The 72,089-nt window shown below is 40.1% G+C and overlaps 1 protein-coding gene, 1 long non-coding RNA gene and 1 other non-coding gene across 4 annotated transcripts; 1 reads left to right on the top strand and 2 right to left on the bottom strand.

Moving 5' to 3' along the window:
- Window positions 1-343: 343 nt before the first annotated feature.
- On the bottom strand, window positions 344-13,556 carry LOC105487435 (prostaglandin E receptor 4). 2 transcript variants are annotated; one of them, XM_024794640.2, is made up of 4 exons: window positions 13,414-13,556; window positions 12,238-13,153; window positions 8,620-8,711; window positions 2,063-2,302 (listed from the first exon to the last, which is right to left on the bottom strand). In XM_024794640.2, exons 1-4 carry the CDS (start codon window positions 13,416-13,418, stop codon window positions 2,209-2,211), a joined length of 1,107 nt encoding a protein of 368 aa, XP_024650408.1. In that variant the 5' UTR covers window positions 13,419-13,556; the 3' UTR covers window positions 2,063-2,208. The 2 variants fall into 2 exon arrangements, with proteins under 2 accessions (XP_011749185.1, XP_024650408.1); XM_011750883.3 differs by lacking the exon at window positions 8,620-8,711 and having other exon boundaries at window positions 344-2,302.
- Window positions 13,557-13,652: 96 nt separating this feature from the next.
- LOC139363896 (uncharacterized) lies at window positions 13,653-55,844 on the top strand. The gene is made up of 3 exons (XR_011625058.1): window positions 13,653-13,791; window positions 15,337-15,431; window positions 55,082-55,844. It is a non-coding gene; the product is annotated as an uncharacterized lncRNA (long non-coding RNA).
- Window positions 43,455-43,586, bottom strand: LOC112427683 (small nucleolar RNA SNORA63). The gene has a single exon (XR_003019379.1). It is a non-coding gene; the product is annotated as a small nucleolar RNA SNORA63 (small nucleolar RNA).
- Window positions 55,845-72,089: the final 16,245 nt, after the last annotated feature.

The following is a 72,089-nucleotide window of genomic DNA, read 5'->3' on the forward strand; positions in this document are numbered from 1 at the left end:
AAAATAAATAAATAAATAAATAAATAAATAAATAAATAAATGGCAGTTAAAAAAACTGCAAAATGTAAAATATGCTAATTTTAGTAATAATTATTTGAGTCCTTTATATGTCGCAAGCTAGGCATAATACTGTCTCAATCCATCACCCATACAAACTGGAGGCTTTGAGTAAAGTGTCATTCTCTACTAAGTGTATCCAAGGCTTTGTACTTTTCTTGCAACATTTCTTTAAAATTATTTCCCAATAAATTTAAAAAATATATAAAAAAGGATATAGATGATGACCTGAAACAACAAACCCCCACCCCACAAGTTTTCCCAAATTGAGGATATGCAACTCAGATTGAATGTGTATATTTATTATAACCTCCAAAATAATTTCACTTGGTACAACTGCTTCTTAAAATCATATCAATATCAGGCTCAGAATTTAATTACAACCAAGCAATTCACAAAAACACTTTGAGCAACAAAACATGCTTAATATTTCTTTGAGAAAGATCCTTCAAATATGTGTACAGCATCACTGAGAGTTACACAAAACTGTTACAAGATGACCATTAAGTGCCCCAAATCTGCACTTCTGATATATATGAATGGCTAATGTAACCACATTTGGGAATCTTTACATCTCAAAATAAAGCTCTTTCTGATGCAACTTGCCATCCTTTAAAATTTTAAAGGATGTTCTTGGTAATTCCTTAGGAAAGTAAAACTACACACACTTTCAGAGAAACAATAAGCTGCTTAGATTTTTAAAATTTTTTCTATTATACACTTTAATTATGGGTTATTTATTAAAGACTTTAAAAAATTTACGTTATGTTTTAAAAAGTACCAATTAGTGAGGGAAAAAGTTGAAAACATTTACCAGCATGTTAGGTTCTCCTGAAATCACAGTTTTCTGGATAAATAAATGTAATATCACTAAACAATTTTCACTATGTATTTTATACATAGCCTGGAAAGAATAACATTTTGGACTGTAATTTTCACATCTTAAATAGTATTTTTTTCTTTATCCCTTTGATAATACTAAACTCTTTCTCCTAAAAATTTATATCTATTTTATAGATATCAATCTTACTATGAATTTTCAACTTTGACTAGAACTTGTTTATGAAAAATATCTAACATCTGCGACTTCAGCTGGTTATACTGGAAGGAGAGGGCTTGTGATAATTTTATTATACCTTGTATTAACAATAAACCTTCTCACAGAGAAGAAAATACTTTAAATACCTTAAATCATATGTACAACAATAAAAATTCACATTTCATGCTTTAGTGAGACACTTAAATCATCCATAAGGCAGTCTTCATAGTTTACTGGAATAGAGCCTTTCTAATATCTGGGCCTCTGCTGTGTACCAAATACGACGAAGCTCTGGATGTTAGGAAAGCAGCCAAACTTCTGCCATCCTCCTCTCCAGTAGAAAAACTGATAGTAGGTCTTCCCAGCCATCAAGTTGTGACCACAATCCTCTGTCATAGTGGGGTATTAACCGACGTGCTGCAGGCCTCAGGACCCATGTGAGTCAACTCGATTGTTTGCAAAGTGCTCAAAAGCCAGGATGTTCTCTAATGTGAGTTGTAGGATGATGATAGCCCTTCTGAGCACAGCTAAATGTGACATGTATGTGTCTATTGCACAGGATTTTATAAGGGTCCAGAAACAGTACTGTATTTCTTTCCTTACCTATTATATACATTTTTCTGATAAGTTCAGTGTTTCACTGGGAAATGTGACTTGCAGGGAGCTCCCCTTAGGGGCAGGCCCAGCCCTGCCGCTCCCACCAACCTCATCCACCAGTAAGACACTCTCTGAGTCCTGACCCTGTGAAGAGTCTGAGGTCTCTGATATTCGCAAAGTCCTCAGCGAGGTGGTGTCTTTCTGGGCCAGGCCCATGCCAGGAACACCTGGAAGCAAATTCCTGCCTCCAAGGCCATTTTCACTGAGGTCAGGCAGTGAGAGGTCTGGCAGGAGGGTCTGAGATGTACTGCTGATCTCCTTCAGCTCCCGGGAGAAGAAGGAGCGAGAGTGGCCCGACATGGCAGAAGATGTCCTTCGACTGTCTGAGCAGTGCTGTCCGGAGCGCTCTCTGCGGGATCCGCCAATGCGGCAGAAGAGGCATTTGATCTTCTCTATTGCTTTATTGAGCACTGTCTTTCTCAGGAGGATATATATCCAGGGGTCTAGGATGGGGTTCACAGAAGCAATTCGGATGGCCTGCAAATCTGGATTTTTACTGACTTCTCGCTCCAAACTTGGCTGATATAACTGGTTGACGAATACTCGCACCTGCATAAGTGAGATCCGCACATTTAGATTTCATCATTCATCAACTGGGAAAACATATAAATGCTATGTCTACCTTAGCAATATTAAGAACCTGCCTTCATTTCTCAAGTTCCAGGTAAAGAGGAAGCTACATAACAAGCCTCAGAAAAACCAGTCATGGGCTGGGTATGGTGGCTCACACCTGTAATCCCAGCACTTTGGGAGGCCGAGGTGGGTGAATCACTTGAGGTCAGCAGTTCCAGACCAACTTTTCCAACATGGCGAAACCCCATCTCTACTAAAAATACAAACATTAGGCTGCGTGCGGTGGCTCACGGCTGTAATCCCAGCATTTTGGTAGGCTGAGGTGGGCGGATCACAAGGTCAAGAGATTGAGACCATCCTGGCCAACATGGTGAAACTCCATCTCTACTAAAACCATAAAATTTAGCTGGGTATGGTGGCATGTGCCTGTAGTCCCAGCTACTCAGGAGGCTGAGGCAGGAGAATCGTTTGAACCCAGGAGGCGGAGGTTGTAGTGAGCTGAGATCACGCCACTGCACTCCAGCCTGGCAACAGAGTGAGACTCCATCTCAAAAAAATAAAAACAAAACAAAAATTAGCCAGGTGTGGTGGCACATGCCTATAATCCCAGCTACTCAGGAGGCTGAGGCAGGAGAATCGCTTGAACCCGGGGGGGGTGGGGCAGAGGTTGCAGTGAGCTGAGATGGCGCCACTGCACTCCAGCCAAGGCCACAGATCTAGAATCTGTTTCAAAAAAAAAAAAAAAAAAAAGAAAGAAAAGAAAAAGAAAAAGAAAAACCAGTCACTGGAAAAATGCAATTAATATGTTCTGAGTTAGTATGGCTTTAATATTTTTGTAACTATCTTATGATTATCTTCCCTAGAGCAAAGACAGTATACAAAAATGCAATGTGAGTGCAGGTCACATATGTATAAAGTGTTCTTGAGAAACATTTTATTAACTTCATTTCTGCGAGTGCTTTTAAGTTTTTGTAACTCTAATGAAGTAATTTTTTTCCCCCAAAAGCTACTGATTTCTCTTATTCCAGCTGTCATTTTACATAATTTAAAGGGAACTCATTTTATAAGTCAATTAACCATCTAATCATCAGAATAAGGCCAGATTCTTTTATTTTAGTCTAGAAAGAATATGCTGAAAAGTTTTACACCAACAGCAGGATCTCCTGTCACCCAGAATGACCACAGAATAGTTTTCATTTTCTCTATGACTCTGTTCCCCAGTTATAGTAATCACGATGGATGAGTAGGAATTTGCTAAATTTAGAAGGAAGGACATCACATTTCAAATAAACGTAGCTCCATGTGCAAAGTCATGGAAGGATGAAATCATATGTCAACATCTGGGAACTTCAAATGATTCAGCGAATGGAGCATGAATTTGTGTAAACTTACATGATCATTTTATTCCTTAGAGGAAAATGCATTTGTTAAATGTACATGTATATATATTTTTTGAGACCGGGTCTCACTTTGTCGCCCAGGCTGGAGTGCAGTGGTATAATCATTGCTCACTGCAGCCTTGAGCTCCTAGGCTCCAGCAATCCTCCTGCCGTAGCCTCCTGAGTAGCCAGGACTACAGGTGTGTGCCACCGTGCCTAGCTAACTTATTATTTTTGTAGAGATGAGGTCTTTCTATGTTGCCCAGGCTAGTCTCGAACTCTTGAGCTCAAGTGATCTGCACGCCACAGTTTCCCAAAGTGCTAAGATTACAGGAGTGAGCCACCATGCTCAGCCTCAAATTCACTCTCAAAGTATTATGATTTTTTTTTTGCCTAGATATTACTTCTAATTCCACTGGGATCATTTATATAAAAATCTCATCTGCAATTCATATAGAAATAGTAGGAGTAATTCATATAGAAATAGAAATAGTAGTATCGAAATAAAAATAATTGCCATCTATCTTTAGTAATTATTTACTAATTATTTCTTGCCTTTAGTAATTATTTTAGGTTAGGGAGAAGAGGTTGAGTCTCACAGTCAAGGAAGATACATAAAAACCACAAAAAGGAGCAAGAAGAACTCACAAAAGCATAGCTGGAGCCGTTTAACTAGGGGCAAATATCTCTAACAAGACTTGAGGACATTGCTGCCTTACTATATACAGCATAACAATGAATGACTCATGGTACATGAATCACCTAGAACAGGGATAGTTTAGTTGAGGCTGGTGCCAGTTCACAATGGAAAAGGCGATTCATTGACCATTTGCATGTGTTCTTTTGGCACTTACTAGATGTAACAATATTTGGGTCGGGATATTTCAGAAAGATTTTCAACAATTTGGATAAAAGAAGGAAGTTTAAAATATTTGAAGAAATACATTTCATTAACCTGCAAAATTAAACTTATATTAAATTTATTCCAGAACAATACTGGATCAGTAACGTAGAACTGCATTTCTATTTCTTCCTTAACTGGAATTTAGATCTTAATTAGCTATAGGTCTCTGATCCTCTATCAAAAGATTTTTGTTCATTTCATTTGTTGTTGTTTTGTTTTGAGAACTTACACTTATTGCAAAATCTGACCTAAACTTATTTTGGCAGCAAAAACTGAACTGAACAGACTGTGAAGCCATTTAGTTCAATTTATTCCACTTAGAGTGAATATTCCTATGTTCTGGTCCAGGAGTACTGTTCCAATTCTGATGAGGATATTACATATTTTGCAATATATTATTGATTACTTCTCTAAAAGCCAAGAAATTCTAAATTCTGAAACTCATCTGCCCCTAAATATTTCGGATATGGGATTATGGGCTTGTAAATCTCAGAGAATAAAATAGTCAAAGCCTCTAGCCAAGATGAAATTAATATCTTGATATTTGGAAGACAGCTAAATCAAGAATGAACTGGAATGAACATCAGTATGTAATATCGCCTCTTAAAATACTTTTAGAAACTATGCTGGGATAAATGATAGTAACAAGGCAAAGCATACGTGATTTAAAAAAAATCTTTACTAGTAGTAAAATAAAAATAAAATAAAAAATAATAAAAAATATTTTACTAGTAAAATAAAGCATCTTGGTTTCTTGCTTCCATAAGCTTTGTGGTCTTCAGCTATGTCTGGAAACTCAGCAATTCCCTCAACTGTACAGGCCTTTTCTCAGATGAGGTATTTGTTACTGAGACCCAGAGCTTTTGAGGAACTTAGGATGTCCCCCGCCCTGTTGGTGGCAATCTGGTCTGGACCTCCATGTTGCCTTTTCTGTTCTACCAGTCTGGCTTTCTGTTTAATCATTATTTCTTGACAATGGAGTTATTGGTAAAAAGCATGAGGTCTACATTTTATTCACATCACGTACTATGTTCCTAAGGGTAGAAGAAATGATGGATTTAAATCTGTTAGTATCAAGTCCTGTGTGTGGTCTCTGGAAAAGACCTACGGCCGGGTTTATGTGAACTTGAGCCTTCAAGCCTCCAGGTGGCAGTGTTGCTCCACTCGAGAGTTTCTGATCCTCCCTCCCTAATAAGCACTGTGTAAAGCCATCTCTGAGACTCGCAGAACAGAATTTTGGTTAAGTCTCAACCTGACGTTTCTGAGATTTTTGACACTGAAAATGTTTTATTGCTGGTTGCTTCTCCTGCGACAACCTCAAAGGAAACATGGCTACTACTGAAAGGAAGAAAAATTTTGAACAGTTAAAATGGAATTTGTAGCCATTCAAAGAAGTATATTAGGAGTTAGCATTTTAAAATTTCTGTGGCCTTTTAGAAAGGTCGGAATGTTGTAAAACAATAATAGGTTGTCATAATCAAAGGTGATGAGAGGCAAGGAAAGAATCATTTCTGTGCCTCATCTCATCTACAGCAGCAATGGATTTTGACTAGCATAGGAGGGAAAGGAGGCTATATTAAAAGTATATTAAAATTATGGAAATGGGGGAGGAAAAGTTTACAATTAGTCCAGGCCACTGAACCTGGTCATTCAATGTCTTTTCAATAAAGGGGAATTCACAGGGTAGCAAAAGTATGAGTTTAAAGAGCAAAAGTTCAAATTTGGGTAAAAACATCCTCAAAAGTTGGTCAAACTGGAAAAAATCAATATGAGTTTTACTTTGCAACATATCTCAGTTGAGACTTACTTCAAGTAGGGAAAGAAAAAAGACAAAACAAACAAAAACTCCACGCATCTTGCAATGTTTGAAAACATATAGCAACCTCTGCTTCACTTTAAATGGGCTACTTGACTTGCTGTTTCCAAGAGGGCAGGGACAACCGCAGTTGAGATGGGAACATCTGGAGTAGTGCTTCAATGTCTTGTGAGCGGGTGAAAGCACTTTTTGGAATTCTTGTCTAACAGGCCCTATATGTTACACGACTGAACAAGTTCAGGCAGTTTTCAGTGTTGGAGGAGTGTGTTGCTGATAAAAAACCTCTGAGTCAGGACGGAAAAAAATCATTAAAAAACTCACTGAATACGGCCGGGCGCGATGGCTCACGCCTGTAATCCCAGCACTTTGGGAGGCCGAGGCAGGCGGATCACCTGACATCGGGAGTTTGAGACCAGCCTGACCAACATGGAGAAACCCTGTCTCTACTAAAAATGCAAAATTAGCCGAGCATGGTGGCGCATGCCTATAATCCCAGCTACTTGGAAGGCTGAGGCAGGAGAATCGCTTGAACCCGGGAGGCGGAAGTTGTGGTGAGCTGAGATTGTGCCATTGCACTCCAGCCTGGGCAACAAGAGGGAAACTCTGTCTCAAAACAAAAACAAAACCAAAAAAACTCACTGAATACTAATGACATATCTCCTTTCTTCCAATTTTAAGTATTTTCCTTAGTAGCTGCTAATGTGTATATGTGGTTTGTTGTTCATATTGGCATATTACAGTATTCTAAATTATTTTATTTTAGAAAGAGTCTCACTGTGTCACCCAGGCTGGAGTGCTGTGATACAAACATGGTCATTGCAGCCTCAACCTCCTGGACTCAAGCAATCCTCTAGCCTCAACCTTCCAAGTAGCTGGGAAACAGGCACATGCCAACACACCAAGCTACATTTTAAAAATTATGTTATTCGCACCTTTTTAGGATGATTAGAGATTAGGGTTCAGGAGCAGTGGAACATAACTTGCAGAAAATGCAATCAGTTCAGAAGAAGACGTGGTGACAAGAAAGCTGTAAGGAGGCTATATGCTATAGAGATAGATGCCCAAGCTTTGGTAGCAAATAAGCCTCTGTTCAAATCCTGGCTCCACTCCTTATAACATAGGTACAAATGATCAAAGTGCTTAGCACAGCGCAGCGCCTATCATAGAACAGGTATGTTGGCTCTCATTACGTTCTTTGAACCCATATGTGGAAGCTTGCCCAGTGTGGAATATATCAATAATTTGAAAACTGTAGCTTAGAGGTAGCTTTGGGATACAGTTAATAATATGACATCAAAAACATGTACTTCCTACTTAATAATCTGTTTGCAGGGAATGTTGAAGAAAGAATGTTGAATTCTTGATTAGACAGATTTAGTAATCGACTGTCAAAACAGTAGTAATGCTTTCCAGTAAGTGACAAGATCTGTAGCTGGATTTGAATGTGTGTGCTACTTGTTCTGTTCCAAGCACATAAAAGGAATTATCTGTATGTGCTCAGTTATCTCACTGCCTTGTGAAGAGTCCAAAATTGACACAGCTGTTACTAGAAGTTCTTATCACTTTCTTTTTTTCAAGTAAAGAATAGTGGAAAGAATTCTTGACTGGGTGGTGTGTAGGAGAGCTTGGTTCTTGTTCCTTCTGGGCCACTAACTGGCCATTTGTAGAAGGCAAGTTAAATCTCTACAGGCTTTATAGGTCAACCTCTACACTGAATGTTTCTTTTTTGTTTTGTTTTGTTTTTTAAGCTCTCACATTGAATATTCTAATAAGAGACTACAAGAATCACTTCAGCGCTGAGAAAAAAAAAACTTGTTAGGAGATATTCAATACAAACAAATTGACAGGTCAGCAAAGCATGGTGAAATGAGCATTAGATGAGGACTCACCTATAGCTACCCTGTAAGTTGCAGAATGATATAAATTCTTCATTTGCAGCTGGGAAAACTGAGGTGTAGAGAGAGTGAAAATACTGGTCAGCCCTACTTTCTCCTTAGAGCTTTTCAAGATTCAAATGAAATGCTAGATGTGGAAATAACTTACTTTTATGGAACTCAATAGTCTTCAAGTTACTACTACTGGGTCTATAATTTCATGTTATGACTTAAAACTTGCTTCTGGGCATTGCCATTTTTTAAACTTAGCCAAATTTATTTGAACAAATCCAGTCTTTTAGATTCTGTTGTAGTCATACCCAAATGTATGGCATTTCTCTTGTATGTGTAGATATGCTTCACACTCATCTGACATCCCATCAGTTGTTTTATGACTCCACTTCCAGTTTGCCTACAGTAAACAAAAGTATATCTATTTACAAAGTTTTCATCTGTCCTTATAAACTTTTGCTGATCAAATGCTGGTGAAAGCTTTATAGAGACGACGAGTTTACAGTAAGGAACCAAGTAAACACTCACAGGAAGTATTTTCCTAAGAATCTAAGTTTTACTTCACCAAGGCAGAAGATTAATCAAATTAGCCATTCTGCCCCTAGCTGAGATAAATATTTGTTACTTCAGAGTTAAAAAATAAAAGAAACAAGTAAGCAATAAATACAGTTTTGGGTTGCTTGTGTATGGGGGAAAATGCCCTTCCAAACCCTATAGTAACTGTTTAGCCCTGAGGCAAAATATTTGATTATAATAATCATCTTAATATTCATTAGTAACTGAAAAATTAGGCACTAGAAATTCATCTAGCTACAGCATTTAGCACCAGGACCTTAAGGGGCTGTCTTGCTTGCATATTTCTAAAGAATGCAGTCCTTTTTGTTTATCTGAAATGTAGACTCTCACTTCTTGTTCTCACAAAATTTTGGAAGTTCTCACTTCCAAAATTCTCCTATATTTTAAAAAACCCTGAGACTGGTTATAAATAGAAGAAAGGACAAAATGACAAGAACCACCTACCCATTACAATATCTTGTCATGTGATGTTCCTTGTAGATCATACTTACACCTTCTCTGATCATTCATTATGACCCAGTTCAAAGAATTCTGAAGGTTCAGCACAGTTCCTTATATCCACAACTAATTTCCCAACCTTTCTCAAATTTCCACTCCAATCTTAGCTCTATTTATGAAACATGTATATTTTGGATAGCAAATTAAATTTTATTTTTTATACTAAACTCAATACCAACCCCCTCTAAGAGCTGTAGTTCTTTCTTCCCTGGTGTCCAAGAGGCAAAACCTTGGCTGCTTTTCAATGGCTGCTTGTTTTCCTTATGTATTATATCAAGCTTTCTGAAATTCCAAGTAAGCTATATTTGCTTTGTTAGCCTTTCCAAAGCATTTAAAATAATTCCAACGCTTTGATTTTCCTTAAATGGGATTAGCAACCACTTGATTTGATAAAATTAGATGCTTCATTAGTTTCTTTGGAACTGAAGATAGGCTCATCTGCTTTCAATATCAGAGAGTTCTGAGCTTTAATCTTAATTTATAATATGAATATGAAAACATGAAAAAAGGAAGTTGTAAAAGGAAGCCAAGGAAAACTGTATTTGCAGAAGGGTTTTCGATTAGTTCAGTAATTGCTGAATTGTGGGGGGGTGGGGGGGTAGTATAATGAACCCATCATTTATCACTGATTTATAAACCGATTCTGAAATTAGATTTTAGTACCCAAAACTAAGGGCGACAAACTGATGCCACTGCTATTTGTAGGATTCCTTATTTCTCAAAAAGCTACATAAATACTTGACTAATGGGATTACTTCTTAATTGAGCTAGTTTCAATTTTCAGGTTAAGATTACTTAAAATTTACATCATGTTACTAACATTATACAGGTGAACAGTATTTCTTGTTAGTTAAAATGTGGTTAATCTGCAAACCACAAATACAGCTCCTATAATTTCTCGCCTCTAGGTCCTCAAATAATTTTAAGGCTTTGTGTAAGGGCCCTGAATCTTAGGTCCAGGTCTACCACTTCAGCCCACGAGGTGAATTAAGCCTTGTATGCCTTTCTAGATGTTAGAAGAAAATAATTCATCCGTGGCTGTGCAGAAATCCATAGCTTTACAGGCTTACTTCCAACCAAAACACATATAAAGTATGTGCATGTTGCTAACCTTCTAGCTCTAATTCCTCTGTCCCTTTAAGTGGATGTTCTGAGAATAACAACCATTCACTTTGTCATTTACTGTTCTGTAAAACACAAGGCAGAGGCCCAGGAACAGGGGCCCCATCAGGAGCAGGGTTGTTTTTGTCCAAAATCTCACTTTATTCTAGGTTGCCATTACAGACAATAAAATGTATTTATGTGGCTCAAGTGTGACTTAACTCTGTAAATTATATTGGGTCCTGGAATGGCTTAAAGGCTCTTATGGCCAATTATATTTATTACTGTTTATACAAATTGGTAAGAAGCTACTGTATTCTGGCTCTCAGCCCCCTCTAAGTTCCTTCCATTTACAGTCACTTTTATCAGAGATATAATATTTCTACACCAAAGATCCCTGGACAGTATGAATAAGGAAAAGGAAGGAATAATAGCCTATTACATTTTATTTTCTCTTGTTCCCAATAAGCATAAGAAAAAGCAGTTATCTCTTTTTGAGTTGGTAGTTTAGAATTTCCAGGAATGTGGGGTTTTGGAAGATGGAAGAACTCATAACTAGTTGCTTTCAAGAGAAACTCTAGATAAAGTATTGCATTCTTCTGCCCATCTGCTTCTGGCGCATTCCATTTTAGTCAGAGGCAAAGTAAAGAACTAGGTAGGGTTTGAGCCTTTCTGTTTATCATATTTTAAAAGTTAATCCAAAGGCAATTCTTAAAAGATGAACTAAAAATGAAGTGTACCAAAACTCCAACCCACGCTTTACAAAGGCCAAAATGAGAAATGTTCTAGGAGGGAGATGTGATGTAATAACACATGAGCTGGGTCTGGCCTCAGACGGGCCAAAGGTCCATTACAAGCTGTAGAGCTTTGGCTTGAAGAAACGAAGACAGCCATCTCTAAATCTCGGTTTCTCTAAAATGGTACTGTTTCTTGCACAGTGGTAGAGAATTCAAATCCCATACCCCATGTATACCAGCTTTTCCATAATTAGTCACCCTGAGAAACTTTGCTTTCCTGGCCTACACAGAATGAAAGAAACTGAGTCTGGACCCTGTCCCGTGTATGAATTAGAATTTGTGTGCTTTAAGCTGCCCTCCCAGGGCACACCATGGTAGAGCAGGGAGCCTAGCTTGACTCTGTAGGTTTGGCTGGATTATTTTAAGCATATCATTCACTCCGTCAGTGAAGTGAGGGAGTTAGACTAAAACACCTCTTGATATCTCTTCTAGCTTTAAAATTCTACGCAATCCACCGGGGGGAAAAAGTCAAAAAAACTTGCATAAATCAAAACACCAAAAACCCCACTTTCCTTAGAAATGGTTTACAACGAACAGATCACCATCCCTGACGTTTCAGGTTCTGCAGTTCACAGTTCACAGTACGGAGGAGTGGGCTAAGTTACACTACAGCAGGTTCCCCTCCACATCTAACAGAGGGGGTGGGGGGTTTTCTTGGAAGACTCGGCCAATGTCAGGCAGCGAGGGGTAAGGGCTGTCCCGGTAGAGAAAAAAACCCAGGCTTTCGGGAACATAAACTGGGGGATGTGGGGGCAAAACACCTGCTAAATCTCATTAGGACTGGGACTTCAAAGAGGGTTGGGCCCGCTCTGAGAAAGTGTGGGAATCCCAGCCCCGACCTAAAGGAGACACGTTCACTGCCAAAGACTGAGAGGGAAAGCGGGGAGCGGGGAACGGAGGAGGGAGGTGGATGCGAGAAAAGGGCCGGGTGGGGCCCCAGCCCTGGTCACTCACCACGAGCGGGATGGAGCAGATGAGCACCACCAGGGAGGTGGCAATGAGTAAGATGACCATCTGGATCTCGGCGCCCGCGATGCGGCGGAAACTCCGGCGGCGGCGAAAGTCGCTGAGGCGCGGCAAGCCTGGGGAGGCGGCGGGGTGGCCCCGGGAGACAACCGAGGTCACGGCTGTCGCGGCCGCATGGTGCTGCTCGGTGCCCAGCGAGGTGCGGCGCATGAACTGGCGGTGCATGCGGAGCAGCGCGCCGCACACAAGCACGTTGCAGAGGACGGTGGCGAGAATGAGGAAGGAGCTGAAGCCCGCGTACATGTAGGAGTAGGCAGCGTGCGCCGTCACGTTGGTGGTCCAGTCGATGAAGCACCAGGTGTCTGGGTACTGCAGCCGCGAGCTACCGAGGCCCATGTTGGGCAGCGCGCAGAAGAGCACGTTGGACGCATAGACTGCAAAGAGCGTGAGGCCCGCCAACCGCTTGTCCACGTAGTGGCTGTAGAAATAGGCGTGGTTGATGGCCAGGTAGCGCTCGACACTCATGGCGCAGATGATGCTAAGGCCGGACAGGCTGAAGAAGAGCAGAATGAAGGTGCTGTACTCGCACAGCGGCTGGCCCCCGGGCCATTGGCCCTTCATGTACGTGGCGATGGTCACCGGGCTCACCAGCAAAGTGCCCAACAGGTCGGTGACAGCCAGCCCACATACCAGCGTGTAGAAGGTTGTCTCCTTCTGCTCCTTGCGCGACTTGCACAGCACCACGATGGCCACCAGGTTGCCCACCACCCCGAAGATGAACATCACCGCCGGGATGGTCACTGGGCTGTTCAGCCGGTCGGGGCTCAAGGAGGTGGACGCATTGACCCCGGGAGTGGACATGATAGTGGCTGGCGGTGCGCAGCCTTGGAGTGCAAGGCTGGGTCTGGGGATGGTAGAAGAGAGACAAAGCTGCCGTGAGCGGAAATTACCACTTGTAAGGTGTTAGACCCGCGCCCAAGAAACGATACACTGATAAGCCAAGGGGAGCAACTCGATCCTACTTTCTGGATTGTAGCCACTTACCAACTGCGGCCACCAAAATCTCTAGGCTCCTGATACGTCCTGCCAGCAGCACACTCTTGCTGACATTAATATTTATAAACTGCTTCTCCCATTCCTCTTCCTCCCCTCAACCCAACTCACTCCATTGCCAAGATGAATAAGAGCCATCTCAAGGGAAAAGTAGCTCCCTATTGCTATTCCCGATAGATTCTGAGTCAATGAAATTCTCACTGAAAACAAGTTACAAAAGCAATTTGGAGAGCGCGCTCTTCCCTTCTTGGCTCTCTTCGGCGAGCGCCGCATCTCCGCGTTCGCTACCCGTTGACCCCAACGCCAGCCCAACGCCATCTCACCTGTAGCAGCAGCAGCGGCGGCAGCCTCGCGAGCCCCCAGGGTCAGCTCTCAGATGTCCTGGCCCGCCTCCAACCTGCTTTCACCTTGTCCCGCTCAGTCTGGAAATTGCCAAACCTTCGGCTTCTCAGAGCCGGTCTCAGTGGCTGCCGATTTTTGGACACTGAGGTCAGAGTTGCCAGCTTTCAAAAACTTGGGAAACAAGAGGGGCAGCTGGATGGGTCAGTGAAGAATGGTGCTGGATTTCTTGTTCGCTATTTTTTTTTTTCCTTCAAAGACGAGTCCCAGCTTCGCAGTGCCCGCTGGTCTCGTCCGCTGGAGGACAGCGTTCAGGTGTGAGGCCACGCGCGCAGGTGGCGCGGAGCCTTGGTCCCCAGTTCTGGCCGCCCTCCGCCCCAGCCACGGGCAGCTCGGGCAGCTACCGGAGTTTGCGGCTGCCGCTGAGGCCGCTCCTGGCTACCTGGGGGCGGCTCGGGGTCCACTCTGCCCGAGGCTCTGGCCTGGGGCTGTTCATCTTCCTCTCGGGCTGCCGGGCTTGGAGCTCCGCTCTCGCCTTTCCACCCTCTGTACAAACTTTTCTCCTCCTCCAAGTTTCCCTGGCGGAGGCGGAGGCAAACCGTGCGCTGCCCGGACGCCCATTGGCCGGATTGGAAGGGGGCGGAGCGCGTCCTCCCTGGGCGCCGCTGGGGAGCCCGGCGGGGGGCGGTGTTCGGGCTGGGGCGGGGCTGGGCTGCGTGGGGCGGGGCGGCTCCCGTGGTTTTCCCGCCCCCTGAGCTGCGGAGTGGGAGCCGGGAGGAGACCCTGGGAAGCCCCGGTGCTTTCCCCGGCAACCGCTTAGCAGCTCCTGAACTCGGCTTCCAGTGGGGCTACCACTGAAACCAGCGACCCTTTCCGCCTTGCTGCCTGCCGCTTGGAGTGGACTATTTCTTGAACCTCCTGCCCGCGGGCCGCAACATCTAGGTCGTGGAAGAGAGGGCAGTTGCTTTAGCATTCTACCTAGGGTTGGCCGAGAAAGGAGGAGAAATGGGGTGTCTGTGTGCGCTAGCGCGTGCGCCCCTGGGTTAGACTTGGGTGCGCCCAGCGGACGTGGTAGGTGGGTGAGTGGGTACCAGGTTGGGCGGGGAAATAACGAAGAATCCATCCTCTCACCATAAAAGGAGTTGGAGTAATTTGGCAGTGACCGGGCTGCGGGCTGCGCTTGGTAGGCACCCCAGGCGAAAAAGGAAAAAAAAAAAAAAAAAGAAAGAGGAGGAGACAGTGACTGCAGCCTCTCCCGGCGCAGGTGGCAGAACCTTGCAGCTTTCGAGAGGTGGAGCCTTGGTGGGGTTGGGAGGACTGCCTAACTGCGATCTTTTTCTCCATTCTCTTTCCGGGGAACTTCTCCGCCCTGAAAGGGTAGAGTGAACTTCATGCCTTCGGCCGTGTTATACTCGTTAGACCCCATTCACCATAAATCCTTTGAAAGACTAGTGGAGGGTGAGAAGGGGTATTGAAAGTCACTGGGGTAAAGGAATTCTCCAAGCACCACCTCATGATTAATTCTTGGAAAAGCCTGTTTGCGCGGCCCTTACAGTTAGTTTGACTTGTCTAATGGTGAAGTTTTTCTCTGTACTCCTTCTACTCTGTTTTCTAAAACTAGAACTAAAAACTTAAAAAATTGTAAAACTTCATGGTGTAATTAAAATCCCTTTACCATTTTTTTTTTTTTTAAAGTAAGATTGTGTGGCCCTATTGCACAATTTAAATTCCTGGAAAAACCTCTTCCCATCTGCAGTGTACAAGCATTTTAACGTATGTCTCCTCACAGGGTAAGTACATAACTGGATTCTTTTATATGATAAGCAGGTACCCATTTCTTAAATGTTATTTCTTGAATGAACAAACCTCCTAACTGGTTCTTCAGTTGGTCTCAGCAACACATGGGTAATAGGAGAAACTAAGAGGACTTTCCGATTTCAAGTAATTACAGGTCATAAAATATCCAGAATCATATTTACTTGCATAAGGCACTATATGGATATATTAAAATAGAATTGTTCTGTTTATACTATTAATAATATCAGAAGGAAGAATGCATATTTGTTAGCCAGTATTAAAAAGATTGATGGTGATTGGTCATTTTCTTAGAATCTTCTTTAATCAGCACTCTAACTACTTCTGTTGTTGATGCTTCCTTTGAACAGTAACCTCTAGGACTGTGTCAGCACAGAAAACAAATCAACATTAGAGAAAAGGAAACTGCACACTCTGCGCCGTTCCTCACTAACCACATTGCTTTGCTATCACTCATGTCAGTTGCTTGTCAGTAAATATATGGAGGGGAGGCTGGGAAGTTCCTTATACTCACTTTCTGCTAATACAAATATATTTTTTTCAGTTTTCTTTCCATATGAAGCTTGTAAAAGAGACAACAATTGGTTGCTATTTATTAATTTAAGTATGATGAAGAATATATTACATATAAAAACAGATGCTGCTGAGATAATTAATAACTGTTACAGGTATTAGCATGTCATTGACAAACCAGACTTGTTATCAATTGAGCTATTCTTCTTACTAGTCCTTTGAATTTTCTTTCTACAGTAGCTTTAGGAAGAAGAAAAGTAAATAACCTAATACTCAATACTAAAAAATTGTAATGAGGTTTATCTGTAGTCTCTTTTGTTATGTGATTCTTAAAACTTAAATGTAGCTTTCAAAAGTAGAAGTTGAAAGTTTCGGTAACAAATTATTTTATTTTCTTAGTTTGAAAAACTAGGACAGTAGAATTCAGTTTCTCTCACACTCTGCCAGGAATTTGCATTGCAAAAGGAAAGGAAGAATTGCCATAATTATGTGGGCAATTCTTGTCATTTTTTTTCAATGAAAAGATTTTTATTCTAAGCACTTTTAAAATTCTCCCTCGCAGTTTCTGCCACAATCCCTGCTTCTCTATGCTGGAAGACCCCAGTTCAGTTCTTTAAAACTGTCGTTAAATAGCTCTGAAGGTTTGACCTACTCCAGGAATTGTCTGATCAGTTTGATTGCTCTGTTCTAGCTAATTATTTGACTACTTTTTTGAGTGAACATATTCAGGTGGGAACCCATTTGTAAACAAAGGCTGCTTGGGAGCTAGTAATCACTTTTAGTTTTCCTTGGATCAAAGGAAATATGGGACAGACAGGACCTGGGCTCAGCCAGCAGGAGTGGGGTGAGAAAGGGGATCATTTCCAGGAGGAAGGCAGCAGGATGAGTCAGATCTGGCCTGGACCCCTTCCTGAGCCACAGCTGGCAGGATCTTAGAGCATTCCTGAAGCACTAATATTCATGTAGCAAAGCCTGGGCAAATTGTGTTTGCTTTTGTCTTTCATGACAGGCCATGCAGAGACTCAAAACAGAGTGTGAAAGGCATCTATCAGGTACAAATAACAAAGTACCCTTGGACACATTTACCCTCTACAGGCTCATCCAGTTGGTTCAGTGGATTACAAACATGGCATTCACCTAACCCTAAGATGACTGCCCTCCCTTTTTAGTGGTACATTTCAAATGTGTGGCCTCTTAATTATTTTCATTTTCTAAGCATTTTCTAAGCATGATTTTCATTTTATGCTGAGTCCAATGCCTGGAGCTGACACCTATCAGTGGTGTGATTAACTCCCCAGCATCTTCATGTGGCGATAAACTACTGCTGTGGAGGCTGGCCACTACCTACTGATTGCTTCAGGCTGCCCTGACAGCCTGCTCTGACAATTACACTCCTCAAAGTAATAGCTTCCTGTTCTTTTATTCTGCTGTCTCCCCTTTTTTCCCTCCAGTTTCACTACACCCCCATGTGGATTGGACCAATGGGCAAAGAAAGGAGATTATATACCTGCAGTGGCCCTCCCCCCTTTTTTTTTGAGATGGAGTCTCACTCTGTCACCCAGGCTGGAGTGCAGTGGTGCGACTTGGCTCACTGCAACCTCTGCCTCCTGGATTCAAGCAATTCTCCTGCCTCAGCCTCCTGAGTAGCTGAGATTACAGGCATGCGCCACCATGCCTGGCTAATTTTGTAATTTTAGTGGAGATGGAGTTTCACCATATTGGCCAGGCTTGTCTCGAACTCCTGACTTCGTGATCTACCCCCGCTTCGGCTTCCCAAAATGCTGGGATTACAGGCATGAGCCACCATGCCCGGAGTGGCCTACTTTTGAAGATACAAGTGGAGAAATAAAGTCTTACTAGTTCAGGAGTCTCCGTACAGGAGGAAGGACCTTCTGATTATATTTCAGTTTCTTCTCATACCCAAATTGCTGTATGTTTTAGCAATGTGGAGGATGCACAGAAACTTCCTAGCTTAATCAACAACAGCAGCATCACCTGTAGCTCATGTTAGTTTATCACTTTCCATAGCACTTTGACACTGGTGTTCACATGCGCTTTTATTAGCAACCCCCTGAGGAGGTTAGGTAGGTGTGACAGAGACTGCTGTGTTTCACCAAATCTTGTTTCCATTTCCTCTGGAACACATAGCTTGGTATTATTTCCCAAACTGACTTCCTGTGGTGAGGTGCAGCTCATGTGACTGAATTCTCGCCAATGGAATAGAGGTAGAATTGATGTATGCCACTTCCAGGCTTGGTCCCTAAAAGACTCTGGTCCTCTGTGCTATCTTTCGTCCTCTGCCAACATAGTACAGGTCCCGGGTATATGGCAGAGCCACTAGATAGAAGGTGACCTGGCCTCTGAATGCCTATATGGATCTCATTCAAATCCCAGCAGCCCTCACTGGATGATGAAGTGAATGAGAAATAATCTACTGAGATTTGGGGGGCCCCTTGTTTCAACAATTAGCCTATGTTGACTAATTTAGTACGGTTGATGTCATCTTCCTTCAGTGAGTGAGAATGTGGGCACAGAGATTCTACGTGGCTTGCTCAGAGTAACAAGAATTAGTAAGAATAGCTGAAATTTATCCAGTGCTCAGCCTATGTGAGACATCATGCTAACTGCAACATGCATATGCTGTCGAATTCTCACAGCAAACCTATGAGGAAGGTACTAGGCAGTCAGATGCCCCTTTCACAGATGAGCAAACCAAAGTTTGGGTAATGAATGCTGGGAGCGTGTTTTTTTTGTTTGTTTTATTCTTTTGTTTTTGTTTTTTTTTTGGCAGGGTCCCATTCTGTCACCCTGTCACCCAGGCTGGAGTGCAGTGGGGCGATCTTGGCTCACTGCAACATCCACCTCCTGGGCTCCAGTGATCCTCAGCCTCCCAAGTAAGCCAGGACTACAGGCAGGTGCCACTATGCCTGGCTAATTTTTGTATTTTTTGTGGAGATAGGGTTACCCCATGTTGCTCAGGCTGGTCTCGAACTCCTGAGCTCAAGAGATCCACATGCCTCCACCTCACAAAGTGATGGGATTACAGGCATTAGCCACCACACCCAGACCAGGTGTTGTCAGTTTTGAAAGGCTGCCCAGCAGCTGAACTCCTTTTCTGTTAGTAAGAATCTTCCATTGCATAATATTATTTGGAGGCAAGACCTAGCCTGCCATGAGAGAAGCTAAATGGGCTGGATTTTCTCCTTCCATCCCCTGCCAGGGCTTGAGCATATGACCTTTGCTTGGCTTATCAGATACCACTGTTTAGAAATTTAATCTTGAAGGAGTGGCACAAAGACATAAGAGCAATTTCAGAAGTCATTCACAGCAGCAGTTTGTCTGGGGCTCGTGGTGTCAAGGGTCCTGTAGTGATAATGGCTGTTGGTTGAGGCATGCTAACTACTTGGTTAGGATGGTGCAACCTTGCCTGAATTTCCTGCTGGCAGCCTTCCTGTTGACTCTTTGTGTAATTGGTTGTCTTTCCAGTAAATTACTTTCCTACTTATATTGACCATGCTCAGTTTCTGTTGCTTGCAAATAATAAGCCTACCCAAGACAGAAAAATTGAGTAAACTCTCTAAGATCACAGTTCTGATAAATGGTAGAGCAAGGATTTTAATCTAGGTCTCCTTGATCCCCAAACGTGTACCCCAACCTCTATGTATCTTAACGTAAACTCGACCTCAAACCACATAACTCTTAGTCCTCTTTTTTCTCCCTCATTGCCTTTGGGATAGAGATAATCTGGGTTCAAGGCCATAGTAGGTAAGTTGCCTAAGGCTTAATAAAAAGGAGTTTTCATTAAATGGATCATTTCAAAGATTAAGTAATATAATACAAATAAGGTGTCTGGTACATATTAAAACGTTAAAAATATTAGCCTATTGTTAGTTATGTTTTCAAAATTCACTTCTAATGATTGTGTAGTTTTTGGCCATAATGTATTTAGAGGGCATTGTGATAAATTGAATATATATGACTTTGATGGAACTGATTTTTGCCGGGGCCTAACCCCAAATATCCAAAGACTGGTTGGGTACGTAACCACAAAGAAGGAATTAAGATAATTATTTAGATAACTTAGACAACCCCTCCCTTCCTTTTGATGAGAAGGAAAGAATTACTTTCAGTGAGATGATTTCTATTGCCTACTTACACTGCATAAATTCAGTAAGATTATTGCTTAGGGGCACATTTAGTATTGACTATGTAATTACAGTGTAGCTGTTACGGAGGAAAATTAGTGAATTTTACCCCAGACACAGAATTCACCTGGTTTTCTCCCAGAATATGTTTCTAATTTTTAATTTTGAGATGTCTGTAAGAAAAACGGAGGCACATTTATTTGGAGAGATGAATGCAAATCTGCCTGGAAACAAGGAATGAGTATGATGGCATTAAGCGGGTGGGGTGGGGTTGGGGGTGGGAGGGAGAGTTGAGAGAAGGACTTTTTCAGTTAAAGTGGAAAGAAAAAGAACAAATGTCTTTGTAAGCAAAGATGTATTCAGGAAGGAAGCTGCTCTTTGACAAAGGACTCAGGTTGCCTTGTCAGAGACTATAGCTACGGAGTCCATTTCCCTGGCATCAGCTCATCTTGAGCACAACTGGGACCCTGTCTTGCAAAGACTGCCAGTGCTCTAGCACAATCCTTGGCACAGCAAGAGTGGCATGAGCATTCAAGAAATTAACCCCTTGATCTTTGTGATCCATACAAGTTCCATTTTGCAGCTAGTCTCAAACAATCTCTTTGCTTATAATACCTATATACATGTAGATACACACCTAACCTGAAGACGCATGGGCACATGTCACTGCCCTCACCCCACCAATAAACATGTTCCTCCTGCATTTTCAGACATAGTTCTCTCCAGTTGACCTAGAACACAGAGAAGTGTGATGTTTTCATTCTCCAGTGAGCAGGGGGCATTTGCCTGGTATGCTCATTGTGCTTGAGCTGGCCAACCACAGAAATTTCTTCCTTTCTTCTTTCCATTCATTCATCCATTCAACAAGTGTTTATGGAGAGCCGACTGCATATAACTCTGTGCTAGCCTCTGAGTTCGCTCACTGAATAAAATAAATAGTCCCTGCCCTCATATAGCATACTGTGCAGTAGGGGAAAGCTTTCAGTCCAGAAATGGAAACAGACATTGAATGTACAAATAAACACACACAAACATACATTTACACACTCTGATCAATGCCGTGAAAGAAAAGAACAGGACAGATTTCCTTTAGATTTGAGATCAGGAATGGACATTCTGAGGAAGTGGGACATTCTGAAGAAGGGTATTGTTTGTTTCTCTTCAAAATACCTCTCTTGTTAACAACAAGAATAGTTTCTCTTCCACCCCAAGACCAGGAAGCAGTAAGCACTTTCTGGCTCCAGGCCTCATATCTACTCTGATGCCTCAGAGAAGACGGTTGAGATCCTTCAGACTAAGAACTGGAGCACAGAACGTTTTTGGGAATTCAGAGAGTGCATCTTGAGGAAACTAGGAACTGGATATGTGTGAGTGAGAAGCTTTGAAATATAGGAAACTATTCAAGTTTGAAAAGAGGAACTTATGACTCAAGAGAATCTGTCACTTAACTGTGTTGCCTAGTGAACTCCTGCAACAGAAGTCCAAATCTCTTAACTGGTGGGGAGGAGAGATGAAGTAGGGTTGTTTTCTGACGATAATACCAATATCACAATCTGTTGAAACTCAAGCCAAGAATTAGTTTTAGGCCTGGTGTGCTCCTTGCCTTCCAGGTTAATGGGTTTGGATCACAGAGGAAACTCAAGAGTTAAAACTCTGCTGCAGTTTAAGAAGATCTGAAGATGTGAAAGTCTGAGGAAAGTCAGCTCCTTCAAAATAAATGAATTAGACGGGCTGGTTTTTTTTTTTTTGTTTGTTTGTTTGTTTGGTTCTTGTGTTTTGAGACAGAGTCTCACTCTGTCACCCAGGCTGGAGTGCAGTGGTGGGATCTTGGCTCACTGCAACCGTCACCTCCGGGGTTCAAGCAATTCTCCTGCCTCAGGCTCCCAAGTAGCTAGGATTACAGGTGTGCACCACCACGCCTGGCTAATTTTTGTATTTTTAGTAGAGACGAGGTTTCACCACGTTGGCCAGGATAGTCTCGATCTCCTGACCTAGTGATCCACCCGCCTCAACCTCCCAAAGTGCTGGGATTACAGGCGTGAGCCACTGCGCCCAGCCAACTTACGCTTTTTTTTTTTCTTTTTAAAAGCTACAGTGTTTGATGTAACAACAAAGGAGATTTGATTTTTCATATGAATACCATTTTTGTTACTATAAGTTTTTCTGATGCCAAATTATATTTTGAGTATATTTTTAAAGAAAATTATTGATTATATGTTAAAAGAGTCATAAAATTTGCCTAAAGCAGATCTGTAGAAAGATTAACTTGTTTAATCTAACCAAAGAAAAGTAAGCGCCTATTGAAGACATCTAATTTGAGGGCTGAGAAATCAAATGTAGACTTTTTTCTCTGAATCCTGAATTAATGTAAAAGTGTCAGCTGTTAAGAACTAATAAATTTTTGAAATTTTGGTGGCTGAACAGCATACACTTCTCAAAATTATCTTGCTATCTTAATGATATATCTTAGTCTCTGATCATATCCCATCACTGCTGCAGGGATTTGAAAAGATATGAAGTCAGTACATTGCCTAAAATGTGATTTACTCTGAAACGAATTGAACTGTGTTCAACTTAAATTTTGATAGCAGTCAGTTCTTCCATGAGTATTTTACTTATATATCTTAAACATTTTCCCTTGGCATTTTTTTCAGGGTGAGGTTATTCTCTTTGGAAGTGGACAAAACATGTTTTTGCATTTGACTTTTTCCCTGTTTTTATGAGATAAAATTTGTACAAAAGGGTTAGAAGATCAAGTCTACTGTTTACAAATTTGAACAAGCACATTCACTTTTGGAGAGAAATACCTGAGATTTCTGTAGCTTTACGAAAGCCATATTTATCAGAAAGTGTTCAGTTCTGTCCAGGTAATTCCTAGATTTCTGTGTAATGGTTGCAGGGTTGGGGGGTGCTTGTTTGCTTTTAGAAGCTTGGGGGAATAATTTCCTTTGCAGAGCCAGTGTCAACTGAGCTACTGTGTTAATTGTGGTGACATTTTAAGCTTGGAGCGGATGCTAACATCTCATTTTCCTTTCCATCCATGATAATGATAAAAGCTTTCCTAGAATTCATTTTAAGGGTCACTTTGGGAGCTTCCTTTTTTTTAATTAAATTTTTTTTTTATTATTTGTAGAGACGACGTCTCACTATGTTGCCCAGGCTGGTCTTAAACTCCTAGGCTCAAACTATCCTCCCACTTTGCCCTCCCAAAGTGTGGGGACTACAGGCATGAGCTACTGCACCTGACATGGGGAGCTTCCTTTTAATACAGCCCTTTCCTTAAGAAACTGCTCTATGACAGTGGTGGCCCCACCACTCCACCTTAGAATAGCACTCATGTATTAAGCCCTGAATCAGCAAATCCGGGAATGTAGACAACCAGGACTCTAGGCACCTGTCCAAAATGATTTGCAGAGCGAAGCCAAGCAGAGCTTTACTCCTTCTTTCCTTTCTTCTATTTCTGTTTTCTCTCTTTCCATTCTTTCCTTCATTTCTCACTCTGTATCAACTTCAGTAGCTAACATGATTAAGCACTCACTACGTACCAGGCAACGTGAAAAGGTTTTTAGTGAGTTTCTCCCCCTGTTTTACAAATGAGGATACTGAGATGGAGAGAAGTTCAGTAATTTTTCTAAGGTCACAAACTCGTAAGTGCTATGGCAGAGTATGTGTGTTACTGACCACTGAGTTATACTGTCCCATTCCTAAACTCCTCACTCCATTCCTAAAAACACAAAAGAACAAAAGCCACCCCATTTCAATAAAGGAATAAAGGTGAAAATTCTCTGAATAATAATGGTATATTCAGTCTAGCCACCTACCATCCATCCCTGTGCCTTCAGGAAGCTGGTACCAGAAACAGGAAGCAGAAAATGTTTCACAGCATTTCTGATTTAATCTTGTAGCCACGTATTTTAATTTTCTATTTCATGTGGGGTTAACTTACCATTGCAGCAACTGCCAAGGGGATTGGTAATAATTTCTATGACGTTTAAATGATTAAATATTTCCTTGTGAAGTCTTGGCTTATTCTGTTCACAAACACATGCTGAAATCAACTTTCCTGCTTAGGTTGAGCCTGTACATAGTGATGAAGTGAACAATTGTGTCAATATCATGAAAAAACACGGAACAAGTGCAAACTATCTGCCAAGGATTGTACTAAGCCCTTAATATTTATCTTAGTTAAGCCTATGGTAAACCTCCACGCATGATTGTTCCATTTTGCAGAGGAATGAACTGGGCTTTTGAAAGAAGGAAGGAGGACAAGAGAGTGGTTGCTTAACCACCCAGCTACAGGGAGGTGGTCTAGCGTGATGAGTGGAAGATCAGGCAAAGTAACTTCCCGAAGGTCTCCTTTCCTTATGCCGTCAGTTTTTACCGGTGTTATCTAACTTCCCAGCTCTGTCAACAGATGTCACTGCCAGGATTGCCTCTAATAGCCCAAATCTCTGCTCTCTTTTTGTCACTAAACAGCTCACACATGCTTATTCATGGCTTCAACACTAACAGGCCGTAATATATATACTATGAGACTTTTTTTGGCTCCATAAGAACATGAGCTTTATCATCTATTGCTCTATGAGGATGTAAAGTCAGTAAGGAAATCTGCATTCATTTGGTGCATTTTTTTTTTTTTTTTTTTTTTTTTTGTGGGAGATGGGGTGGAAATGGCTATGGGACAGAAAGTTTCAGGGATGACAAATAGGGAGAGGGAGCAATACATCATCTGCCCCTCTCCTTCTTCCTATACATGTTGTAGACCTTGCTGATCAACAACCCCACTGCTTCGTCTAAGCCCCCACTACCCATCCAGTGATGCATAAAAAATGAAACATCTTTTCCATCTTTAGCATACATATGTACAGAATTCATTCTAATTGACCCTAATAAATGGTGGTTTTGCAAACGTGTGATGGTTGTATGTATGAGAACTTCTTTGCCTACGCAGCTATGGATGAGCCCTGAAGATCTTTAGTCAAAGTTTGCTTTGGAAGGCAAACTTGGTGCCAAGAGAATATGAAAGCGACATAGATGCAAGTGATTATTATCATTAAATATGTAACTATGAAAATAATCTCACCTAGGATACAGGATCCTGCAAGGCATATTCACCTATAAAAAGATGCCTTTTTAATAAGCATGTCTAGAATCTATGTAACAGTACAATCAATGCCTTTACACAAAGTGCCCACATTTGTCATTTGGAAACAGTAGGACACAAACTGAAGAGGCCAGGAACCAAGTGCATTTGGGTCAAACATTTAAGTCTGAAGGTTTTCAGCTATTAGAAACTAACTAAATCTAAATACTGCAATAAAATTTTGGAAGCCAAATGGAGAGTAAATTATTTTTTAAAAAGATGAATTGCGATTATTAAAACCTAACTTTATTGAGTAGACACTCTATGATGTTTAAATATACACAAAAATGAATATTTGAAAAATGGAATCATTTCAAACTTATGGCATAGAAGTTTGCTACATAATCGAGCTCTGGGAAATATTCTGCTAAAGGATCGGCACTTATTAATTATTTCTATTTTTTAGTTAATTTTTGATGCACATGTATTTTAATAATTCTCATGTGTTAAGTAGAATACACATTTTAAATTATATTTATACAAGTTAACTCTTGTTTACCTCCCATACTAAAAGGGTATGCTGTTTATTTCCTCATTATAAATGCAGTGGAGTGCACAATTGACTCTATAACCAGAGAGGAGAGAAAACTATTTTTTTAAAACTTTTAGATTGAAGGGTACATGTGCAGGTTTGTTATACAGGTTAACTCATGTCACAGGGGTTTGTTGTATAGATTATTTTGGCACCTAGGTACTAAGCCTAGTACCTAATAGTTATTTTTTTCGGTTCCTCTGACTATTTCAGAGAATCGAGCTTACTCAGGTTATTCTGTTGTGGTGCGTTAGTGTCAAATGTGGATATTTGTAAGAGCTGAACAACTTCCCAAATATCTAACTGACTCCATGGATTGGTGAGGAATCTCAGAAGAACACAACTTTTTAATTAATAAATATTTGTGAATTAGAGAATAAAAAGCATTTCTAAGAATAAAAATTGGCTCTAAAATTTGATAATTTTTGTAAGGTGTAGAAGAAGATATATTGAAACTTTGATTGCTGGAACAAAAAGTATTTAAGAGTAACATACTTGAGATGGTCTGTGAATTGGTGTATGGCCGGATGATGAAACACTTTGTCCTTAACACATCACTATTTTTCCTCCCATATTAGTGTACTACTGTACTTAATTTCGCTAACATGAATACTGAATCAAGAGTATTACAGCATTTCTTTGCCTTGAATCTTAGTTCTTAATTTTAACTAAAAGTGCACTAGAAAGAAATATTCATATATTTTGGCTTTAAAGCATTAGTTTATTAACTATGAGATGTTTTTCCTATGATAACACAAATATACAGAAAGATAAAAATGCAATAAATATCTTTTTCAGTTTTTTATATCAAAACATTGAAGAAAGAGAAGAGAGAAAGAGAGAAAGAAAAGGGAAAGGAGGAAGGGAAGGGAGAAAGGAAAGGAAGAGAAAGGGAGAAAGAAAGAAAAAGAAAGAAAGAGGAAACGAATGGGTTGTAAATGAGTGAGTGATACATTTTCTCCCAGTCACACCCACAGATTAAATGTGATATTATGGGCTTATCACTCTTAAAGTTCCACCTAGAAGTTTAGAAGTCCCCAAGACAACAAAAACAAACATGAATGGAAAGCCTTACTAATGTAGGCTATCTGGATGACTTATTAAAATTTATTTGTATTATTTTAGAATGCCCAAGTTTAATGCAGATGTTTCATTCTGAACAAGGTGTGTCACTTTTCTCCAAGAGACTGACACTTTGAAAATGACAAGAGGAAATACTATGCTTTTCTACCCACTTTTTTCTACCATAAAATATTCTGAATATGCTAATATGGATACAGTGTAAATTATTATACACCGTATCTACTTATATCAATTATGGGGTCAAAAAGAAAAACAAAACCTCTGAAAATTAATACAGCTTAGAACATGTTATCAACACTAATACTGTCTTGAAAAAAAAGGTTTCATGGTCAAATAAATCTTGTTAAGTGCTGTACCTGTTACAATAATCTCATTGCACAATGTTGTGAAACACCCTGTGTTTCACACTAGGGGAAATTTTTTTCACGCCTTACCTCTGATTTTTTAAATAATCAGAGAAATATTCTGGGGTGTGGTGGCTCACGCCTGTACACCTGTAATCCCAACACTTTGGGAGGCCAAGGTGAGAGGACCTCTTGAAGGCAAGACCCCATCTCTACAAAACATAAAAGAAAAATTAGCCGGGTATGGTGGCATGCGCTTGTAGTCTCAGCTACTTGGGAGGCTGAGGCAGGAGGATCACTTGAACCCAGGAGTTTGAGGCTGCAGTGAGCTATGATCACACCACTGCACTCCAGCCTAGGCGACAGAGCAAGACCTTGTTTCTAAACAAACAGACGAACAAACAAAAAACCTAACATTCCCCAGATTTATTTGATCAAGTACTCTTTCATCCATAACACCCATTAACATTAAACAGATTAGAATTCCTTGGAACACCTGGAGAGAGTCTTTTCAAATACAGCAAAGGATGGTTTACTTTTCTGACAAGTGGTTCAAATGCAAACACTGAAACTTCAATAGATACATATTTGTCTTAATGTGTTAGAAAAATACACACTTCATGTATTATTTTATTAATATTGTTGCTTAGGATGAAGCTAAATTCATGTAAAAAAGTATATAGATTTAAAAAAAATAAAGTGATTTATAGTAGAGATATATGAATATGACAAAATCATAAGGTGGAAGGTGAATGTCTGAAGGTTGGAAAATGCTGACTTAGTCTATAAATAGAAATTCAATACAGTGTGCTTAAATGGATGCAGTCATTTGGATACATATATTCAGACTGGTCTTCAGGAAACTTGGGGAAGGGGAGTGCTTAGTTAGCTCTCTGGTTCTGCCTTAAAATAATTTGTGAGCTGGGAGGGGAAGCCTGTTCTAGACCTCAGTTTCTTTGTCTATAAATAGGAAGAGTTGGATTGGAGCATATGTTGAATTCAGCTCAACAACTTTGATGTAAGTGGAAGGCTACAGTGGTGGTATGATCTGCTTATCCACCGCAGGCTGTCACATTGATGACAGCTCGGCAGAACTCTTCATTCCATGGCCTACCATTTATTATTTGGGGTTCCTGATTAACCCTTTTTCTTTTGCAAGACCTTTTCTCAAAGTAGCTAAACCAGATTCCTGAATTTTAGTTATCTTTGTATGACCGGAGCACCATGCACCATTCCATCTCCAGAGAATTCCCTAAGTGACAACTGGCCAAAAGATGAGACTATCTGGAGGGCACAGCTTCCTTTGCGTACCCTATCCCCAAAGTTTTTTTGTTGTTTTGGAGAATTCACATCCATGTAACATAATTTCGAGTATTCAATTTGGTCTTGCTTTAAATTTTTAAAAATATAACTCTTAAAAACATGTTCCCTAGTGTGTGTTTTTTGTTTGTTTGTTTTTTGTTTGTTTTGTTGGTTGTTTGCTTTTTGATTGTATTATGAAGGAGATCCTGTGATCTATTGCATTTTCTTTTCTTTTTTGAAACACAGTCTCATTCTGTTGCCCAGGCTGGAGTGCAGTGGCCTGGTCTCGGCTCACTGCCACCTCTGCCTCCCGGTTTCAAGTGATTCTCAGCCTCCCAAGTAGCTGGGATAACAGGCATGTGCCACCGTACCTGGCTAACTTTTTATTTTTTTTAGTAGAGACGAGGTTTTGCCATGTTGCCCAGGCCGGTCTCAAACTCCCAGCCTCAAGTGATCTGCCTGCCTCGGCCTCCCAAAGTGCTGGGATTATAGGCATGAGCCACCTCGCCTGGCTACCTATTACATTTTCTAACTGCTTATTGTTGGGGTAATAAAATGTAATGGTTATGTGCAAAGATTGCCAAACTCTGTCCCTTGCTAGCTGTGTGGCCTTACACAGTTATTTAACCTCTCTGTTTCTTAGGAGTTTTTAAATTTGAAAGTCAGGATAATAATACCAGCTTCCCTCAGGAGTTAATACATGAAAAGCACCTTATTCAGTGCCTGGTACATAGCCCTCAAAAACTGTTAGCCGTCATTTCTTTTCGCATCTAGAACAGTTCTTGAACTAATAAGAGTTTACTAAACTCTTATTAGTATTGGTACATTGTCAGTTGATTGTGTTGAATGTTCTAGGTACACAATTATAAAAAAAGAATATCAATTTAAGTGGGTCCTTTCTTTTGTTTTTATGAGAGGAATTCTTGACTGGGATCCTCAGCACGACGTTAAGTCATAGTTGAAATGAGTGTCTTTGTATGACTATTCCAACCTCCTTTTACAAGATCTGTGTGCCATAATTTATGACTAATTTAGTGCCCTAGTTTTTATTTTTATTTTTATTTTACTTCCGTTTAAGTTCTGGGATACATGTGCAGAATGTGCAGGTTTGTTACATAGGTATACATGTGCCATTGTGGTTTGCTGCACCTATCAACCCGTCATCTAGGTTTTGAGCCCCGCATGCATTAGGTGTTTGTCCTAATGCTCTCCCTCCCCTTGCCCCCACCCCCATCCCCAACAGGCCCCAGTGTGTGATGTTCACTTCCCTGTGTCCATGTGTCCTCATTGTTCAACCCTGACTTATGAGTAAGAACATGTGGTGTCTGGTTTTTTGTTCCTGTGTTAGTTTGCTGAAAATGATGGCCCCCAGCTCCATCCATATTCCTGCAAAGGACATGAACTCATCCTTTTTTATGACTGCATAGTATTCCATGGTGTATATGTGTCATATTTTCTTTATCTAGTCTATCCATTGATGGTGCCCTAGCTTTTTACTCACAATTATGATATGACCATTTTTCATTCCAATTTTACTATATGTGCTGCCACAGTGAGCATGACATAAGCATTTTTCATGTTGACAAACTTTTAGTAAACATTAATTGTTCTGAATATACCAAAACTTCTATATTATAAAATATATATTCACACGTTAGTATATAAAATATATGTATAGTTTAAATAATCATAATAATAGGAGTACCTGTGTATGCACCACTCAGCTGAAATAGAATATTACTACATACGTGGGAGTGCATTTGTATTCTTCCCCAGATGCATAGAGAAGTTTTGTATCAATGATTTCCTTGCTTTGCTTTTTAGCTTTACCATCAATGTATACAAATTATGATATAGATATGCTACAACCTAATTAATAATTACCATATTGTGATTATTTAGGTGGGTTTATGTTTTTTGATGTTGGGAGTAGGACTTTCCCATAGTGAAGATTATTTCTTTGAGATAGATTCTGAGAACTAAATTACTAAGTTATGACTGTTTTCAGAGCTTTGGACAGCTATTGATTGTCAAATTGCTTTCCAAAAGGCTTACATTAGTTTATATTTTCCAAAAGCAGTGCATCTGAGAATGTTCCTTTCAGTTCAGCAGTCATCAACACTGAGGGTTATTAATTTGAAAGGTAAGAAGTGTAATGCTAAAATATTTTAGTGTAACTAATAAGTTTGAATATTTTTAAAAGACCAATTATAGTTTTTGAAGGATACTATGCATTCAGAAATGTTCACCTATCACAAGTGTTTAGCTTGAGAAATTTTCACAGATGGAACACAGCTTCATAGATAACATTTAGATCAAGAAACAGAACATTACCCGTACACCAAAGCTGTCCTTGTGCTTCATTCCAAAGACCATTAAAAAAAACTGTATGGTGAAAACCTCTGGAGGAAGAAAATTGACTTTGCTTGACCAATGTAGTTTTAACAGTCAGCAGTAAGTTTTCTGATTGTGAAGGTTTGAAGATTTGGAAAGGTTCATATATATTTAAGATGGTTACTCTCCTCACAAAGTAGGATAGTGAATTTATAATTTTGGCCCCAAATCTCCCTTTCTTTTAAAATAGTTTGATGTCTGAGGCCAGGCACAGTGGTTCACACCTGTAATCCAAGCACTTTGGGTGGCCCAGAGCTTGAGGCCAGGGGTTCAAGACCAGCCTAAGCAACAAAGTGAAACCTCATTTATACAAAGTATAAAAAATCTAGCTGGGTGCAGTGATGCATGCCTGTAATCCCAGCTACTCAGGAGCCTGGGGCCAGAATTACTTGAGCCCAGGAGGTCACAGTTGTAGTGAGTCATGATTGCACTCCAGCCTGGGTGACAGAGTGCACAGTGAGTGAGACCCTTTCTCAAAAAAAAAAAAAAAAAAAAAAGAAAAAGTTTGATATCATTTGTCCTATCAAGCCACAACTTTGCATTTACTCAGAGTTCTCATGCAAGCCATAATAGTGCATCTCTGATGCAGGTTCTAGTGAATAAAAATAGGGATTACTTCTTTGCTTATTTAAAACACAGTTCAGGGGTCCCATGTAAGACTCACTGAGTCAGCATTTGCAGTGCCTTACCTCACGTGATGCAGATACCTGCTAATGGTCTCTAGAGCACTTCTTGAGGAATGTTGCTATAGAGGATAAATGCTTCTTCTTGAAGAAAAACATTCTGAGAACCTTGGTAATTGAAGCAGTTACCTAAGAAAATTCTTCTACATGGCATGACCTCAATTTAAAAAATAATGCTGTTGGCTGGGCTCACGCCTATAATCCCAGCACTTTGGGAGGCTGAGGCGAGCGGATCATGAGGTTGAGAGATGGACACCATCCTGGCCAACATGGTGAAACCCTGTCTCTACTAAGAATACAAAAATTAGGTGGGTGTGGTGGCACACACCTGTTGTCCCAGCTACTCAGGAGGCTGAGGCAAGAGAATTGCTTGAACCCGGGAGGCGGAGGTTGCAGGGAGCCGAGATTGTGCCACTGCCCTCCAACCTGGCGACAAAGCGAGACTCCATGTCAAAAAAAAAAAAAAAACAACCGCTATCAAAGAAGTGTATGTTTAGTTCTTTATTCCTTTCTAGGCTTTCCTACTGTAAACACAGACACATGTGGTATTTAACATAGGGCTGGTATAGTTTGTGTAACCAGAACAGGAAGTATCTAGCTTAAAACATACCTCTTGATTGCAGCATGTTTGAAACTGACCTGGTACAATGGGTCTAGCTTTTCAAAGGATAGCTCTTAGCTCAGCTATATAAGTGGGTCACTTTATAAAAGGCTTATAATTCAAATTTTTGTCAAAAGTTCAAAACTTACCTTTCTATTTTCTTTCTCCATGCATTAACAATAGAGTTCATATGTTGGAGAGTCATTTTAGAAAAAGCAGAATGATCATTAAGTAGTCAAATATTAGATAATAAACCACAGAAAAATTTTTAGGGAGTCTGCCTTTTGCTTTGAATGATCTTAATTAGAGGTTTTGCTTGTTCTGTTTGGGCTTGATAGATTAAAAGCTGGTTAATTCTGCCCCATCAATATTGCTTGCATCCATCCACCTCTCTCCATCTCTACCTCTCACAGCCATTCCACCTTCTTCTAGCTCCTGGTCTACAGCCAGAGGCTCCTCGCTGGTTTCCCTTCTCTACTCTTGCCCCCTTCCAGTCAGTTCACCATATGACATCCAGAATGGTCATTTTAATAAAATAAGCTGAACCTCATTATTCTTCGTTTAAAAGTTTCAGAGGCTTCCCTCAGCTAAAATATGCTCATTATCACCCACCAAGTTCCTGCGTTGATCTACTTCTGGCCTCCTTTCCAACCTCAGCTCAACCAGCTCCCTCTTGTCCATCACACTCAAGTCACTGTCCCTGCCCTCCCTTAGTTCTTTGACTTGTCCACGTCCTTCTCTAACTCATGGGCTTCGTGCAAGCTACTCCTTTTGCCTGGAAGTCTCTTCCCACAATTTGCACCTGGCTAAATCCTGTCTCATTTGGAGCTATACTTAAATGCCACATCCTTAGAGAGATCCTTCAAATCTACCTTATGTCTCTCCTGTTTTTCTCCTCATGGGCATAGGCTTCTATCTCAGCACTTATCTCAATCTGTAAATGTGGCTCTATGTGCTTATTGGTTTAATTTCTGCCTTTCCCACCAGTCTGGTTGAGTGAAGAGATTATGGCTGTGTGGTTCATCACTATATCCCCAGTGTCTAGAAAAGCACATGGTGCTGACTGAATAAAAGAAATATTTGTAATTACCCAGTGTATACATTATCTATTACTGTATAATAAATTAATGCAATGTATTAGTCCATTCTCACAGTGCTATAAAGAACTACCTGAGACTGGATAATTTATAAAGAAAAGAGGTTTAATTGGCTCACAGTTCCACAGGCTGCACAGGAAGCATGACTGGGAAGGCCTCAGGAAACTTTCAGTCCTGGCGGAAAGGGAAGCAGGCATATCTTACATGGCCAGAGCAGGAGGAAGAGAGAGAAGGGGGAGGTGCTACACACTTTTAAACAACCAGATCTTATGAGAACTCACTCCCTATCAGGGGAACAGCAAGGGGGAAATCCGCCCTCTTGATTCAGTCACCTCCTACCAGGCTCTTCCTGGGGGATTACATTGGGGATTACAATTCCATGAGATTTGGGTGGGGACACAAATCCAAACCATATCTTGCACAAACTTAGACATTTACTTGAAACAACAAATAGTTTTTATCTTGTAGTTCCAGTGAGACAAGAATTTGAAGTGGCTTGTCTGGGTGGTTCTGTTTCAGGGTTTCTTATTAAGTCACCGTAAAGATGTCAGCCAGGGCTGCCATCATTTTACCATTGAGTGGGGTTGATGTATCTGTTTCCAAGAGGGCTCGCTCACAAGCCTGTTTGCTGGAGGCCTCAGTTCCACGCCACTTGGACTCCTCCATAGGGCTACTTGAGTGTTCTTACATCATGGCAGCTGGTATCTCCCAGAACACCTGACCAAATGAGAGACAGGGTAAGGAGAAGTCCACAATGCCCTTTATGTCCCACTTTCAGGTATCAAAACTTGTCACTTTAACAACACCCTATTTGTTAAAAGCAAGTCATTAAGTAATGCTGCACTTAAAGGGAGAGGGAATTGGCTCCATCTTTTGAAAGGAGGACTATAAAAGAACTTGTGGACATATTTAAAAACCACCACAGTTCTTCCTCTGGCCACAAATTATTTATATTACCTCGACATGAAAAATACCATAAACTCTTCCTACTGCTCCCCCTCCCCCAAACTCACATCCATTTATGTTATCAGCTCAAAATCCAGGATGTTGGCTTCAAAATCAGGTACAAGTGTGGATGAAGTTCTTTGGTTGTAGTGCCTTAAGTACAGCTTTACTACACCATTCCTCTCAATCTAAAGACATATGAACTGAAGAAACAGGTTATCTATTCCTCCATAGGCAACCTACAATAGTTGGTAAGCCTAGCATAGCCACAGTAGACAATCTTATTTAAAAAGGCTTTTAAAAGGAAAAATGGAAGATAGAGAGAAGTAATCGGTCCATAGTAATTCTTTCCTTATTTTTATTTCACTAGCTTGAGTGGTACAAGTGGTTTTTGGTTACATGGATAAATGTATTGTAATAAAGTCTAGGATTTTAGTGCATCCATCATCTGGGCAGAGTACATTGTACCTAATAGGTAGAGTTTCATCCTGCATCGTCTTCCTTTCTGAGTCTCCGATGTCCATTATACCAGCCTGCATGTCTTTGTGTACCCATAGCTTAGTTTCTACTTATAAGCGAGAACACACAGTATTTGGTTTTTGATTCTTGAGTTAATTTGCTTAGAAAAATGACCTCCAGTTCCACCCAAGTTGCTGCAAGACATGATTTTTTTCTTTATTATGACTGACTAGTATTCCATGGTGTATCTATGCCACATTTTCATTATCCATTCATCAGTTTATGGGGACTTAGCTTGATTCCATATCTTTGCTTTGTGAATTGTGCTGCAATAAACATCCACATACAGGTGCCTTTTTGATATAGTGACTTCTTTTCTCTTGAGTAGATATCCAGTCGTGGGATTGCTGGATTGAATGGAAGATCTATTTTTAGTTCCTTGAGAAATCTCCATACTGTTTTCCATAGAGGCTGTATTAATTTATGTTCCCAGGAGCAGACTGTAAGCATTAATTTTTTTTTAAATTTATTTATTATTATTATACTTTAAGTTGTAGGGTACATGTGCATAACGTGCAGGTTTGTTACATATGTATACTTGTGCCATGGTGGTGTGCTGCACCTATCAACTCGTCATTTACATCAGGTATAACTCCCAATGCAATCCCTCCCCCCTCCCCCCTCCCCATGATAGGCCCCTGTGTGTGATGTTCCCCTTCCTGAGTCCAAGTGATCTCATTGTTCAGTTCCCACCTATGAGTGAGAACATGCGGTGTTTGGTTTTCTGTTCTTGTGATAGTTTGCTAAGAATGATGGTTTCCAGCTGCATCCATGTCCCTACAAAGGACACAAACTCATCCTTTTTGATGGCTGCATAGTATTCCATGGTGTATATGTGCCACATTTTCTTAATCCAATCTGTCACTGATGGACATTTGGGTTGATTCCAAGTCTTTGCTATTGTGAATAGTGCTGCAATAAACATACGTGTGCATGTGTCTTTATAGCAGCATAATTTATAATCCTTTGGGTATATACCCAGTAATGGGATGGCTGGGTCATATGGTACAGATCCTATGGTACAGATCATATGGTATAGATCCTTGAGGAACCGCCATACTGTTTTCCATAATGGTTGAACTAGTTTACAATCCCACCAACAGTGTAAAAGTGTTCCTATTTCTCCACATCCTCTCCAGCACCTGTTGTTTCCTGACTTTTTAATGATCGCCATTCTAACTGGTGTGAGATGGTATCTCATTGTGGTTTTGATTTGCATTTCTCTGATAGGCAGTGATGATGAGCATTTTTTCATGTGTCTGTTGGCTGTATGAATGTCTTCTTTTGAGAAATGTCTGTTCATATCCTTTGCCCACTTTTTGATGGGGTTGTTTGTTTTTTTCTTGTAAATTTGTTTGAGTTCTTTGTAGGTTCTGGATATTAGCCCTTTGTCAGATGAGTAGATTGCAAAAATTTTCTCCCATTCTGTAGGTTGCCTGTTCACTCTAATGGTAGTTTCTTTTGCTGTGCAGAAGCTCTTTAGTTTAATGAGATCCCATTTGTCAATTTTGGCTTTTGCTGCCGTTGCTTTTGGTGTTTTAGACATGAAGTCTTTGCCCATGCCTATGTCCTGAATGGTACTACCTAGGTTTTCCTCTAGGATTTTTATGGTATTAGGTCTAACATTTAAGTCTCTAATCCATCTTGAATTAATTTTCGTATAAGGAGTAAGGAAAGGATCCAGTTTCAGCTTTCTACTTATGGCTAGCCAATTTTCCCAGCACCATTAATTAAATAGGGAATCCTTTCCCCATTTCTTGTTTCTCTCAGGTTTGTCAAAGATCAGATGGCTGTAGATGTGTGGTATTATTTCTGAGGACTCTGTTCTGTTCCATTGGTCTATATCTCTGTTTTGGTACCAGTACCATGCTGTTTTGGTTTTGTAGCCTTGTAGTATAGTTTGAAGTCAGGTAGCGTGATGCCTCCAGCTTTGTTCTTTTGACTTAGGATTGTCTTGGAGATGCGGGCTCTTTTTTGGTTCCATATGAACTTTAAAGCAGTTTTTTCCAATTCTGTGAAGAAACTCATTGGTAGCTTGATGGGGATGGCATTGAATCTATAAATTACCTTGGGCAGTATGGCCATTTTCACGATATTGATTCTTCCTATCCATGAGCATGGTATGTTCTTCCATTGGTTTGTGTCCTCTTTGATTTCACTGAGCAGTGGTTTGTAGTTCTCCTTGAAGAGGTCCTTTACATCCCTTGTAAGTTGGATTCCTAGGTATTTGATTCTCTTTGAAGCAATTGTGAATGGAAGTTCATTCCTGATTTGGCTCTCTGTTTGTCTGTTACTGGTGTATAAGAATGCTTGTGATTTTTGCACATTAATTTTGTATCCTGAGACTTTGCTGAAGTTGCTTATCAGCTTAAGGAGATTTTGGGCTGAGACAATGGGGTTTTCTAAATATACAATCATGTCATCTGCAAACAGGGACAATTTGACTTCTTCTTTTCCTAACTGAATACCCTTGATTTCTTTCTCTTGCCTGATTGCCCTAGCCAGAACTTCCAACACTATGTTGAATAGGAGTGGTGAGAGAGGGCATCCCTGTCTTGTGCCAGTTTTCAAAGGGAATTTTTCCAGTTTTTGCCCATTCAGTATGATATTGGCTGTGGGTTTGTCATAAATAGCTCTTATGATTTTGAGGTACGTTCCATCAATACTGAATTTATTGAGCGTTTTTAGCATGAAGGGCTGTTGAATTTTGTCAAAAGCCTTTTCTGCATCTATTGAGATAATCATGTGGTTCTTGTCTTTGGTTCTGTTTATATGCTGGATTATGTTTATTGATTTGCAAATGTTGAACCAGCCTTGCATCCCAGGGATGAAGCCCACTTGATCATGGTGGATAAGCTTTTTGATGTGTTGCTGAATCCAGTTTGCCAGTATTTTATTGAGGATTTTTGCATCGATGTTCATCAGGGATATTGGTCTAAAATTCTCTTTTTTTTGTTGTGTCTCTGCCAGGCTTTGGTATCAGGATGATGTTGGCCTCATAAAATGAGTTAGGGAGGATTCCCTCTTTTTCTATTGATTGGAATAGTTTCAGAAGGAATGGTACCAACTCCTCCTTGTATCTCTGGTAGAATTCAGCTGTGAATCCATCTGGTCCTGGACTTTTTTTGGTTGGTAGGCTATTAATTATTGCCTCAATTTCAGAGCCTGCTATTGGTCTATTCAGGGATTCAACTTCTTCCTGGTTTAGTCTTGGAAGAGTGTAAGTGTCCAGGAAATTATCCATTTCTTCTAGATTTTCCAGTTTATTTGCGTAGAGGTGTTTATAGTATTCTCTGATGGTAGTTTGTATTTCTGTGGGGTTGGTGGTGATATCCCCTTTATCATTTTTAATTGCATCGATTTGATTCTTCTCTCTTTTCTTCTTTATTAGTCTTGCTAGTGGTCTGTCAATTTTGTTGATCTTTTCAAAAAACCAACTCCTGGATTCATTGATTTTTTGGAGAGTTTTTTGTGTCTCTATCTCCTTCAGTTCTGCTCTGATCTTAGTTATTTCTAGCCTTCTGCTAGCTTTCGAATGTGTTTGCTCTTGCTTCTCTAGTTCTTTTAATTGCGATGTTAGAGTTCAATTTTAGATCTTTCCTGCTTTCTCTTGTGGGCATTTAGTGCTATAAATTTCCCTCTACACACTGCTTTAAATGTGTCCCAGAGATTCTGGTATGTTGTATCTTTGTTCTCATTGGTTTCAAAGAACATCTTTATTTCTGCCTTCATTTCGTTATGTACCCAGTAGTCATTCAGGAGCAGGTTGTTCAGTTTCCATGTAGTTGAGCGGTTTTGATTGAGTTTCTTAGTCCTGAGTTCTAGTTTGATTGCACTGTGGTCTGAGAGACAGTTTGTTATAATTTCTGTTCTTGTACATTTGCTGAGGAGTGCTTTACTTCCAATTACGTGGTCAATTTTGGAGTAAGTACGATGTGGTGCTGAGAAGAATGTATATTCTGTTGATTTGGGGTGGAGAGTTCTATAGATGTCTATTAGGTCTGCTTGCTGCAGAGATGAGTTCAATTCCTGGATATCCTTGTTAACTTTCTGTCTCGTTGATCTGTCTAATGTTGACAGTGGAGTGTTGAAGTCTCCCATTATTATTGTATGGGAGTCTAAGTCTCTTTGTAAGTCTCTAAGGACTTGCTTTCTGAATCTGGGTGCTCCTGTATTGGGTGCATATATATTTAGGATAGTTAGCTCTTCCTGTTGAATTGATCCCTTTACCATGATGTAATGGCCTTCTTTGTCTCTTTTGATCTTTGATGGTTTAAAGTCTGTTTTATCAGAGACTAGTATTGCAACCCCCACTTTTTTTTGTTCTCCATTTGCTTGGTAAATCTTCCTCCATCCCTTTATTTTGAGCCTATGTATGTCTCTGCGTGTGAGATGGGTCTCCTGAATACAGCAGACTGATGGGTCTTGACTCTTTATCCAGTTTGCCAGTCTGTATCTTTTAATTGGAGCATTTAGTCCATTTACATTTAAGGTTAAGATTGTTATGTGTGAACTTGATCCTGCCATTATGATATTAACTGGTTATTTTGCTTGTTAGTTGATGCAGTTTCTTCCTATCCTCGATGGTCTTTACATTTTGGCATGTTTTTGCAATGGCTGGTACCGGTTGTTCCTTTCCATGTTTAGTGCTTCCTTCAGGGTCTCTTGTAAGGCAGGTCTAGTGGTGACAAAATCTCTAAGCATTTGCTTATCTGTAAAGGATTTTATTTCTCCTTCACTTATGAAACTTAGTTTGGCTGGATATGAAATTCTGGGTTTAAAATTCTTTTCTTTAAGAATGTTGAATATTGGCCCCCACTCTCTTCTGGCTTGGAGAGTTTCTGCCGAGAGATCTGCTGTTAGTCTGATGGGCTTCCCTTTGTGGGTAACCTGACCTTTCTCTCTGGCTGCCCTTAAGATTTTTTCCTTCATTTCAACTTTGTTGAATCTGGCAATTATGTGTCTTGGAGTTGCTCTTCTCGAGGAGTATCTTTGTGGCGTTCTCTGTATTTCCTGGATTTGAATGTTGGCCTGCCCTACTAGGTTGGGGAAGTTCTCCTGGATGATATCCTGAAGAGTGTTTTCCAACTTGGTTCCATTTTCCCCCTCACTTTCAGGCACCCCAATCAGACGTAGATTTGGTCTTTTTACATAATCCCATACTTCTTTCAGGCTTTGTTCATTTCTTTTTCTTCTTTTTTCTTTTGGTTTCTCTTCTCGCTTCATTTCATTCATTTGATCCTCAATCACAGATACTCTTTCTTCCAGTTGATGGAGTCGGTTACTGAAGCTTGTGCATTTGTCACGTATTTCTCGTGTCATGGTTTTCATCTCTTTCATTTCGTTTATGACCTTCTCTGCATTAATTACTCTAGCCATCAATTCTTCCACTTTTTTTTCAAGATTTTTAGTTTCTTTGCACTGGGTACGTAATTCCTCCTTTAGCTCTGAGAAATTTGATGGACTGAAGCCTTCTTCTCTCATCTCGTCAAAGTCATTCTCCGTCCAGCTTTGATCCGTTGCTGGCGATGAGCTGCGCTCCTTTGCCGGGGGAGATGCGCTCTTATTTTTTGAATTTCCAGCTTTTCTGCCCTGCTTTTTCCCCATCTTTGTGGTTTTATCTGCCTCTGGTCTTTGATGATGGTGATGTACTGATGGGGTTTTGGTGTAGGTGTCCTTCCTGTTTGATAGTTTTCCTTCTAACAGTCAGGACCCTCAGCTGTAGGTCTGTTGGAGATTGCTTGAGGTCCACTCCAGATCCTGTTTGCCTGGGTATCAGCAGCAGAGGCTGCAGAAGATAGAATATTTCTGAACAGCGAGTGTACCTGTCTGATTCTTGCTTTGGAAGCTTCCTCTCAGGGGTGTACTCCACCCTGTGAGGTGTGGGGTGTCAGACTGCCCCTAGTGGGGGATGTCTCCCAGTTAGGCTACTCAGGGGTCAGGGACCCACTTGAGCAGGGAGTCTGTCCCTTCTCAGATCTCAACCTCCGTGTTGGGAGATCCACTGCTCTCTTCAAAGCTGTCAGACAGAGTCATTTGCATCTGCAGAGGTTTCGGCTGTGTTTGTTATTGCCCTGTCCCCAGAGGTGGAGTCTACAGAGACAGGCAGGTTTCCTTGAGCTGCTGTGAGCTCCACCCAGTTCGAGCTTCCCAGCAGCTTTGTTTACCTACTTAAGCCTCAGCAATGGCGGGCGCCCCTCCCCCAGCCTCACTGCTGCCTTGCCGGTAGATCACAGACTGCTGTGCTAGCAATGAGGGAGGCTCCGTGGGTGTGGGACCCTCCCGGCCAGGTGTGGGATATGATCTCCTGGTGTGCCTGTTTGCTTAAAGCGCAGTATTGGGGTGGGAGTTACCCGATTTTCCAGGTGTTGTGTGTCTCAGTTCCCCTGGCTAGGAAAAGGGATTCCCTTCCCCCTTGCGCTTCCCAGGTGAGGCAATGCCTCACCCTGCTTCAGCTCTCGCTGGTCGGGCTGCAGCAGCTGACCAGCACCGATCGTCCGGCACTCCCCAGTGAGATGAACCCAGTACCTCAGTTGAAAATGCAGAAATCACTGGTCTTCTGTGTCGCTCGTGCTGGGAGTTGGAGACTGGAGCTGTTCCTATTCGGCCATCTTGCTCCGCCCCCGCCCTTTTTTTTTTTTTTACCACATCCACACCAACATCGATTATTTTTTGACTTTTTTTTTTTTTTTTTTTTTTTGGTGAGATGGAGTCTCGCTCTGTCACCCAGGCTGGAGTGCAGTGGCGTGATCTTGGCTCACTGCAAACTCCGTTTCCTGGGTTCACACCATTCTCCTTCCTCAGCCTCCTAAGTAGCTGGGACTACAGTCGCCTGCCACCACGCCCGGCTATTATTTTGTATTTTTAGTAGAAACAGGGTTTCACCGTGTTAGCCAAGATGGTCTTGATCTCCTGACCTCGTGATCCACCCGCCTCAGCCTCCCAAAGTGCTGGGATTACAGACTTCAGTCACCGCGCCGGGCTTTTTTGACTTTTTAATAATGGCCATTCTGGCTAGAGTAAGATGTTATCTCATTGTGATTTTAATTTGCATTTCCTTGATGATTTGTGATGAGCATTTTCTTGTATGTTTGTTGACCATTTCTATATCTTTAAAGATAATATCTTTTGAGAAATGACTATCCATATTCTTTGTCCACTTTTTAATGGGATTTGTTTTTCTTGCTGATTTGTTTGAGTTCCTTGTAGATTCTGGGTATTAATCCTTTGTCAGATGCATAATTTGCAAATATTTTCTCCCATACTAAAAGGTGGTCCATTTGCTCTGCAGATTATTTATTTTGCTATGCAGAAGCTTTTTAATTTAATTAGGTCTCAGTATTTATTTTTGTTTTTGTTGCATTTGCTTTTGGGATCTTAGTCATAAATTCTTTAGCTAGGCCAATGTCCAGAAGAGATTTTTCTAGGCTTTCTTCTAGAATTTTTATGGTTTCAGGTCTTAGATTTATGTCTTTAATACATCTTGAGTTAGTTTTCATATATGGTGAGATATAGAGATCCAGTTTCATTCTTCTACATGTAGCTTGCCAATTTTCCCAGCACCGTTTACTGAATAGGGTGTCCTTTCCCCCATTTGTGTTTCTGTATGCTTTGTCAAAAATCAGTTCATTGTAAACATTTGTATTTTGATGGGAATTACATTGAATCTGTAAATTACTTTGGGCAGTATAGCCATTTTCATGACATTGATTCATCCAATCTATGAACATGGGGTGTATTTCTGTTTGTTTGTAACAGCTATGATTTCTTTTGGTATTGTTTTGTAGTTCTCCTTGTAGAGATCTTTCACCTCTTTGGTTAGGTATATTCCTAGCTATTTTATTTATTTATTTATTTATTTATTCATTCATTCATTCATTCATTCATTCATTCATTCATTCATTCATCAGCCATGGTAAAATAAATTGAGTTCTTGATTTGATTCTCAGCTTGGTCATTTTTATTGTATAGCAGTGCTACTGACTTGTGTACATTGATTTTGTAACCTGAGACTTTACTGAATTAATTCATCAGATCTAGGAGTCTTTTGAAGCAGTCTTTAGGTTTTTCTAGGTATGAGATCATATCATCAGCAAACAGTGATAGTTTGACTTCCTGTTTTCCAATTTGGTTGCCATTTATTTTTTTCTTTGACTCCTTTGGCTAAGACTTACACTAAGTACTATGTTGAATAGGCATACTTGTCTTGTTCCAGTTCTCAAGGGGAATGCTTTCAACTTTTCCCCGTTCAACATGATGTTGGCTGTAGTGTTGGCATATATGGCTTTTTTTTTTTTTTGAGATATGTCCTTGTCCTTCTATACTTAGCTTGTTGAGGGCCTTTTTTTTTTTTTTTTTTTTAAGACAGAATCTTGCTCTGTTGCCCATGCTGGAGTGCAGTGGCGCAGTCTCGGCTCACTGCAAGCTCTGTCTCCCGCGTTCATTCCATTCTCCTGCCTCAGCTTCCCGAGTAGCTGGGACTACAGGCATGCGCCACCACACCTGGCTAATTTTTTGTATTTTTAGTAGAGATGGGGTTTCACAATGTTAGCCAGGATGGTCTCGATCTCCTGACCTTGTGATCTGCCTGCCTCGGCCTCCTAAAGTGCTGGGATTACAGGCATGAGCCACTGCGCCTGGCCGAGGGCTTTTATCATAAAGGGATGCTGGTGTTTTTTTAAATTTATTCCTTTCAACATGTATGAAACCAAGTATCCCTGGCTGCTACAGCAGATAGCAGACAGGTATAGTTAAGAAAAAAACTTTATTTTAAGCAGGGGAAATGGCAACACAGCACTTAACAGCTATATTCTAGTCTGAATCCTGCTTGAGATGCTGGATTTTATCAGATGCTTTTTCCGTGTCTATTGAGATGATCATATGATTTTTATTTTAATTCTCTTGATGTAACGAAACACATTTATTGATTTGCATATGTTGAAACATCCCTGCATCCCTGGGATGAAACTCACTTGATCACAGTGAATTTTTTTTTTTTTTTAATGTGCCGTTAGATTTGGTTTGCTAGCATTTTGTTGAGAATTTTTTGCATCTGTATTTATCATGGATATTGGCCAGTAGTTTTCTTTTTTATGTGCTTTCCTGGCTCTGGTATCAGGGTAATACTGGCTTCATAGAATGAGTTAGGGAGGATTCCCTCCTTCTCAATCTTTTGGAATAGTGTCAGTAGAACTGGTACTAATTATTTGAATGTTTGGTAGAATTTGGCTGTGAGTCTGTCTGGCCCTAGGCTTTTCTTTGTTGGCAGTTATTAAAATTACTCATTCAATTTCACCACTTGTCATTGCTCTGTTTGGGATTTATATTTCTTTCTGATTCAAGCTAGGGGAGTTGTATATTTTCAGGAATTTATCCATTTCCTCTAGATTTTCTAGTTTGTGTTCATAGAGGTGTTCATACTAGTCTCGAATGATCTTTTGTCTTTCTGTAGTGTCAGCTGTATTGTTTCCATTTTCATTTGTAATTAAGCTTATTTGAATCTTCTTTCGTCTTTTCTTGGTGAATCTAGGTAGTGATCTATCAATTTTGTTTATCTTTTCAAACAACCAGCCTTTTGCTTCATTAATCTTTCCCATTTTTTGGTTTCAGTTTCATTTAGTTCTGCTCTGATCTTTGTTATTTCTTTTCTTCTGCTTAACTTTCCTCTGGAAAGTTTTAATGTGATCTTTTTGGGTTGTTATAGAACCCTGTTTTTTCATATCGCCTGGATTATTTTTCTGGTTCTTTTTCATTCAGGTAGGGACTATTTCTTCTAATTATTTTTGTCTTTATTTTTTATTTGACAGGCTTATTAAAATATTTTTCCCCTTGAGGATGTGACTTTAATGTTTGTAGTTTATTGTCACCTAGCTTCAGCTCTAGGTGCATTCAGTGGTGAAGACTGTATAAATTCCTTGGTTACAGAGAATCTTTTTGTAACAGCTTTCTCAGATGCTGGTTGTAGCAGCAACGTGGTGGGTATGTGAGCAGGTTCACTGTTTGCTGTGGGGCTGGAATGGCAGAGGTCTCATGAAACTTGTCTTGTTCCCTAGTGGTGTCAACTTTTTTTTTTTTTTTTGAGACAAGGTCTTGCTGTCACCCAGGCTGGAATGCAGTGACACGATCATGGCTCATCGGAGCCTGGACTTCCCAGGCTCAAGTGATCCTCCCACCTCAGCCTTTTGAGTAGTTACTATAGGCATGCACCACTAAGCCTGGCTAATTTTTGTATTTTTTATAGAGATGGGGTTTCACCATGTTTCCCAGGTTGGTTTCTTTTGTCCCACGGGGTGTTCTCTTACTGTGGTGCACTCTGCCTAGGAGTAGCAGCCCCTGACGGCCAGACTACTGTGAATCCTGCTGCTCCTCTGGGTCTAGCCACTGAGTGGGGCTGCCACACTCCAGGCTGGTGCTAGGAATGTGCTGCGACCTGTCCTCTAGTCTCCCAGTAGCAGGTACCAGTACCAGCCCTGATAGGGGGTGGGAGGAGAGCGACAAAGACTCTGAAGTTTCCTTGGTTATAAATAGCCTTACTATGTTAGTTTTCTCAAATGTCAGCTGTAGTAGTGATGTACTGGGCACATGGACAGACTCAACACCTCCTAGTTAGCCAGGGTGATGTAGGTAATGGTGATAGCTGAGGTTGTGCCAAAGTTTTCTCTTTCCTAGAGTTGTGGTATTGTTTCTGCAGATGTTGAAATGTCTGTGCTGGTTGGCCTTCAGCCAAGAGGTGGCACTTGCAAAAGCACCAGCTGTGGTGGTAGTGGTGGAAATTTGTGCTTGCCTTATGTTACTCAGAGGGGATACTCTGATGCCTCAAGTGCCTCTGGTGCTTTTGGGACCATGGAACTCCAAAAACTTTCTGTCCTTTGTGTTAAGCTACCACAGTGGGTCGAGGTGCAAAAATGGGTGTGGGCTGGGTTAGGCAAGTTCGAGCTCCGGCTTTCCAAGTGAGGGCACAGACTGCAGCCACAGTGGGGATTGGAGGGCAGTTCTCTGGCTGCTGGGGTAATGTTCCAGGGAGGAGTATAGCTGCCTCTGCTGTACAGAACAGTCTGTGTGGGGAGTGAGGAGTAGCACTAAGCACCAAGCAGTAAGTCCCACCGAACTAACTGGCAAGGTGAATCTCATACCTGTAGTGTTCCACTAGCAGCAGCTAACTAGATTTATGGCAGTCTGTGCTCAGAACTCAAAACTACCACAGAAACCTCAACTTTCAGACCATACCCTTCTGGGTCCACCCATGAAGCAGGAGCACCCAGCTCTGGCACCTATGGTTACAGTGCACTTCCCACTCACCCCTCAGTTCTGGCCAGTGGGATTTGTCTTCACTCAAGATTATATCACAAATTTCAGTTAGGAGTTTCTTTCAACCGGTGACCACAGCTTGAGTTAGCTAGCAGGCTTCTGTTAGGTCCCCTGTTAAGCAGGATTAGGAATTAGTAATTCTGAAATCAAACTGGGCACAGGTTGGCAGTTCTTTTTATTTTTGTCTTTTCTTTCTTTCTTTCTTTCTTTCTTTCTTTCTTTCTTTCTTTCTTTCTTTCTTTCTTTCTCTTTTTCTTTCTTTCTCTTTTTCTTTCTTTCTCTCTTTCTTTCTTTCTTTCTTTCTTTCTTTCTTTCTTTCTTTCTTTCTTTCTTTCAACATTTACTGGTTTATTATAAAGGATGTCACAAAGGACACAGATGAAGAGATGTGTAGGGGCAAGGTATAGGGGAAGGGGTTTGGAGCTTTCATGCTGTGATGGTTAATACTGAGTGTTAACTTGATTGTATTGAAGGATGCAAAGTATTGATCCAGGGTGTGTCTGTGAGGGTGTTGCCAAAGGAGATTAACATTTGAGTCAGTGGACTGGGAAAGGCACACCCAGCCTTAATCTGGTGGGCACCATCTTATCAGCTGCCAGGGAATATAAAGCAGGCAGAAAAATGTGAAAAGGTGAGATTGGCCTAGGCTCCAGCCTACATCTTCCTCTCGTGCTGGATGCTTCCTGCCCTAGAACATCAGAGTCCAAGTTCTTCAGTTTTGAGAATTGAATTGGCTCTCCTTGCTCCTCAAGCTTGTAGACAGCCTATTGTGGGACCTTGTGATCATGTAAGTTAATACTTAATAAACTCCCCTTTATATGTATTATATATATATACTATTAGTTCTGTCCCTCTAGAGATCCCTGACTAATACACATGCCCTCCTTGGGATGCCACCCTCTAGGAATCTCCATGTGTTCAGCTAATTGGAAGCTCCCTGAACCCAGTCTTTCCTCTTGGGTTTTTGGGAAGTTTCATGACCTCAGCATTCCTTCCTCCTGGGTATAGAGCAGGACCCTCTCTGGAGAGGGTCTTAAGACCCACAGTGAGAAAGGGGAGGGTGTGGAAGGGTAGAGTCCTGCCTTGGGTCAGGTGAAAGGAGGGCAGGAGGAGGTCAGAGAGATTCTGTTTCATGAAGCCTGCCTCTGAGGTCTGACACTCCCAACATTATAACAAAAGACAGTAGCAAGGGCTGTGAGAGTTATTAGCCAGGAACCATGTATATACATGTATGAAACATATATACATATGGATAAAAACACAGATACATAGGTTTTCATACGTATATATGTTTCATATGTATATATGTTTTCATCCATATGTATATATGAAACATATATACATATGAAAACCTATGTATCTATGTTTTTATTCATATGTATATATGTTTTCATCCACGGTTCCTGGCTAATAACTCTCACAGCCCCTTTTATTGTCTTTTGTTATAATGCTGGGAGTGTCAGTTCTCAGAGGCAGGCCTCATGAAACAGAATCTCTCTGACCTCCTCCTGAAAACATATATTTTCATATGTATATATGTTTTTCATCCATAAACGTGTGTATGTGTGTGTGTGTATAAAATAACATCACAGGCTACTCCCTGGTTTTTGACCATAGATTCTTTACATCAGAAAAATACGCACAGCCATTAATAATTAGTCCAGCCCATCATATTGTATGAATGTCTCCCAGTATGAGGTCATTCAGGTTTGTAGGCTTTCTTTCAATCTTGTCAGGCTCCAAAAGGAGGAAGGATCCTTGCAAACATACAGCTTCAGCTTTTCAGGCATGTGGAGTAATTGAGCTTGGAGACAATGTCATCTTTTGTTCTGGGACCATTTAGAGTTATTAATGTAATATTGGATTTCCCTCAATTTATAACCCATTTATTCATTTCTTTACCCTTAACTATTATTCCTCCTTCTCTTCATTTGTCATTTATTTTTGTCCAAATCTTTTCACTTTTGGAAGGGGTGTTAGATTCAGCCACTGTGGTGGTCCAGGTTGTCGGTAGCAATACTAGTCTAGTAAGTGCCTCCCCTTCAGTCCATTCCATTCACACAGAATGGTGTTACTTAGGTTTCAAACAAGTGAGCCATTTTTACCACCAGACAATAGAGCTATATCTATTCTTAACCCCAGTTTTGCCAGATGAGGTGAAGGTGCAATCTGCCTCCATCGGAGCTTCAGGAATTCTAAGTTTAAAAACACAGTGACAGTTTGTTTCTTAGAAATCCTCTCTGCTTCCAGTACTTATAGTTGCAGCCTTGGCCTGAGTTCACTGCATCAAATAAGGGAGAAAAAAATTTTTTTGAGGTAACTTGGGTAAGAAAAAAAGATCATAGTTACTATACTAGTTTACTCTTCCTTTGGCAAGAATTACATAGCCATACCAACATTCTCCCTACCGGCTCTTTCCCAGATCAACCAGAAAAACAGAGAAAGATCTAGTAGGGACACTTCTTTAGTCCCACTCATGTTGAGTGTGAGTACACACTTGTGAAGGCGTGTAAGCCAGTCCTTCATGCTTTCATCTCCCTCTGTTTTAGACAACCAATGTTTCAATGGCCGATTTCTATTTCTCCATCAAACTATTACCCTAAAGAGGATTCTCTCTGCTTGTTGTTGGACATTATCGGTGGCACAGTGTGTTCCCTGGCCTGGGGAAAGGAAGTGGGTATCCAAATCCTTGCAGTCTCTTCTGTTCCATGTGTGTGTGGTTTTTTTTTTAATGGCACAGTGAGCATTTTCGTCTTTCACTGGGCAAGCAAAGCCTACTGCAGAGTCAGCATCTATTCATGTCAAAACCAATTTGTAGCTCCTGCAGGGCTACCAGCATCAGTCTCACTTGCCAGCTATGTTTAGGGCTTTCCCACTAGGGAATCTGAATTTGGAAATTCTTGATTAGGAATCAAGCCTTGATAATAATTCTCCAGGCTCCGCCTTCTACCCTTATTTTCAGCCTCTGAGCCTTTGCTGCATTTTCATGAAAGGTGGCGTGTATTTGCAGCTGAGTAGTGTGTTGCAGCTTACTTCCTGCTTTTTGAAGTTTTAGGGTAGAAAGGCCTCTTTTTATTTTGTTACTCTCTTTCACTTCAAGCTGATGGAGTCTCTGACAACATGATATATTTAAAAATATAACTATTTACAAGGCACAGAAATTATATGAAGGAAGAGATTCATTTTGCTATGGGAATGTTCCCAGATAGATAATGCCTAAGCAGCATTTTCGAGAATGAATAGAAATGCACTAGGAAAACTACCCAGAGAAGAGCAATCTAGATATAGGAAGAGCATATGCAGAAGTAAAATGGACTCAAACTATGGCATTCATACAGAGAAATACACATAGTTTGGTATTAACAGAACTAATGGCATGCCAGGACTTTGGGATTTTATCCTGTAATCCAATATTTCTCAAGATGTGGCCTACCCACCTCCTACATTCAAATCATTTGGGTACTTATTAAAACTGCAATTTCTTGGACCCTACTATAGAATTACTGAATTAAACTCTCTGGAGGAGGGACTCAGGGGTCCCTGAGTTTTAAGATTAGTTGCCCTCCTTATACGAAAATTAATTCAAGATGGATTAGAGACTTAAATGTTAGACCTAAAACCATAAAAACCCTAGAAGAAAACCTAGGTAATACCATTCAGGACATAGGCATGGGTAAGGACTTCATGTCTAAAACACCAAAAGCAACGGCAACAAAAGCCAAAATTGACAAATGGGATCTAGTTAAAGAGCTTCTGCACAGCAAAATAAACTACCATCAGAGTGAACAGGCAACCTACAGAATGGGAGAAAATTTTTGCAATCTACTCATCTGACAAAGGGCTAATATCCAGAACCTGCAAAGAACTCAATCAAATTTACAAGAAAAAAACAACGCCATCAAAAAGTGGGCAAAGGATATGAACAGACACTTCTCAAAAGAAGACATTCATACAGTCAACAGACACATGAAAAAATGCTCATCATCACTCACCATCAGAGCAATGCAAATCAAAACCACAATGAGATAGCATCTCACACCAGTTAGATTGGCAATCATTGAAAAATCAGGAAACAACAGGTGCTGGAGAGGATGTGGAGAAATAGGAACACTTTTACACTGTTGGTGGGACTGTAAACTAGTTCAACCATTGTGGAAAACAGTGTGGCGATTCCTCAAGGATCTAGAACTAGAAATACCGTTTGACCCAGCCATCCCATTACTGGGTATATACCCAAAGAATTTTAAGTAATACTGCTATAAAGACACATGCACACGTATGTTTATTGTGGCACTATTCACAATAGCAAAGACTTGAAATCAACCCAGATGTCCTTCAGTGACAGACTGGATTAAGAAAATGTGGCACATATACACCATGGAATACTATGCAGCCATAAAAAAGGATGAGTTTTTGTCCTTTGCAGGGACATGGATGCAGCTGGAAACCATCATTCTCAGCAAACTGTCGCAAGAACAGAAAAACCAAATACCCCATGTTCTCACTCATAGGTGGGAATTGAACAATGAGATCACATGGACACAGGGTGGGTAACATCACACACCAGGTCCTATTGTGGGGTGGGGGTAGGGGGGAGGGATAGAGTTAGGAGATATACCTAATGTAAATGACAAGTTAATGGGTGCAGCAAACCAACATGGCACATGTATACATATGTAACAAACCTGCACATTGTGCACATGTACCCTAGAACTTAAAGTGTAAAAAAAAAAAAAAAAAGATGAGTTGCCCTATGCCATGCATGTTAGAAGGTTTTCAGTAGTAGCTAGGTACCACAGCAAGATTTACATTTCAGATCAATTACTTTGGGATCTGTGTGGAGGATTGCAAAATGATCAGAAGAAAGATCAGTATGCAGGCTTTGCAGTAGTCCAAATAGAGAAATTAAAGGCCTATGGAGGTGAAAAATAAATTAAATAGTTTTAAAGATAATGAAGGTAAACAAAATAGTATGATACAATGGGGGTTTTATATATTAGTATATCATATAAATATATAAAATTTAAAATGCATGAGTGTGTAAAGTTTTGTGGGTACACACTGGAGACAGAAAATAATACCACTAGTCAGGGAAATGAGAGGTAGGGCAGAGTGGGAGTGATATTTGAACTGAGACTTGAAGCATGAATACAATTTCATAGAACAAAGAAAGGAATTTACATGTAACGAACGACATGCACAAGGCAAAGTGAGAAGCTGATGTGCTTTAGAATAATAGGAAGTTGGGTTGGACTTGAGTATAGTTGTTTAAGTGTAAATGATGAAACTTAGGGCAGAAAAGACATGTTAAGGCCTCACTAGAAAGTGGTTAGCTGCTCCTCAAGCTATTACCTCCTCTTCCTCACACACATTTCCCAGCCTCCCTTGCAGTTAAGTGAGACCATGTGATTGAGTTCTCAGAATTGCAATGTGCGCAGAAGTAATCTACACCATTCTCAATCTGGCCCATACAAATCTCCTATAAACTAAACTCCATCTCACTGAAACTATGTATATCAACTTTAGAGCCACTTGTTGAGGACAGCAAAGCCACAAGTTGAACAGACCTGAGTTCTGAATCAACTGTTGGACCATAGGTGCCTGCTGATGAGGCCCACCTATTCAGGATTTAATATAAGCGAGAAATATACTCCTATTGATTTTGAGCCATGGCATATGCATGCCATGCAAAGGAATTTAGGCATTATCTTACAGGCAAACAGGAGTCAAAGTCAACAGAGATGTCAAATAAAGGGTGACATGATCTGGTTTACTTTAGGAGAAAATTATTTTCAGTATATATTAAAGAGAAGTCTCAACGATAATGTGAGAGTCTTCCGCAAACATCCAAAAGCTGTCTTGTGAATGGGGGGATTAACTCCACTAGGGCCAGAGTACAGACCAAACACCACAAGCATAAGTGAAATTTACAGGTGAAATGAGTTCAGCTCAATCAAGAAGGAAGAAGTTTCTAGAAGTCAGAGCTGGTTCTATAGAGATTTTTTCTATGAGCTTCTTCTTCCTGAAGAGATATCCCAAGGGAAGCTGGAGGACTTCATGTTCAAGTTTTTGGTGGAAGACTAAAATAGGATACCTTTAAAATGTCTTACAACTTTGAGATTCTATGGCCCACAGTGATTATTTTAGTTGGAATTAACGTGGAGGTATATATGTATATGTGACAAGTCAGCATTTCTGTACCTTGGGTTCCCCATAAGTAAAATGGAGATAGGATTATTAATAGAGCCTAACTCACAGGGTTGTGGTGGGGATTAAGTGAATTAATATGTGTAAAGCACTCAATAATGCCTGTACATAGTTGGTGAGCACTCAATAAATAGTAGCTGTTATTACTACATTCTTCCTTTTTTTTTTTTTTTTTGAGATGGAGTCTTGCTCTGTCACCCAGGCTGGAGTGTAGTGGCACAATCTTGGCTCACTGCAACCTCCGCCTCCCAGGTTCAAGCGATTCTCCTCCCTCAGCCTCCTGAGTAGCTGGGATTATAGGTGCGCGCCACCATGCCTGGCTAATTTTTGTATTTTTAGTAGAGGCAGGGTTTCACCATGTTGGTCAGGCTGGTCTTGAACTCCTGACCTTGTGACCCGCCCGCTTTGGCCTCTCAAAGTGCGGGGACTACAGGCGTGAGCCACCGCGCCCGGCCTGTTATTACTATATTCTTTAAGGATGTGTCTCTCCTAATCCATATACATCTCTTCTTTATATATAAAATTGCACATATTTTCATATTATCTAAGCACTGACTTGGAATTCCCTTGTTTCACTTCTTGTGAATAGCCATAGCCACCCTTTCCATGTGTGTAAGTTTGAACCTGGAAACAAAATTTATTAGCTATAAAATTTGCTTTAATGCCTCATCTATTTATTAATACTACTTTTTATTTCCTTGGTGCCTTTTCCAGAAAGTCTTTAAATAGGCTTCAATAGCACGTGATTCTAAGAGTGCACATAGAGGTTTCACATACATATACACATATATACACATGCACATGCAATTGTCATGAAAAATAATCTATAATTTTTTTTTAAAGAAAGACACAGGACTTAAGTTCCTTAATGTCTTTGCATTTTTGTTCTGAGGGCTGCTCTGATTTCTTTTAGTTCCTGCTAGTATGGCCCATATTATTAATTAGTATATCTGTATAAAATATCACAGATTCTTAAAGAAGCCAAATAGGTTATAACACAGTAGTCTTTTGACTCCTAGGAATATAGCTTTTGGCCATAAAAAAAGGTGATTAACATGATATCTTTTACTTCCTACATATTTTCTGTGATCTGGCTGGCTACCTTGGCTTACTGAAGACTGAATTTGACCTCCCATTGTTGGGAATCGGGGATAAGGTTTATTAGCTTTACCTTAATTAAACCAGTGCCTTACAGCAGGAACAGGGATGTAACTGCCCCTTTGTTACTCTTGGCAATACTCCCATTCCTGTTTTGTGATAAATTACCACCCTTTGGCCTCTGATTATCCTCCAGGAAAACAGTTATAGCTTTGTGGAGCAGAGGGGGAAGTATATTATCGTTTAATTTTCAACTGCAAGGGTTGGCATACTGCATCAGGAACAAATAAATAAGAACAGTTACTCATCTCATGTTTAAGCAATTCTGGGCTGCTTCTATTAGAACTTTATGGAAGACTGTCTACATAGACTGAAATTCTCCTCTGGCTGGCAGATACCAAGGTTATTAAGCTACAGTTGGGTCTCCTGCTCCAGAAGTGAAGGAGGTATCTTTTCTGCAGGGTGTGAGAAATTGGCTAAAGCAGTGCTCACAAAGTAAGAAGGCAGCCTATAGAGTATTGCAACTGTGTTTTAACAGAGATTCCTCTATTTATTTTAAAAACCATTTTATTGGGATATGACTGACATACAAAAAGCTGTACATATTTAAGGTAGACAACTTGATGAATTTGGAGGTAAGTATATACTCGTGCAACCATTACCAAAATCTGCGCTATATACATAGCCATCATCTGCAGTAGTTTCTTCTTACGTTCTTTATTCTTTTTTCTGATAAGAGCACTTAACATAAAATCTGCCCTCTTAGCCAATGTTTAAAGTACACAATACCATATTGTTAACTGTAGGCCCTATGCTATACAGTAGATTGCTAGAATTTCTTCGTCTTGCATAACTGAAAATTTGTACCTTTTGACGAATAACTTTCGGTTTCCTTCTCCCCCTAAGATTCCCCTAATTTTAGAGCAGGGGTTTTACACACCAAATTGTCAACAATGAGTATTTCTTGGTGAAGATTTGGTGGGTGTTCAGTCAGTAGGCGTATCTTCCATTTTAACTTTATATATACCTATATTGTTTTATTTTTAAAAATAATTAATGTAAATTACACTTATAATAAAAATGGCGAAGATGAAAACTAGTGGCTTTCAGATGCTCTTAACTTAGGAGAGACACTCTGATCCTGAAGCAGTATCCTTCCTAAAAATTTAAAAGCTGTCAGGATTTCTGCATGTGTTTTAGAACTCATCTCACTAGAGCTATAGCTTGTGTTCCTAAATTTGGCATGATTTAGCAGAGAAGAAAAGAAATATGACATGGAAGGAAAGGCGGAAATAAGATAACACAGACAAACTGGAATTCTTAAAGTTCTACCTCTAAGGACTTGGCTCTCTGGAAGATAAAAGTAATTATCTCCATGGGTGTACTGGTGTGTACTAGTCTACAGTTGACCCTTGAACAACACAGGGGTGAGGGTGTATCAAGCCCCTTTGCAGAGGAAAATCCACATATAACTGTTGATTCCCCCCAAACTTAACTACTAATAGCCCATTGCTGACCAGAAGCCTTACCAATAACATAAACTGTCATTCAACACATATCTTATATGTGTTATACACTGTATTTTTACAATAGGGCAAGCTAGAGAAAAAATATTATTAAGAAAATCATAAGGAAGAGAAAATACACTTCCGGTACTGTACTGTATTTATCCATACTATAAGTTTACATTGTCTTTTTCTTTTTTGAGACAGAGTCTGGCATCATCTCGGCTCACTGCAACCTCCGCCTCCCGGGTTCAAGCAATTCTTCTGCCTCAGCCTCCCAAGTAGCTGGAATTACAGGCACGCACCACCATGCCTGGCTGATTTTTGTATTTTTAGTAGAGATGGGGTTTCACCATATTGGCCAGGTTGGTCTCAAACTCCTGACCTCATGATCCACCCACCTCGGCCGTCCAAAGTGCTGGGATTACAGGCGTGAGCCACGACACCCAGACCTACATTATCTTTTTACAAGACGAATCATCTGTCTGGAATGGCAGAAACTGCAACTGCAGACCTCAATCTATGGCACATATCAAGCAATTTAACTTCTTGTAATGTCATGACTTTTCTCTGCTTCTTGGGAGTATTTCCAGCATCACTACACTTCCTGTGGATCATGTGATGTTATTCAAGATTTGCAGTATAGAACTAAACAGGATGAAAAAAACAAAAGAACAATGAGAGATCAAGTTGTACTGTGATATGCAATTTACTGTAGAGATGAACTGCTCAGGGGGAATGATCATCACATGGCTTTTTAAGGGAATACGCACAGCACGAGCTCAATGCAGTAACAATAGGACGTGGCTACAAAATTATTACAGCAGTACAGTATGGATGATCATTTTGTGATGTTATAATTTAATACTGCATTTTCACTTTTGTTTATATTTTTCTCAACTGAATGGCACCATGTACAATCTGTGTTTGTGTGCATAAGTTTTGATAAATTTTAACTTTTAAAATAAATTTGTGTATATTTTATGGTTATAAGTGATAAAATAGAGCAGTGTCTACATATATTTTATGCATTCATTACATTTCTAACTTTTTCTTAAGTTTTTTGTTACTTCTAGGCTATGAAACTCATCTACAAGTTTTTTCAAATTGTCATAAATCTCCAAAATGCTTTCCAATATATTTATTGAAAAAAATCTGCATACGAGTGGGCCTGCAGAATTCAAACCCATGTTGCTTGGGCTGTCATAATAAAATACCATAGACTGGGTGCCTTAAGAAATAGAAATTTATTTTCTCACAGTTTTGGAGGCTGGAAGTCCAAGATCAAGGTGTCAGCAGGGTTGGTGTCTCCTGGAACCTTCCCTCTTGGCTTGCTGCCTTCTTGCTGTGTCCTCATACCATCTTTCCTCTGTGCTCCTTGCCCTTGGAGGCATCCAGATTTCCTCATCTTATAAGGATACCAGTCAGATTGGATTAGGGCCCACACTAATGCCCACACATGAACTTAATCACCCCATAAAGGTTTTATCTCTAAATGTATCTCTAAATGCAGTCACATTCTGAGGTAAGGGCTTCATATCAATTTGCAGGAGCTGGGGAAAGAGTGGAGTGGGAGGGGAACATAATTCAGTCCATACAGTGGATAAATTCTTACAGAGCTTTATTATTATTGTTATTTTTATTATACTTTAAGTTCTGGGATACATGTGCAGAACGTGCAGGTGTATACATAGGTATACATGTGCCACGGTGGTTTGTTGCACCCATCAAACCGTCATCTACATTAGGTATTTCTCCTAATCCTATCCCTCCCCTAGCTCCTCACCCCCTGACAGGCCTTGGAGTGTGATGTTCCCCTCCCTAAGTCCATGTTTTCTCAATGTTCAGCTCCCACTTATGAGTGAGAACATGTGGTGTTTGGTTTTCTGTTCCTGTGTTAGTCTGCTGAGAATGATGGTTTCCAGTTTCATCTGTGTCCCTGAAAAGAACATGAACTTGTCTTTTTATATGGATGCATAGTATTCCACAGTGTATATGTGCCACATTTTCTTTGTTCAGTCTATCTTGATAGGCATTTGGTTCCAAGTCTTTGCTACTGTGAATAGTGCTGCAATAAACATATGTGTGCATGTGTTTTTAGAGTAAAATGATTTATAATTATTTGGGTATATACCCAGTAATGGGATTGCTGGGTCAAATGGTGTTTCTGGTTCTAGCTCCTTGAGGAATCGCCACACTGTCTTCCACAATGGTTGAACCAATGTACACTTCCACCAACAGTGTAGAAGCGTTCCTATTTCTCCACATCCTCTCCAGCATTTGTTGTTTCCTGACTTTTTAGTGATTGTTATTCTGGCTGGCATGAGATGGTATCTATTGTGGTTTTGACTTGCATTTCTCTCATGACCAGTGATGATGAACTTTTTTTCATATGTTTGTTGACTGCATAAATGTCTTCTTTTGAGAAGTGTCTGTTCATTCCTTTGCCCACTTTTTGATGAGGTTGTTTGTTTTTTTCTTGCAAATTTGTTTAAGTTCTTTGTAGATTATGGATATTAGCCCATTGTCAGATGGATAGATTGCAGAAATTTTCTCCCATTCTGTAGGTTGCTTGTTCACTCTGATGATAGTTTCTTGTGCTGTGCAGAAGCTTTTCAGTTTAATTAGATCTTATTTGTCAATTTTGGCTTTTGTTGCCATTGCTTTTGGTATTTTCGTCATGAAGTCTTTGCCCACACCTATGTCCTGAATGGTAATGTCTAGGTTTTCTTCTAGGGTTTTCATGGTCTTAGGTCTTACGTTTAAGTCTTTAATTCATCTTGATTTAATTTTTGTATAAGGTGTAAGGAAGGGGTCCAGTTTCTGTTTTCTGTGTATGGCTAGCCAGTTTTCCCAATACCATTTATTAAATAGGGAATCCTTTCCCCATTTCTTGTTTTTGTCAGATTTGTCAAAGATCGGATGGTTGTAGATGTGTGGCATTATTTGTGAGGCCTCTGTTCTGTTCCATTGGTCTATATATCTGTTTTGGTATCAGTTCCATGCTGTTTTGATTGCTGTAGCCTTGTAGTATAGTTTGAAGTCAGGTAGCGTGATGCCTCCAACTTTGTTCTTTTTCCTTAGGATTGTCATGGATATGCAGGCTCTTTGTTGGTTCCATATGAAATTTAAAGTAGTTTTTTTCTAATTCTGTGAAGAAAGTCAATGGTAGCTTGATGGTGATAGCATTGAATGTATAAATTACTTTGGGCATTATGGCTATTTTCATGATATTGATTCTTCCTATCCATTAGCATGGAATAGTTTTTCCATTTGTTTGTGTTCTCTCTTATTTCCTTGAACAGTGGCTTGTGGTTCTCCTTGAAGAGGTCCTTCACATCCCTTGTAAGTTGTATTCCTAGGTATTTAACTCTCTTTGTAGCAATTGTGAATGGGGTACACTCATGATTTGGTTCTCTGTCTGTTATTGGTGTATAGGAATGCTTGTGATTTTTGCACATTGATTTTGTATCCTGAGACTTTGCAGAAGTTGCTTATCAGCTTAGGAGATTTTGGGCTGAGATGATGGGGTTTTCTGAATATACAATCATGTCATCTGCAAACAGAGAAAATTTGACTTCCTCTTTTCCTAATTGAATACCTTTATTTCTTTCTCTTGCCTGATTGACATAGCCAGAACTTCCAACACTATGTTAAATATGAGTGCTGAGAGAGGGCATCCTTGTCTTGTGCCAGTTTTCAAAGGGAATGCTTCCAGTTTTTGCCCTTTCAATATGATGTTAGCTGTGTGTTTCTCAAAAATAACTCTTATTATTTTGAGATATGTTCCATCAGTACCTCATTTCTTGAGAGTTTTTAGCATGAAGGGATGTTGAATTTTACCGAAGGCCTTTTCTGCATCTATTGAGATAATCATGTGGTTTTGTCATTGGTTCTGTTTATGTGATGGATTACGTTTATTGATTTGCATATGCTGAACCAACCTTGCATCCCAGGGATGAAGCCAACTTGATCATGGTGGATAAGCTTTTTGATGTGCTGATGGATTTGGTTTGCCAGTATTTTATTGAGGATTTTTGCATCAATGTTGGCCTGAAATTTTCTTTTTTTGTTGTGTCTCTGCCAGGTTTTGCTATCAGGATGATGCTGGCCTCATAAAATGAGTTAGGGAGGATTCCCTTTTTTTCTGTTGTTTGGAATAGTTTCAGAAGCAATGGTACCAGCTCCTCTTTGTACCTCTGGTAGAATTTTGCTGTAAATTCATCTGGTCCTGGGCTTTTATTGGTTTGGTAGGCTATTAATTACTGCCTCAATTTCAGAGCTTGTTATTGGACTTTTCAGGGATTTGACTTCTTCCTGGTTTAGTCTTGGGAGGTTGTATGTCCCGGAATTTGTCCGTTTCTTCTAGATTTTGAGGTTTATTTGTGTAGAGGTGTTTATAGTATTCTCTGATGGTAGTTTGCACTTCTGTAGGATCACTGGTGATATCCCCTTTATCATTTTTTATAGTGTCTATTTGATTCTTCTCTCTGCTTCTTTAATAGTCTGGCTAGAGTTCTATCTATTTTGTTGATCTTTTCAAAAAACCACCTCCTTGATTCATTGATTTTTTGAGGGGATTTTCGTGACTATATCGCCTTCAGTTCTGCTCTGATCATAGTTTTTTCTTGTCTTCTGCTAGCTTTTGAATTTGTTTGCTCTTGCTTCTCTAGTTCTTTTGATTGTGATGTTAGGGTGTCAATTTTAGATCTTTCCCGCTTTCTCCTGTGGGCATTTAATGCTACAAATTTCCCTCTGAATGCTGCTTTGGCTGTTCCCAGAGATTCTGGTACATTGTGTCTTTGTTCTCATTTGTTTCAAAGAACTTACTTATTTCTGCCTTAATTTTGTTATTTACCTAGTAGTCATTCAGGAGCAAGTTGTTCAGTTTCCATGTAGTTGTGCAGTTTTGAGTGAGTTTCTTAATCCTGAATTCTAATTTGATTGCACTGTGGTCTGAGAGACCATTTGTTATGATTTCTGTTCTTTGGCATTTGCTGAGGAGTGTTTTACTTCCAATTATGTGGTCAATTTTAGAATAAGTGTGATGTTTTGCCGAGAAGAATGTATATTCTGGTGATTTGGGGTGGAGAGTTCTGTAGATGTCTATTAGATCTGCTTGGTCCAGAGCTGAGTTCAAGTCCTGAATATCCTTGTTAATTTTCTGTCTTGTTGATCTGTCTAATATTGACAGTGGGGTGTTAAATTCTCCCACTATTATTGTGTGAGAGTCTAAGTCTCTTTGTAGGTCTCTAAGAACTTGCTTTATGAATCTGGGTGCTCCTGTATTGGGTGCATATATGTTTAGGATAGTTAGCTCTTCTTGTTGAATTGATCCCTTTATGATTATGGAATGCCCTTCTTTGTTTTTTTGCTCTTCATTGGTTTAAAGTCTGTTTTATCAGAAACTAGGATTGTAACCCCCACGCCCTATTTTTTTTTTTTTTTTTTTTTTTGCTTTCCGTTTGCTTGGTATATCTTCCTCCATCCTTTCATTTTGAGCATATGTGTGTCTTTACGTGTGAGATGGGTCTCCTGAATACAGCACACCAATGGGTCTTGACTCTTTATCCTATTTGCAAGTCTGTGTCTTTTAATTGGGGCATTTAGCCTGTTTACATTTAAGGTTAATATTGTTATATGTTATGTGTTATGTGTCATTATGATGCTAGCTAGTTATTTTGCCCATTAGTTGATGCAGTTTCTTCATAGTGTTGATGGTCTTTACAATTTGGTATGCTTTTCAGTGGTTGGTACTGGTTTTTCCTTTCCGTATTTAGTACTTCCTTCAGGAGCTCTTGTAAGACAGTCCTGGTGGTGGCAAAATCTCTCAGCATTTGCTTGTCTGTAAAGGATTTTATTTCTCCTTCGTTTATGAAGCTTAGTTTGACTAGATATGAAATTCTGGGTTGAAAATTCTTTTCTTTAAGAATATTGAATATTGGCCCCACTGTCTTCTGGCTTGTAGGGTTTCTGCCAAGAGATCTGCTGTTAGTCTGATGGGCTTCCCTTTGTGGGTAACCCGACCTTTCTCGCTGGCTGCCCTTAACATTTTTTCCTTCATTTCAACCTTAGTGAATCTGATGATTATGTATCTTGGGGTTGCTCTTCTTGAGGAATATCTTTGTGGTGTTCTCTGCATTTCCTGAATTTGAATGTTGGCCACTCTTGCTAGGTTGTGGAAGTTCTCCTGGATAATATCCTGAGGAGAGTTTTCCAAGTTGGTTCCATTCTCCGTGTCACTTTCAGGTACACCAATCAAACATAGGTTTGGTCTTTTCACATAGTCCCATATTTCTTGGAGGCTTTGTTTATTCTTTTTCATTCTTTTTTTTCTCTAATCTTGTCTTCATGCTTTATTTCATTAAGTTGATCTTCAATCTCTGATATCCTTTCTTCCACTTGATCTATTTGGGTATTTTACTTGTGTATACTTCACGAAGTTCTTGAGCTGCGTTTTTCAGCTCCATCAGGTCATTTATGTTCTTCTCTAAACTGGTTATTCTAGTTAGCAATTCCTGCAACCTTTTTTCAAGGTTCTTAGCTTCCTTGCCTTGGGTTAGAACATGCTGCTTTATCTTGGAAGAGTTTGTTATTACCTACCTTCTGAAGCCTACTTCTATCAGTTCTTCAAACTCATTCTCTGTCTAGTTTTTTTCCCTTGCTGGTGAGGAGTTGTGATCCTTTGGAAAAGAAGAGGCATTCTGGTTTTTGATATTTTTAGCTTTTTTGTGCAGGTTTTTCCTCATCTTTGTGGATTTATCTACCTTTGGTCTTTGATGTTGGTGACCTTCAGATGGGGTTTCTGTGTGGACGTCCTTTTCGTTGATGTTGATGCTATTACTTTGTTAGTTTTCCTTCTAACACTCAGGCCCTTCTGCTGAAGGTCTGCTGGAGTTTGCTGGAGGTCCACTTTGGACCCTGTTTGCCTGGGTATCACTGGCAGAGGCTGCAGAACAGTAAAGATTACTGCCTGTTCCTTCCTCTAGAAGCTTAGTCCTAGAGGGGCACCTGCCAGATGCCAGCGGGAGCTCTCCTGTATAAGGTGTCTGTTTACCCCTGCTGGGAGGTGTCTCCCAGTCAGGAGGCATGCACGTCAGGGACCCACTTAAGGAGGTAGTCTGTCCTTTAGCAGAGCTTGAGCACTGTCCTGAGAGATCCACTGCTCTTTTCAGAGTCAGCAGGCAGTAACGTTTAAGTCTCCTGAAACTGTACCCACAGCCACTCCTTCCCCTAGGTGCTCTGTCCCAGGGTGATGGGAGTTTTATCTATGAGTCCCTGACTGGGGTGCTGGCTTTCTTTCAGAGATGCCCTGCCCAGAGAGAAGGAATCTAGAGAGGCAGTCTTGTTACAGCGGGTTTGCTGAGCTGCGGTGGGCTCCACCCCGTTTGAACTTCCATGTGGCTTTGTTTACACTGTGAGGGGAAAATCGCCTACTCAGGCCTCAGTAATGGTGGATGCCCCTCCCCCACCAAACTGAAGTCCCAGGTCAACTTCAGACTCTTGTGCTGGCAGCCAGAATTTCAAGCCAGTGGATCTTAGCTTGCTGGGTTCCATGGGGGTGGGACCTGCCAGGCCAGACCACTTGGCTCCCAGGCTTCAGCCCCCTTTCCAGGGGAGTGAACATTTCTGTCTCCCTGGGGTTCTGGGCACCACAGGGGTATAAATAAAAAACTGCTGCAGCTAGCTCAGTGTCTGCCCAAACAATGGCCCAGTTTTGTGCTTGAAACCCAGGGTCCTGGTGGTGTAGGCACTCGAGGGAATCTCCTGGTTTGTGGGTTGTGAAGACCATAGGAAAAGTGTAGTATCTGGGCCAGAGTGCACCATTCCTCATGCACAGTTCCTCATGGCTTCCCTTAGCTAGGGGAGGGAGTTCCCGGACCCCTCATGCCTCCCAGGTGAGGCAATGCCCCACCCTGCTTCAGCTCGCCCTCTGTGGGCTGTACCTGCTGTCTAACCAGTCCTAATGAGATGAGCCAGGTACCTCAGGTAGAAATGCAAAAATCACCTGCCTTCTTCGTTGATCTCGCTGGGAACTATAGACCAGAGCTGTTCCTATTCGGCCATCTTTCCAGCCACCACTGCTTTTTTGTTATTCTTACAAATTTCAGTGGGAATGAATTGGGAATAAAAATGACTATAAATATTCATACTAAAATAACTGATGATAGTTTATTGATATAAAACAGATAATTACGAACCTGTTTTGCCAAAGAAAGAAAATTAAAATGGAACATCAACTTGATGTATAGGCAAATTTATGACACACATTTAACGCATAAAGAACAATTAAATTGTACATTTGTAATAGAGGGAAATTAACGTAAGAATGCTTCTGATGTTTGTGTGGTATATTTTGAAATCTTTTTATGATTATAATCAAAGGGACTTATGTTACTTCCTTTATTATTTAAAAGAAAAACAGACATGAAAAAGGTATTAACATTAAACTAAAATTAAAAACAAATTTCAATAGTTTTTGGGGAACAGGTGGTTTTTGGTTACGTGGATAAGTTCTTTAGTGGTGATTTCTGAGACTTTGGTTCACCTGTCACATGAACTGCATACAGAGTACCCAATGTGTAGTCTTTTATCCCTCACCCCTTTCCACCCTTCCCTGGAGTCCCCAAAGTCCATTATATCATTCTTATGCCTTTGTGTCCTCATAGCTTAGCTCCCACTTATAAGTGAGAACATACAATATTAGGTTTTTCATTCCTGAGTTACTTAGAATAATGGTGTCCAACTCCATCCAGGTTTCTGCAAATGCCATTATTTTGTTCCTTTTTATGGCTGAGGAGGATTCCATGGTATATATATACCACATTTTCTTTTCTTTTCTTTTTTTTTTTTTTAGACGGAGTTTTGCTCTTGTTGACCAGGCTGGGTTGCAATGGTGTGATCTTGGCTCACTGCAACCTCCGCCTCCTGGGTTTGAGCAATTCTCCTGCCTCAGCCTCCCGAGTAGCTGGGATTATAGGCACCTGCCACCATGCCTGGCTAATTTTTTTTTTTTTGGTAGTTTTAGTAGAGACGGGGTTTTACATGTTGGCCAGGCTGGTCTCAAACTCCTTTCCTCAATTGATCTGCCCACCTTGGCCTCCCAAAGTGCTGGGATTACAAGTGTGAGCCACCACACATGGCCATATATACCACATTTTCTTTATCCACCTGATTGATAGACATTTAAGCTCGTTCCATAATTTTGCAATTGCAAATTGTGCTGCTATAAACATGTGTGTACAAATGTCTTTTTTATATAATGACTTCTTTTCCTCTGGGTACTTACCCAGTAGTTGAATTGCTGGATCAAATTGTAGTTCCACTTTTAGTTCTTTGAGAAATCTTCATACTGTCTTCCATAGTGGTTTTACTAGTTCACATTTCCATGAGCATAAAAGCTTTAATAGAAGTTGTTAGTGAGTAACAAAGGAAATATTTATCTGGTATCCAATTTACAATTCTTTAGAAAGCATTATCAAAGTGTTTTAATTGGAGTAGATATCTAGTAAAGTGTTCATTTGATTATAACAATATCTGAAAAGAAATATCTCCACAATTGTAATAAAAAATACAAAAATCTTCACATTTTCTTTTAGTTATTCTAAGATTTTTTATATTCTTTAATATTTGGAATGCTAAATGCACAAATTCTTTCTAGAAGAGTTTTTTTCATTTATTGTTAGCCTACCAGTTTGATATAAATCATTCATTGCCTTTGTTGTTACATTTTTTTCCTATGTCCAAATATTGTCTCCACAGAGCATTTTTGGAATAGCCATGTCTAATTCGTGGCATTGTTCCAGAGCCTGGCACATAATAGGTAGTTAGTGAATTGTTTTTTTAATCAAGATTATGTAGCTTATAAATTTGCTCACACATTGGACTCTTTTTTTGTAAAACTGTGAAGCTGTAAATTGTGAAAATTATGAGATGATTACATGGCTGAGTCTTTAGCTATTGGGTCAGTTATCCAAATACTTTCCTCAGACCCCAAATACTTTAACTTGAGATGTTTAGAAAATGGAGGTTAAAAGGTTGTTTCAATTTTTTTTTCTCAAATTACACATGTAAGGTGTAGCACAGTGGTAAAAACACAAACTGCCAGGCTCATACTCCCAGCTTTGCGACTTATTATCTACAGTGACTTTGGGCCAGTTACCTAATGTATCTGTCCTCAGATTCTCATCTATAAAATGGGATAATGTCAATATCTACCTCTTAGGGGTTTTCTCAAGATTAAATGAGTTACACTGTGTAAAGCCCTCAGAAGAGTGCCTGGCACATCATAAGTACTGTGTTTGGTTTTTGAGATGTCCTTTATTGGTTCCCTGAAACAGGCATGGACACTCCCCCAACCTCCATCCCAGCTAAGTCTTCTGCACTTGTGATGTTATTCAGTTAAACAAACAAAACAAAACGATTTCATCGATAAATGGGATTTGAGAAGCAAAATAAGTTTTAACCTAGGAAATTAAGACTTACGCTCTTCAAGCCACATTTGAGTTTGCCAGTTGAGCAACAACAGCATCCTTCAGAAACTGTGGCTCCCTGGGAACTTTCGCAATGAATGTTGAGTATGATGAAGGCTCAAAAAATGAGCTATTTAACGTGAAGTCCAGACAGGACTGATTGCAGTTCCCTAGAATAGAATCACTTCAGAAATTTGATTCATACAGAATGAGCTTTCTTGAGAATTTCCACAACTGCGGCTTACATGCTGTGCATTGCTTAACGGAAGAGATTAAACTTGGATTCAGTAGGTTTCAGGAACACCCACGTGGCAGCCTTTTCAGGGTCAACAGGGCAACTTCCAGCAGTTGAGATTACATTCTCATAAAAAGGTGTAGGGAATCACAAGGAAGCTGTGCACATGGGTCTGGATTAACAGCAATTGTAGCCCGTGGAAGGTTGCCCCCTGGAGCAACTAGGATACCTTTGGTTATGGTCCTGAAGTTAACCATTGGGATTTTATTAGAAGTCCTAACTCTAACTGGCTGTGTGGTTTCAGGTTTATCACTTAACTTCTTTGCATCTCAATTTCTTCATGGATATGTGAAGAGATATGGTGAGGTATTCTTTAAGTTCTCGACCTACGACTCTGCAATGAAAATGGAAGCATAGTCAATAAAGATACATTTGATTAACCCACTAACACCTTTTTATAAATGCAAAATCAGAATTTCTGCAATGATACAGTTAATTCATTTATAAAAAACCCTTTTCCATGATTATAGAATGAGAACTGGAAATGAGCTAATTTGGGTTTGTAATTTATTTATTTGTATATGTTTGACTTTTAAGAGAAAGAAGCAAATCCAAGGAAATAAATTAGAAAACGCAACTATCCCCAAATCCATTTTCAGGGCCAAGCATAATTCAATTGTAGCTCCTATAGTTTTCACATCTTTAATACACTATGGTTACAACTGATGCCAGGTAATATATCCCTAAAATATCAAACACAGATGAAATTACTTTAACTAGGCTATACTTAGAAGTAAAATGTATCAATATATTATGTATCCTCGCTGGTATATTTTAGAAAGTTTTTTGATCATATTTACACATCAAATGGGTTTCCTGTAAAACTTTAAAGAGAAAATTCAATTTATTTGACCAGAGTTTGATGAGCAGTATTTCACTGTACTTTCAATAATAATCTCTTTGTGCATTTAGGCAAATCATTTCACCTCTCTGATAATCAATTTCCTTACACAAACACAGGGTAAGAGAAGAGGCAATGCCTAAGGTACTTTTTTATCTTTAATGTTTGAAGTCAAGTCCTTTACTTCCTCTTTCTCCTATTTAAAAGATCCTTGCAGTTATTTTTATTCTAACTCTCCCAAAAATCCTCCCTCCCCACAACTACAATCTCTTTATTACCCAGGGATACTATTATATACTTGCATTTGGAGTGACAAGCTAAGGAAGCAATAACTGCTCTTCCCCTGTGCTCCCTGCAGAGACTTATTCATCACCTCCATAATCTCCAGCCACGAAACAGACACAGAGAATTGCAGATAAGAAATGCAGATGACCAAAACCTGAGTTAGTTACCTAACATGTGGCTGACATTTTTAATAAATTTAATTGATCAAATACCTAGCAAATATATCATAGGCTAGAGCCCTTGGCGCTAAGAAATCTATACTCTTTTTAAATCATCTAGCCCAAAATGTCAGAAATGTATAATCTTAACAAAGGAAGTTAACACTGATCTATCCGAAATATTAAGAAGATTCTTAAATGCCAAACTATACAACTAACTGTAATTGCCTTAGAAGTGCATGGAAGGGAGAAATGTGGGTTTGAAATAGTCAACAGAGTTTGATGGAAAAAAACTCAATCTGCAGAGCACCTTTAAAGAAGAATAATATCTATGATTCTTTAATGCATTAATTCATTCAACAAGTATTTATTTAGTGTCTATGATGCATTGAACTTTTCTAAGTTCTGGGAATACAGTAGTGAACAAAATGGGAAAACACCTTTGCCCACATAGAACTTGCATTCTAATACAAAGAGGTAAGAAAAAAATCGATAAGTAAAAATATATTCCATGATGAGTACTATGGAATTAAAAGAATATTTAGGTTAGTGATGTAGGCATAGAGAATGCTCTAAAAAAGTGATGCAATTAGACAGTATCAAGCTAACCCTCTCATTTTATAAATGAGGAAGCTGAGGCTCACAGGAGTTAAGTAACATAGCAAAGTCAGTTAGTTTATTAACAAAAAAGAAATAAAATCCATACCTCCTATTTTCTAGTCTAGGGTTCTTTCCATTATGCACCCACCTCTTAGCTAATCAAGTCACACAGTTAACAGAGTTAGGAGTGAGCAGAGTTTGTGTGGGATCCAATGGGGCAGGCACTTTATTTTGGGGAGAAGTGGGAAGGTATGTTTAGATGGAAAAGGTAGAGCTAAATCTTAAAAACTGAATAGAAAAGTTTGGATTTGATGTGGTGATAGGAAAGACACGAATAAAATTATCCTTAGATAATTTTGAAAATATTTAGTTGATTATTAATACACCAGATCAACAAATGTTTCTCTTATGTGATTGCTCTCTTCTCCCTTTCCTCCTCCCCTTGACATAGTTCCCTGAGAAAGAATTCCTTGGAGTAATCCTACTTACCATCAGGTAGAGCTGTATAGTTTTCTGAGACTATGAAAGATACTATGCTATAGTTTTTCTTGAAAGTAGAAACAAAAAGCATTTTGGATAAGCACAAATATTTTATTGCAGCTCCACATTCAGGGATTAAAATGCTGGTGAAATGAAAGTTGAGTGGGGACTAAATTTAGACACCCGATTTGGATAAAATGAGCAAGTTGAATCAGATACAAATTCAGAGATGCTGTTACTCATACTTTCATCATAAACTGGGGGTTAAGTACTTAAGCTCCTTCAGGACTCAATACATAAATTATAAACCAGAGCATACATTTCCTTAAGTGCAGCAGTCATTGTTGCTGATTCATTTTCATTTCAAGTTTCAAACAACTAAGGGAGAGAGAAGGTTGTGGGAGGGAGACAGAGAGAGACTGAGAGCTAGAGAGAGGAACTACCAATGAACTGCCAACAAAATTCACAAGGATTTACTTGCAGATAGAAAGATGCTATAACAGTGATGTAGATGTAGAAATAACTTTGGTTTTTTACTTTTCTTTGAGAAAGAATAATAGCTGCAAATAGGAAAAAATATATATATATATATTAGAATACTTACCACAAATTTAACAATCAGAAAATTATCAAATAGGGCAAATAAATCTTACTGTTGTTGTTGAAATATGCAGATATGGGTGCTTACTTTGGCCTAAATCTAAGGCGTGTCTTGTTTTGGGGTGTGATGGGTATTTTAAAGCCTCCAGGAGCTTGTGTATAAGGTTATAACCAGGGGATTATAAGCCTTTATCACCTGAGGGTCATGGAATACATTCAAGAACCTAACTATGCATTTGGGTCCCAAGAAAAGTTTTAGAAAATGTTCCAAGATTATGACTGTTAATTCCAAACAGGTATTAAGTGCAATATAAAGGTTACTTAGATTTTTATGTTGTATTATTGGGATTTGGTTGGGGATGTTAGATCTAATACTCTTTTGTAGGTCATTGCCTACTGAAAATTTCCTACCAAGGACCAGAATCACTTGCATAATCAATGCAAAAAAACCTATTCCCTAACAAGAAAATCTCTTCTACACATTCATTTTATTTCAGGCTTCTGGTCACCTTGGGGTTAATGATCCATGAAACAAAGATGATTCTAACAGTGAGAAAGATATCCATCACTGAATTTACGTATGCTATAATGGGGTCAAAAGAGGAGTCACCCTCAACCTTTCATCCAGATCACACAGAATCCACACAGAAAGATTCAGGCATGTGGTCAATGGGAGCACACACAGCAAGGTTCAGGCACAAGGTAGACGTTCATGACTTTGTCAGTCTTCAAAGTTTTCCTCCCCTCCCTTTGGCATAAACATGCCAAGTGTTTACATCTGTGTGTTAGGTCATTCCTGCATTGCTATAAAGAAATATGTGAGACTGGGTAATTTATAAAGAAAAGAGGTTGAATTGGCTCATGGTTCTGCAGGCTGTACAGGAAGCATGACACCAGCATCTGCTTGGCTTCTGGAGAGAGGCCTCAGGGACTTTCAAATCCTGGTGGAAGGCGAGGCAGGAGCAGGCACTTCACATGGCGAAAACAGAGAGTTTACGGGGAGGTGCCATACACTTTTAAATGACCAGATCTCATGTGAACTCAGAGCTAGAGTTACTGCCCAGGGAATTGCCCAAGCCATTCATGAGAGATCCACCACCATGATCAAAACACCTCCCACCTGGCCCCACCCACCAACATTGGGGATTACAATTGAACATGAAATTTGGCAGGGACATACATTCAAATGATATCAGTATGAGATAACTGAATATATATGAGGGAAGTGTTTTGATATTTTAAAAACCCTCGCAGGCATCTGTATGATGTTACATGGCTCTCTTGATGACTCATGATAATGGTACTGAGTGACTAAGAAGAGACTTCAATACATTTACTCAGCTCAAAGGTAAGTAAGAATGTATTATAATAAAATGGATAAGACAAAACTTGTGTATTCAAAGAGGTAAATTTTAGCTTTCTAGAAAATCCATTTATTTGAAGTGCTTCATTCCAGGATGAGGACAAACAATTAGCACTATCTAACATAGTACATTTGCTACATATTCAGCAAAGGGGAAGGCGCTACACGGGTCTCCAGTAGGTGTCAAAGGACGTGAAAACCAACGCCAGAGCCTTGAAAAATTTGTTCTGTCTTTGCCAGCACGTGAGATATTAGTGACATGATATTTCTTTTCTTTCTTTCTTTTTTTTTTTTTTTTTTGAGACAGAGTCTCACTCTGTCGCCCAGGCTGGAGTGCAGTGGCCAGATCTCAGCTCACTGCAAGCTCTGCCTCCCGGGTTCACGCCATTCTCCTGCCTCAGCCTTCCGAGTAGCTGGGACTACAGGCGCCCGCCACCTCACCCGGCTAGTTTTTTGTATTTTTCAGTAGAGACGGGGTTTCACCGGGTTAGCCAAGATGGTCTCGATCTCCTGACCTTGTGATCCGCCCGTCTCGGCCTCCCGACATGATATTTCTTACTCCTCTAGAGTGGCAGTAAAGACAGGCAGGGTTGAATGCTTAGTGTCCCACATTAGAAATCTGAGTGCATTCTCCTAATGGTCGTTAGATTCTTTAATAAGAGAGGACTTACTTTTCTAGAGATAAAAATCTTATAAATGATCATGAATTTCCAAGACTGACTCACACTAATCTTTTTATTTCATCATATATTATAGGTCCTGAGTTCTAGGACACCCACTTAGTGTAAAGCTTTTTTGTTGCTAAAACAACTGACTCAAACCACTAATACTCTAAGGGTCTTGAGAAAGTTGGAATCTGGATGGTCAGCAGAAGAGAGGTACAGTCGGAATTGTTGAACCTACAAGGACACAGAAGAAGGGGTGGGGGAGGGAAGAAGAATAGGCATCTTAGGCAGGGATACAGCAGGTAGGATGCATAGAGAGCAGTGATTTTCAACCTTGACTGCACATTTGAATCACCTAGCATGCTTAAAAAAATTCTGATGACTGAGTTCCTCTTCAGAATCTCCAGAGGTGGGCACAAGCATGGGTATTTTAGGCACTTTTTAGGTGATTAAAATGGGCCTCATGGATTGAGAACTGGCTTAGAGTGTGGAATGAGTCTCATGTGTTTGGAGGACAAAGGAGATCAGTTTGAAGAGAATGGGCGTTCTTCATCCTACACGCAGAGCAGCCTGAGGATAGGCAGGGAATATCTTGAAGAACTCTGAAAACCGGTTTCATCTGAAGATTGATGGGAGGCTATTATTATTATTATTGAGCAGTAATAAAGATGGATAAAGCAGTATTTTGTTCAGTCTGTGGCCAGGGGTTCTTAGAGTTGATATAGAATGAAGATAAGGCTGCCAGTTAAGAGGCTACTGAAGTAACTCAGGCATGAGGTAATAAGGCCTTTGGTGGGAACTGTTGGAATAGAAACAAGAGCATAGAGAGGAAGAAACTCAGAAAAGTTGAAATGATAGATTATGCCTCTTAGCAAAGCAGGTACTTAAAACTTGTGGAACAAATGAACGAAAGTGCTAAGGGGAGAAAAGTACCAAGGAGGACTTTAAAATATGAAGACAGCAAAATAACATTACCGTGATAACAGATGGGGAAGGCAGGAGGGAGGAATTGCTTTAGGCTGAAAGATGGATTTCAGTTTAGATATGTTAAATTTGTGGGGATGGTAATAATGGCAACAACCAACCTCTGTGTGACTGCTCTGCCTGCAAGATGAAACCTCTGCCTACTTCTCTAGCCACTTTTGTACTCAACATCTCTGGCCGTGGCCACTCCTTCCAGCTTTAGGTTTTCCCATGAGCCCTTCCCCAACCTTGCTTGGGGTCTTGTTCCCACTCTTTCCTTGGCCCCCATTCTACTCAGACTTAAAGTTTTCTTGAGGAAGATTTTCTTGCCATGTTCCCACCAAAATTAATTTCCTTGTTACATCGTTCAGCACCCCTCCAGATGGTTCCTTCATCAGGATGTATCACTCTTGGACTTTAGTAATGACTTGTTCAAGAACTCACTCCCCACAAGATAGTAATCTCCATATAGGCAGAGATCTTATCTGTTTTG

The sequence above is a fragment of the Macaca nemestrina genome, chromosome 6 (assembly GCF_043159975.1).
Source record: "Macaca nemestrina isolate mMacNem1 chromosome 6, mMacNem.hap1, whole genome shotgun sequence".
NCBI lineage: Eukaryota > Metazoa > Chordata > Mammalia > Primates > Cercopithecidae > Macaca > Macaca nemestrina.

Coding starts and splice junctions, on each gene's coding strand:
- LOC105487435 (XM_011750883.3), bottom strand. Junction 2,303..12,237: donor TCTGCTCCATCCCGCTCGTG/GTGAGTGACCAG, acceptor TCACTTATGCAG/GTGCGAGTATTCGTCAACCA.